The 70,996-nt window shown below is 33.9% G+C and overlaps 7 protein-coding genes, 2 non-coding genes and 1 pseudogene across 11 annotated transcripts; 5 read left to right on the top strand and 5 right to left on the bottom strand.

Annotated features, from left to right (window-relative positions):
• Positions 1–1,781: 1,781 nt before the first annotated feature.
• On the top strand, positions 1,782–3,507 carry LOC143591514 (uncharacterized). The gene is made up of 5 exons (XM_077071703.1): positions 1,782–2,302; positions 2,392–2,468; positions 2,546–2,582; positions 2,688–2,793; positions 2,885–3,507. Exons 1-5 carry the CDS (start codon positions 2,032–2,034, stop codon positions 3,360–3,362), a joined length of 969 nt encoding a protein of 322 aa, XP_076927818.1. The 5' UTR covers positions 1,782–2,031; the 3' UTR covers positions 3,363–3,507.
• A 3,130-nt stretch (positions 3,508–6,637) lies between these two features.
• Positions 6,638–10,559, top strand: LOC143592302 (uncharacterized). The gene is made up of 11 exons (XM_077072251.1): positions 6,638–6,703; positions 6,864–7,056; positions 7,206–7,305; positions 7,385–7,534; positions 7,650–7,697; positions 7,796–7,931; positions 8,014–8,189; positions 9,465–9,585; positions 9,855–10,034; positions 10,103–10,207; positions 10,323–10,559. The coding sequence occupies exons 1-11, from the start codon at positions 6,638–6,640 to the stop codon at positions 10,557–10,559; spliced, it is 1,512 nt and encodes a 503-aa protein (XP_076928366.1).
• A 5,994-nt stretch (positions 10,560–16,553) lies between these two features.
• On the top strand, positions 16,554–16,633 carry TRNAL-UAG (transfer RNA leucine (anticodon UAG)). Its single transcript has one exon. It is a non-coding gene; the product is annotated as a tRNA-Leu (tRNA).
• Positions 16,634–17,372: 739 nt separating this feature from the next.
• LOC143593709 (U4 spliceosomal RNA) lies at positions 17,373–17,525 on the bottom strand. Its single transcript, XR_013146165.1, has one exon. It is a non-coding gene; the product is annotated as a U4 spliceosomal RNA (small nuclear RNA).
• A 10,004-nt stretch (positions 17,526–27,529) lies between these two features.
• On the top strand, positions 27,530–30,405 carry LOC143593372 (zinc transporter 6, chloroplastic). Its single transcript, XM_077073030.1, has 3 exons — positions 27,530–28,225; positions 28,742–28,891; positions 30,053–30,405. The coding sequence occupies exons 1-3, from the start codon at positions 27,638–27,640 to the stop codon at positions 30,365–30,367; spliced, it is 1,053 nt and encodes a 350-aa protein (XP_076929145.1). The 5' UTR covers positions 27,530–27,637; the 3' UTR covers positions 30,368–30,405.
• Positions 30,406–30,717: 312 nt separating this feature from the next.
• On the bottom strand, positions 30,718–43,330 carry LOC143593354 (6-phosphofructo-2-kinase/fructose-2,6-bisphosphatase-like). 3 transcript variants are annotated; one of them, XM_077073020.1, is made up of 23 exons: positions 43,076–43,330; positions 42,938–43,001; positions 41,975–42,267; positions 40,678–40,842; positions 40,346–40,540; positions 40,172–40,267; positions 39,720–39,818; positions 39,584–39,613; positions 39,360–39,413; positions 39,154–39,207; positions 38,861–38,938; positions 38,650–38,741; positions 38,511–38,568; positions 38,344–38,418; positions 38,208–38,255; positions 37,977–38,074; positions 37,618–37,693; positions 37,474–37,536; positions 37,320–37,411; positions 37,149–37,217; positions 36,788–36,851; positions 36,636–36,701; positions 30,718–30,969 (listed from the first exon to the last, which is right to left on the bottom strand). In XM_077073020.1, the coding sequence occupies exons 1-23, from the start codon at positions 43,247–43,249 to the stop codon at positions 30,892–30,894; spliced, it is 2,181 nt and encodes a 726-aa protein (XP_076929135.1). In that variant the 5' UTR covers positions 43,250–43,330; the 3' UTR covers positions 30,718–30,891. The 3 variants fall into 3 exon arrangements, 2 of the variants coding, with proteins under 2 accessions (XP_076929135.1, XP_076929128.1); XM_077073013.1 differs by lacking the exon at positions 30,718–30,969 and adding an exon at positions 36,260–36,510; XR_013146091.1 differs by lacking the exons at positions 30,718–30,969; positions 36,788–36,851 and adding an exon at positions 36,474–36,510.
• Positions 31,399–34,016, top strand: LOC143590660 (putative late blight resistance protein homolog R1A-10; annotated as a pseudogene).
• A 9,739-nt stretch (positions 43,331–53,069) lies between the features above and the next one.
• LOC143592266 (gamma-interferon-responsive lysosomal thiol protein-like) lies at positions 53,070–54,066 on the bottom strand. Its single transcript, XM_077072218.1, has 6 exons — positions 53,951–54,066; positions 53,801–53,861; positions 53,649–53,714; positions 53,433–53,573; positions 53,252–53,344; positions 53,070–53,153 (listed from the first exon to the last, which is right to left on the bottom strand). Exons 1-6 carry the CDS (start codon positions 54,064–54,066, stop codon positions 53,070–53,072), a joined length of 561 nt encoding a protein of 186 aa, XP_076928333.1.
• A 2,763-nt stretch (positions 54,067–56,829) lies between these two features.
• LOC143592256 (gamma-interferon-responsive lysosomal thiol protein-like) lies at positions 56,830–58,382 on the bottom strand. Its single transcript, XM_077072211.1, has 5 exons — positions 57,914–58,382; positions 57,761–57,825; positions 57,524–57,667; positions 57,351–57,443; positions 56,830–57,250 (listed from the first exon to the last, which is right to left on the bottom strand). The coding sequence occupies exons 1-5, from the start codon at positions 58,173–58,175 to the stop codon at positions 57,086–57,088; spliced, it is 729 nt and encodes a 242-aa protein (XP_076928326.1). The 5' UTR covers positions 58,176–58,382; the 3' UTR covers positions 56,830–57,085.
• A 3,282-nt stretch (positions 58,383–61,664) lies between these two features.
• On the bottom strand, positions 61,665–63,978 carry LOC143593345 (ran-binding protein 1 homolog a-like). The gene is made up of 4 exons (XM_077073005.1): positions 63,739–63,978; positions 63,242–63,393; positions 62,984–63,109; positions 61,665–62,160 (listed from the first exon to the last, which is right to left on the bottom strand). The coding sequence occupies exons 1-4, from the start codon at positions 63,885–63,887 to the stop codon at positions 61,943–61,945; spliced, it is 645 nt and encodes a 214-aa protein (XP_076929120.1). The 5' UTR covers positions 63,888–63,978; the 3' UTR covers positions 61,665–61,942.
• Positions 63,979–70,996: the final 7,018 nt, after the last annotated feature.

The following is a 70,996-nucleotide window of genomic DNA, read 5'->3' as shown; positions in this document are numbered from 1 at the left end:
CCTCCATTTTGCTGTACTTCTTAACCACATCGCGACCTTCGTATTGCGCAGTTGGAGGGATATATCCATCCTGGATGCACACCCACATTTTGGCATCCTGGTATTTGATGTATTGGATGAATCTGTCCTTCCATGCCACGAAGTCAGTTCCCTTCATCAGCCTCGGGGCCTTAGTGGCAGACCCCGCTTCTACTTCCATCTTGACCAAGTCGGAGATATTGATCGACGACATCCTTGCAAAAACCTGAAAAACCTGGAAAACAAAAAAAATATTAAAACAGCTCAGTTGGCGAAGTTAAGAATAACTTCGCTTGAAGGTTAACTTCGCTGAAAGAGAACTTCGCTGAGATCTTAAATTCGCTTGATTTGGGCGAAGTTAAGAATAACTTCGCTTAGCTCTGGCGAACTTATGAGTTGAGCGAACTTGGGTTTGAAGCGAAGTTGCGGATAACTTCGCTAAGGCGAACTTATGAAGTGAGCGAAGTTATAGTTAACTTCGCTAATCCTTATATCTTCGCCAAAAACCCTAATTCCAGCGACGGCAACTTCGCCTGAAGAATGGTAACTTCGCCCGATGAACGGTAACTTCGCCCGATGAACAGGGAAGTTTGTTCAGATCTGTTTTCGTCAATCCAGCAGCTCCCGATCAATGCAAAGGCTTGAAAATGACTGTCAAGCACTAGCAAAACTCAATCCCAACAAAAACACGTCCCGCGAATAGGTCAAACGAGACGTTTTCTACACCCGCGTGAAATCCCGAACCTCACAATCGAGCCGATTGGCTCTGATACCAATTGTAGGTTCCTGGACGGATCGTACACGGGATGTCTCTAACAACGCAGGTGCGGAATCCCTGCGTAGGTAGATACGAGTGTAGAGTATGTAGAGATCGAACACACAAGCAATAAACCAACCACGTTATATAGATAACAAACACGTGACCCGAGGTCACTGTTACAGACTATGACACGTAACTCGGTTACTGAAAACTGAAACGAAAACCCTAAACGAACAACTTCAAACTGTTTCGTCTGAAACAGTATATAAACACGACAACTTCGCCACAGGCGAAGTTGTCAATAACTTCGCTGATTCAACAAGTTCGCCATAGCGAACTTGTTGACAACTTCGCGCATTACAAAACAAACATAAACAAAACATAATTACATTACAAACTCGATTACAAATGCTAGACTATGAACTACTGACATACATGTACCAACAGACAAGGTGGGGGGTCTTCCCGTAACCACCCTCCGGTGTGAGAATAAGTACCGTTTCGATGAAGAGATAAAGTACTTAAGTAAATTGAGAGAGTACAGTGATGGTGAATGAATACCTCATGATGATTGAAAGGGTATTTATAGCCGGAGGGTGTAAGGAAGTGATTGGGCCAGTTGTCCCTTTAGAAGATACCTCATAACCGTCTGGACGCGTGTCCTTATATGATAGGTTTAACTTATAATAAAATAAAATGGTGACAGGGGATGTACGACTCTTAAAATTAGCCATTTTTCGACAGAAAATTAAAAGGCATCAATTAATATAAAGACTTAAAACTCATGGAAAAATTCCAGTACGTTTGAAAACTTAGCCTTGCTACCGTTCTTCATGCTTAAGAATATATATATATATAAAAGAGAGAAAAAACTTTGCCATAGCCCATAGGTAGGAGTGTAGGACATATGGTCCTATGGCCATGTCTATGGCCCATGCATTTATTTTATGTATATATAATATGTCTCTATATGTATGTACATGCAACTAGATCGAATAAAATATTTCAATAATTTATTGTTTTGCATACATATAGACAAGTCCCATCCTTAGACTTTTACATGGTCTTATAAGTCATGCACATTTCTTTGGTCAATTAAGCTAAATAAATATCATATCAAACCTTGCTCATTTGAAAAAGCAACCTGTGTTCTCATGTTTATAATCTTTAAACATTGATGAATTCAAGAACACCTTATTGTAGTTATCAACTAGTAATTTCTGATTTTAAAATCTTGGAAAGACTGAAGAAAGATGATGGAAGATGGTGATTGTGATGGTTTAGACTTGAATGATCACTTATGTTGCAAGAAACTTGAAGATGATTATGACGATGGAACGAAAACGAAGTCGAGTGAGAGCTCGGGGAATCGCAGCTCGGTGGATCAACAAGAGGGTGAGATCAAGATGGAGACATCTACTGGAGTTAGGCAGTATGTTAGATCCAAGATGCCTAGATTGAGATGGACTCCGGAGCTTCATCACATGTTTGTTCGAGCCGTGGACCGACTGGGTGGTCAAGAAAGTAATTAATTCGTTAGTTAATCGTTTCTTGAAATTGTGTGTTTTGACTTTGTAAATGATCTTACTTTGTGTTTGTGTTAATTTGTGTAGGAGCAACTCCAAAACTGATATTACAACTTATGAACATAAAGGGTTTGAATATTGCTCATGTGAAAAGCCATCTACAGGTAAAAATACAAAAATCATTTTCTTGTAATTTGATCAATATTCTTGACATACTAATTTTTTTTTCTTACAAATATAGATGTATAGAAGCAAGAGGATAGATGATCAAGGTCAAGGTATATATATATACTCTTGCTATATTTAGATTAGGGTTTTCAAGATTCTTGGACTTGGTTTCTTGATTTGTAATGATTAATAATTCTTTTACTTTCTATTTTTAGTAATAAATGAGGGAGACTGCAATGCGGCTATGAGAAACAATCACCATGCTCACGCTTTATGGCAACATCCTATGTTCAATCCAAGATCATATAGGCCAAATTCAAGGTACACTTTCCATTTTTCTTTCTTAAATTACTCGGTTAAATCTTTATTTTTTTAATTTAATTAACACGATTCATTCTCATTGTTGATGTAGTAATTACAGGGCAAGCTTGATATCGAGAAACAACATGAATACTAGAATGAAAGATCATGGGTTGATCAATGGTAATTATGGATCTTATAATTACTGTACTAGCAAGATTTTGAACTCGTCTATGGAGGAACAAAGTTACAAGATTGCCCATCATGAGTTAGAAGATAAACCAAGCTTGATGCAACCATGGGTAATCAAACAAGCCTTAAACAACTATCAACTCATGAACAGTCAAAGATTTGATCACAACTTGATTAAGACAAAGAAGAGAAAAACAGTAGAGAATGGTGTTGATTTGAATCTATCATTAAGTATGAATGTAAGATCACTAGAAGATGAAGATGAAGAAATAGATAGCTCTTTGTCTCTTTCTTTATTCCCATCTTCCACAAAGAAGAAAAGACATTGTAGCTGGTTTGAAGATGGTGAAATAGCAAAGAATCCAAGATGGGCGAGTACTCTAGATCTGACTATATGAATTCGAGAATTCTAGTGAGATGTTGTTGGTACTCGCTTATATTTAATGTTTTTAGTGTCGATTTGATGATAATTATGTTATTTACAAGCACTTATTACTTATTACTGTATTAGTTCGTACCGAGTTCATGAACTCATCCTATTTCTTGATGTTTGTATGAAACATTGTTGAGTATCTATCTTTTAATTTCTTAAACTCCATAGTTTAAGTTTCTACTTTCTTACCATTGTTTAGCTAGATATTACGTTACGTGTATATTGTGTTATATGACGTGTAGACCGTGTCATTCGTCATATAACATCTACCTGTCATATAACATCTACCTAAACATAGAAACTTTCATTAAAATGATAGAAAAATATTGTTTTTCAACCATTGTGGTTGCCAGTGATGGAAGGAGAAATGTTGAAAATGAAACCATTTAATGTTTTATTATAACTAAGAAGGGCAAACATTCTACATGCTCCATGCATAAACATGGATCCATGATATATCACACTCCCCTAAGATTAAGGTGAACATATATTGTCTTTACTTGTTCTTGTTGTTTACAAAGACATACAAATCAATTGGGTCTCCCTATGTATATACGGTTAATCTTGGTACATACAAACTAGTACATACTTCAATGCCCACTTATTTTTAATTTCATTTAATTTTCATATTTTTTTCTATGAATGTATGTATCCGTAATGCTTTATATACTGATATGGTCGGTAACAGGCTAGTTAAAATAACTCAACCAGACCGATTATATGTATGTTTCCGTCTTTGACCAAGATGTCCGATCCACTTCTGGAAAAAAAAAATCTAATACTTGAATATGAACACTTGACACTTGAATTATAAGTGTATATGAATTAATAAGAAAAAAAACTACTTTTAATAGTATTGTTTGGAATCTTGTGTTAAATCATTAAGAAATCTAACTAATATATTAAGTGTGTCATTTATGCATGTGAAACTTAACAATTTAAAGAATTTATAAACTATTGAAAAGTGTCTTTTTTTAAAACCAAACATAATCTACCTAGCTCTTATTAACTCAGACACGCTACCAAACCTAAATCATAGAAAATAACCATGCAAGTAGACCGAAATCCAACATTAACAAAACTTAGACATGTAAAAGTGAGTTCTCGCAAATTTTAAACAACACTTGAAAGGTGTATAGATAGTTTCTTAATACTTTTAAAAGTGAAGTTTAGGGGTTTTCATATTTATGTCAAAATTTAGATGTAAATTGTTACCTCAAATATTTATGAACAAATTACAAACTTTTTTTTGTCCTTTTATGTTGTTGCCAAGTTTCAATATATATCAGGCACCTTTCCAAATGTTACATGGTTTATCATTTGACCTTAACTCCATAATTTTCCATTTTTCATTGTTAAATAAGGCACATAGCTGATAAATAGGGGTATGCGTAGGTCGGTTTGGAACGATTTTTGATCAAACTCATAACCATAACTGATATAACGGTTAATAGATAACCATAACCGATTCGTCATGACAGTTTTGGTTAATCGGTTTTAACGGTTATAACGAGTCGGTTAACTGTGATTAAAATAAACAATCATTCCGTATGATTGTGACACTTAATAGTCGCTAATTGTTTTATGGAATTCAAATATATTTTCTTTTTTTTTACTGCAATTTATGGAATATACATATCTAGTTGACATCTAACTATACTATTAAAGCAATAAGCTTTATGTCAAAATCCCCCTTCCTATTGGTTGATTCTCATACTTTCCATTTATATCTTAGCCTTCTCCAATTTTCATCTTAATTAAATTAATCAAAAATATAATAAAATTAGATTCATCAATGCTATTAAAGTCTTATCTTTCATTTTCATTTTAAATATTTAAAATTGTCATTTATATAGGAACATTTCTAGATATTTCTATTAAGTGACATTTCTAAATACATTTCATTTTGAATATTTAAAATCGTAGCTATAGTTTCCAAAAACCAAATATTCAAAATATCATTTTGAATATTTTATTGTTTTTGGTTGATTTTATTCACCACCTTTATTATTTTCTTAGATAGTATATAATATATAATCTAGATTATTATTTGATATTTCATCAATAGAAAGGATTACGGATTTAATATAGAGATTACGTATAGAGTGAATATATATAGTATATAGAGATTACCGATATTAAATTTTGAATTTTTGTTAAAATATTATATTTATTTTAATTTAAATTTATCAAATTCATAAAGTTGTAAATGTTTGTACCATTCATGTTAAATTTAGAAAATGATGACCGATTTGATTAAGGAATGGTTTAATTACGGAAATTGTAAATTGAAATAAATTTTTGTATATTCTTTGAATGTAATTAATTTGTAAATTTGAATTAATGATTGTATAACTTATGGTGTCAATTTGAATGTAAATTTGAATTAATTAACAATAATTTAGTGTTACTATAATTATGGATGTTCACCCATTGACCCATTGACCCATTTACTTAATTTCGGTCATTAAGTTTTAACCATTATAACCAAAATTCATTGTCTTATTATTGTTTAAGAATAACACTTGAGTTACAAATCCATTCTTGACCCATTGACCCATGACTTATAATTACGATTTACTTATAATTACAATAATATAATTCACAATTTACTTACATATATATAACAAAATTATTAACTTTTATTTTCAAACCTTATATGATTTACATTAAAAATATATGGTGTTATAATTGATAATTAATTATATTATTATAAATAATATAATTAGTAACTTATATTTTTACATGAGATTATAGTCAACATTTAAATTAAATAATATGACATTTATACTAATCTAATATATATATTTATACTAATCTAATATACTAATCTAATTATACGAAAAGATAAATTAAGACTTTAGTGGAATTGTTGAATTGTTGAATAATATAAATTTCAAAATTTGAAAATACATTCATTACGGAATCCTTTGTAATCGTTCTTACCATAATTTATTTTCAAAATATTCAAATTTACTAAATTTATGTTTGCAATCAATTACCTTACTACATTCCTTCTATAATTTTGTCTACCCTAATTCATTTGGTATAAATACGTACATTTGATAGCTTAATCCTTACACCATCAGAACCTCTTTATTAAAAATGATTACCTTTGTGCGAAGGTTTTCACTTTTTGTCGTTTTTATATCTTCCATTTTCTTATTAATTTTATTGGTTAAATTTTTTACTGTTCGTAAATGATATGCTTGTTTTTTAAAATTTTTCACCACTAGCAATATGGAGCCAACCAGTATCACCATGTTGAACCAACTTGATGTTCAAAACAGTGAGTGTATCCTAAAGGTGCGTATTTTGAGACTTTAGCGGCTGAAGGACAACTCAAAACCCAGGCAAGATTGGTCCATCGAAATGATTGTTCAAGACGAAATGGTATTGTTAATACATTCATTAATTTACTATATTATTCATACAACTTTTTACTAATCTTAATAATAATTTGCAGGGCAACAGAATGCAAGCCTATGTAAGGAAGGCGTGTATTCCTAAACATGATGTTTGGCTTGCGAAGAATAAATCTTTGATTGTTCGGAAGGCCTCACTCGGTGCAAATATGTCTTCTTACAAATACATAGACTGCCCACACAAACTTTGTTTCATAGCCAAGACACATCTCTCAAATTCCTACGAATTTGAAGGTCACTTGTATGGGCTGAAATTTGTTAAATTTAATGACATAAAAGCCAAAAACTTTTCACAAAACGGAACTATAGGTTATTTGTATTTCTTATTTACCACATAAATAACCCTCATGATATGTATAATTACTGATATATTTTATTTGTAGATGTCATCGGACATGTTACCAGATTTTTTAATAACAAGAACTCCTTTTTAAGGGAAGCTCAACATCAAAACCGAAGAACAATGGAGTTTTCTGATTTGGGGTATAATTATTATATATATATTTATATTTTTACGATATACATATGTGTAGTTGTGTTAATTTAATACTTTTTGATGCAGTGGTAATACTATCTATCTTACTTTGTGGGATGACTACCTTAAGAAGCTTACCAAATATGTTGCCGAAAACCCTAATGAGGAATATCTTATTATTGTTCTCCAGTTCACAAGAGTCAAATACTATGGAGATATTATTCAAAACCTTAAAGCGTTTACTATTGTTTTAATATTGTTTTTTGAAATTTTGAATATAAACTAATACATTTTAATGTTTATTTTCAGAGAATGTTTATGTCAAAAACTCTTATGGTAACTGTGTCACTAGGTTACTAATTAATGATTACTTATATGAGGTTGTGGAATACAAGAGAAGGTATATTTTTACTACATTATATATAAAAATTATATCACTCGTGTTATTTCCTTGACTTTTTAGATCATCTTTTGACTACCTTTTGTTGTAAACATAAGGTTGTTGGAAGTTTCTGGTCAAGTGGACGTGGAAGTCAAAAAACCAGTCGGTTCTGCGATGTTGTTGACTGTCAAATATGAGTTTCTGAAGATGGAACCGTTCTATTCAATAAGTGATCTTTGTACAATTATCAAGGTGAGTATGAGTATTTCCTACATTATTTTATATTATCTACTTATGAAATCATGTTAAGTGTATTTGTTGTATGTATTTTTAGGCCAAAAGCGTAATTATACTTGGTACTATGAAAGCAATTGTAAGCAACAAAGAATGGTATTATGTTGGTTGCAAACGGTGTGGGCGTAAGGTTTCTTCCTCATTTGTTGATGGTGTTAAGGTCTATGAATGCAAGATTACAGATTGTAATTCTCAAGGGGTAACCGCTGGACCAAGGTAATTTAAAATTTAATTTCTAATACGGTACCATGTTTGAGTAAATACTTAATGGTTTGTTTTATGTATATTTCCCAATTAAGTATTGACAACTGATGACCGTCCGTCGTTTGAGTCAATCAAAAACCTAATTATTCTAAATAGTTAGAGCAAGTAGGGTATCGTATCACAAGGAGTATGTGGTCAATGCAATTCGTGTACAGACTTAATATTATGAAGTGAATGGTTTTAGTGCTGATCACACAAGCAATTAAAGTGAGTTTATAGAACCAAGCAACGACCGAACAAGCGAGTTGTAAACAATTAACAAAGCAAATCACACCCGGGAATTCAAATAAGCAACCAAACAGTATCTCATGCAACCTAACAGATTGATTATCAACGATTAACTGAAAACTGGTCAACCAGACAAAACCTTAGACGTCAACAATTACTTTACACTCGGCACTGGTTATCAAACAGTCATTGCCAGTGTGACTCAGTTAAGGGTAATTGTACGTTTTATCGTATTCAATCTAACCAAACAGTTATATGACTAATTATCTAGCAACTGGTAACAGATCGTTCAGACCAACATAAACCTAAACCGACCGAACACACAGAAATACTAAATATCAATAATCATATATCAATCATCAATAACAAAACATAAGTATTCTTAATCACATGAGAGAAACTGTAAATGGTTTCAAACTATACATCCCGGGTGCGATTCTAGGAGATTAGCCGAGCCTAGACATCATCAAATCTTCGATACGGATGATAGGGATCATGCGGGAGGTCTTGACACGAGCTAGGATACTGGAAATCACCTCTAAGACTGTTGCAAATTGCCTTTTCTTCGTAAAAACCGAGTTAGGGTTTCTTGTTGATGAAAAAGAAGTTATAAACAAAAAACCTGTCTGCACCACCCATCGCGATACGCGATGGGGTCTTCAATGGTCCATCGCGTATCGCGATGGACCAGAAAGTCAAAGTTATTTTTAACCCCCATAGCGATACGCTATGGGTCTTCAAGGGATCCCATCGCGTATCGCGATGGGTCTCCTCACCAACAATTATCATTAAACTTCTCGTTTCGCGTGCTGCACATCCCGGGTCTTCATTCCATGCTACAGCATGTCCATATTGAGCACTTTAACATCTGTGACCTGAAATCCAGTAATACACATATGAAGTATCGAAAGTTCTAGAATAAACAGTTAAAACTAAACAATAAACGAACTAAAACATATACAAATTAACCGGCCATCAACAACATGTTGATTTGGTCAGGTTCCGTATTCCGGTACGTGTTCAAGATACGGCCAGTGTTGTTTCTCTGACTTTGTTTGACCGTGATGCGAAGCAGTTGTTCAATAAGACGGCGGAAGAAGTTGTTATTGGTGATGTTGAGGTAACATATTGAACTTCTATAATTATAAAATTGAATACTTTATAGTATATGTTTTTCCCCGTGTATATTTTAGTTATCAATTTTTTGTCCGTGTATTTATTATAAGAATTTGTTTTTTTTGTTTCCTATTAAAACATATATCTTTTACAAATAAATATAGGTGTTTATAATTAGTATTTCCTAAAATTACATATTTGTATATACTAAAGCTTGTCCTTTAAAGTTATTACTTATTCCTATACACTCATTTTTTATTATTATAAATGTAGTTTGATGTGATGCAATTTTTACCTGAGGAAATGAACGTTATCTTGGAAAAGAAATTTGCTTTCGTTATTGATGTTACTAACTACAACATTAAGAACTCATATGATGTGTTTGGTGTCTCGAAGCTAACTGATGACCACGATGTTATTAATGAGCTTGAGATGAAGCTTGCAGCTGGTGAGGTATGATTATTGTTTATTTGTCTTTCAATATATTAAACGTTACATACATATGTTTTATATGTTTTTAGTTGTGTTTTGTTATTGACACGATTGGTGGTCAGCCAAGCGAACAACCATCTTTAACAGTTGGTTCACTCTCTGGCCTCAAGTCTACCGAGACACCCAACGAAAAGGTTTGAATTGGTCTTCATTTTTACTCTAAATTATATTCGTTTGATCTAATGAATGTTATTATATTATTACATATACTACGTAAACTTAAAAGATGTTTCTTTGATGTATTTGTAGGCTTTATGTACTCCTTCGTCTGAACATGTGATTCCTATTGATGATCGTGTTTCCTCATTTGACGAAAAGGTTGACTGTTCTCCTGTCATTGATTTAAAGCTCAAACGGAAGTTGGATGAAGCTTATGAGATTGAGGCCGAGACGGGCATGTCTTCAACCAAATCAAAGAGTGGTGAAGAAGCTAAAAAAACTACCAATGGTGATGAAGTTGTTACCCTTGTGATGCCCAACATTTAGTACTCCGTGGATTTCTGAAGAATATTTTGCAATTCTGTTTGAGCTTTTTTATGTTTCACTTTTAATGACTATGGTTTTGGTATTTTGTTTTTACATTTTTGGTTTTCATTGGTCACTGATTTTGATTGGTGACTTTGGTTTGATACTCTTTATTTTGTGTTTAAGTTATTATTATAAGGTTATGTCCTTTGTTTTTAATGTTTATCATGCATGTCATTTATATCTAAATATAATATTATTATATTTAAATTTCAAATTTTAAATATACATCCTACGCGTGTTTTTAATGTTTATCATGCATGTCATTTAAATATAAGATTATTATATTTAAATTTCAAATTTTAAATAGTCACTATAATTGCTTAATTTATGGTTAATAGTCAAAACATATTTAAACCCGATTAAATATGAAATTTTACAAATTAAATATAAGCTTTTAAAGCTTTCCATAGTCTTCAATCTCAATAAACTTTCCATTCTTTTATGTTTGACCATTTTTATTATGCCTAAATGTAAAAAAATAATGTCTAAACTAAACCCCCGATTATAATGCTTCAAAAATCAAAAACCTTTCCATAATTTTTTGAAGTTGACTAATTAACCAATTTTTTTATATTTTGTAATTATTTTGAAACAGGTTGTTTTAATTTTAAAAGAATATCAAATTTGTTCGGTATGAATTCGTGTCATCACAAGTTATTTTTAAGATATACTATTTTTTTAACTAAAATGACATATTCATTTTTCATATATAAATCATTTCGTAACCAAATTTTACAAAATATGAATATTCAAATTAAGCCGAAACTGACACACGTTAATATTCAAATTTAATATTCAGATTTAGACAAAAACTGACATCATAATTAATTCTATCACATCCTTACAAAGTTTATCTAAATCATCTATAAATAAAAACCGTGTAATAATTTTGTCAAACAACTTCTATTAAAGCGTATGATATGATGACTATCTCTATATAATTCTTATCATAAAATTCATTCTTTCATTCCAAGGATGTATATAAAGATTTATGATTTGTTTATAAGCTTGTGAATTGTATTTGTACCTTTATTTCTCTTATTAACAATACACTGAATTTGATTTTGTGGTGATTTTAATTTTTTTCTTTGCAAGTATAAAAATTACAACACATTTCTTTCTATTTCGATGATTGTTTAATAAACAAGACTTTATGACTTCATATATCATGATATAGTATTTATTAATATATCTTTTTGGCCTCAAGGTTTAAGTTAGAAAGATGTTTTAAGTTAACAATTTACTTTGTATGTTATTTTGTTTTACTAAAAACAACATTGTAATACCTTATAATGAATGTAAAATTATTTGTTCTTATAAATATTACACTATAAATTTATTATTATTATCATGATCATCATCATCATCATCATCATCAATGTCGCTATATATATTTATATACAATTTTCACGCGTATGATACACATGTTACTAGCCATTGAAAGATATTGAACAAGGAAGATAAGTTACAAATAAAACTACAAATGTGGTTTATAAGGAACTATTTACTAATTTGTAATTGTAAAATAGATGTTATTTTAGTTGAATGTTATGTTTTTACATTATTTATATTTCACTTGATGCTAGAAAAGTGTGTATGTTACATTATTTATATTTTCCACCTTTGGCGCCCACGGGTCAATAACCTAGTATTAAATAATTGAAATGACAATTTAGATGGAGATTTAAAACAACAATTGTGGAAGATTTGAATGAATATGGTAACCAATATCACCAATATTATTATTATTGGCCTAAATCCTAGTATGTGTGGAGAAATTTATTTTGTAACGGCAATAAGTGTAAAAGTCTAAAAATATTTTGCTCATGCACTAATTCTAATTTTCAAACCCTTATTTTTCGATAATAGTTACATAAATGGGGCGGTTCGGTTATGGCGGGTTTGGAATTAACATTAACCAAAACCAATCCACATTTGGTGGTTGTCAAAAAATCATTAAACCGACCCATCGGTTATATCAGATATCGGTTAAATCGGTTCGGTTATGTCGTTTATGATCCGGTTTGCGGTTATAACGGTTAATTTGCTCACCCTGGCCAACTGATAAGGGTAAATGTTCCTCCTGCCCATTATTTAAAAACACATTTTAATACCTAAAACTATATCTAAAACTTATCACAAGTGTCAGTATACGCATAACCATTCGAAAAATTGTTATGAAGCTTAAAACTTTTCTAGCCTTAGTCAAGTTCATCAATATTGCCCTTTCATTTTAACGGCAAGAAAAATGTATATGAAATGTACGAGAACTAAAATCCGAAGGCGTCAGTACACCAACAAATAAGAATTACAATATCGCCACCCAACGACAACAATGAGAAAAATCTAATTGCCAAAAACTATACAATAAAACAACGTAGGTCAAACCAACGCCAATCTTTCCACCTCAAATAAATAAAGCTCGTCGAGCTCCTAGCTCAAGCTATAGTGAGTCAAATGAAATAAATGTGAATTGTTGAATATATGGAAGAAAAAGTCGAAAATTAATTCTAAAAATCATGTTTCTTCATCTCCTGATATAAATTAATTCACTGTTTTTTTTTATTCTTCAACGCCCCAATGTTGTTATCACGACCACCTATCTTTCCGTCCATATTTGAATGTCGCTTTCGATTTGATTGACGATTTAATTTGGACATTTAAATTTTAACCAAGGTAAAAGAATAAGCAAGAAAATTTCCCTTGTATGCTCATTTATTGTCTACAGTTATAATTCAATGTTATGTGTGAAAATTTTTTACTGTTTTTGAATGAAAATCGTGAATATCTACCGTTCATATATAGAAAACGAAAAAAAATTAAAAAACTAAAATGTTTCTGCCATAATTTTCGTTCAGGAAAAAATAAAAAAATTGACGAAGAGACACAATGCTGAGATTAAAGACACAATGACGAAAATGAACAAAAAACACAATTATAACTAAAAAAGACACAATAGACCTCAAAATATAACACAATGCCGAACAAAATAAAGCAAAATGTTGAGTTATATAACACAATATAAACAAAAAAAAGACACAATGTCAAGAAAAAAAACACAGTTAATGATGAAAATAAACACAATGATAAACAAAAACACACAACTTTTTTCACTTACCATTGTTTTTTTATGAGAACGACAAAGACGGTGGAAACATTTTTGTGTTTTACTTTTTTTGTTTTTTTATTAAATTTTGAGTTATGATTTATTTATTTATTTATTTTAAATTTTTTTGAGGGTTTTTTTGTGTAGCTACAAATCTTCTCATCATTCTCATTTTTGTTCTCCTTTATAGAATAACTTGACCCCCATATTTGAATGTCGCTTTTTTGCTATTTTATCAAATACTATTTGAAAATTTGTGAAAATGTGATAAGCAAGTTGGTCAAACAGATTAGCAAGTAGGCATGTAAGCGAAAACCTGATTAGCAAGTGAGTTAGGAACAAGAAAATTTGGTTAGTAAATAGCAATTAGGCCATAAATTAAATGATTAGCATGTTGGTTAGTAAAAATAATTTGGTTAGCAAGTTAGAATGAGCAACTACGAAGCTAGTAATATGATCCTCCGATCATACGCAGAAGTAAGAAGCCTGATTTGGGTTATAAGAATTAAGAAGACACTGAAGAATTCGAAAGAATTAAAGCAAGAGCAAGAAACTCATTTTCGATTTACAGAAAGAAAGAAAGCAATAGCAAGTAAGAAAAGTAGCAAGAAGCAAAAACGATCAAGTCTCGTGTGGTTTGGTCGATGAAGAGATCAAGAGAAACATGACTTAATTGGGATTAAGCAGATTATTGAAAGTTAATTCTAATTAATCAATGCGTGAAAGTCAAAGGGGGTGAATAGTTTATTTTATTAGTATGCCATCGGTTTAATAATTTGATTTAATTGCATGTTTATCTAGTTGTCTGAATATTATTAGAAATTAACAATTTGATTTAATTGCATGTTTAGAAAGTTATTCAATATAAAAAGATGGTTAGGACTATGTATCTTATGTCAACAATTATAATAAATGAAGAAAGTCGATTTTGGTTGAAGATCAAATTGTGTATTCGTATTTTTGGGTCTGATTTCCAATGAAATTAAATGATATAAGAAATTAGTGATTATCTTTTACTAATATGTTTCTAATCGACAACTACCTTTTTCCACAAAAATAATACACCAAAGAGCTCGTTGTTATCTTGGGTGTGGGACTCCTTTTTGGTGATACACACCACTTCGAAAGTTGTATATCCTTGAGACATGTGAGTTCTCTTAGGGGGTGCTTGGCCTAGCTTTTATTAGTTAGCTTATGCTTATATTTTAAAGTATCTTATAAATTATTTTCAATTATTTGATAAGTTTTTTTTAAGTGTTTGGATTAGCTTATATTTTACAAGTTGATTATACGTCTAAATAAGTTGTTAAATCCATCATTTTTTAATTTGTTTAAGTAATAAGTTGCTTCAATATTATTAATTCATCACCATTTGAAGGCAAATGAGTAATTTACCCCCTTAAACAATTAAGCTCTTTAAATACTAAAAAACCATCTTCAAAAAAGCTTTTCAAATTAGATTATAAGCATAAGCTAAAAAAGCTAAACCAAACACCAATTTAAGCTTATTTTATATAAAAAAAAAAAGCTATAAGTTTGCTAAAAATGCTAGGCCAAACACCCCCTTAGTGAGACTAGAAACTTGTTTTAAGAGATCTATGTTATACACTTGTACACGAAGACTTAGCCAACACACGAGTTAGTTTGTTCACTCTTGAGTCCAAGAATACTATATGTAAAATTGAATTTTATACTTATAACAACATTTTTTTGTGTATATGGCATACTGATATTGTAATACATTTGCCATACGAATAAAGATAGTATCTCGGTTTTAACTATATTAAAAAAGCTCAATTAACACATAATATTTAGCTCGTCAAGCTACCAAGCTCAACACATGTTACACTGAATGTAGAATAATAGTCAAATGAAATAAATGTGAATTGTTGAAACTGAAAAAAAAATTATAAAGATTTAATTCTAAAATCCATGTTTCTTCGACCACCTCTATCAACTCTTTCCGTCCATATTCGAATGTCGCTTTCTCTGCGATTGACAATTAAATTTCACAATTGAAATGTCAACAAGATAAAAACAAATAAAAAAAATACAATGATAATAACTAAATATATTTTTTTAAGACGCCATAATAGTTATGAAGTTTGTATTACTTTGAAATATTTAGGTAGTATCTTTTTTCAATGATCTAGTGATAAGACTTATACAAAAAAGTATGTAAATTCTTTACCCATACTATATTTTCTGATATAATGCGGTTTTACTCGTCTAAGGTCTATCGCTAGAGAACTTCTATTTGGTGGTGTTTGGGTTATATAAGACGGACTAAAATATATAACACCAAAACCATTCAATCACATAAGTTATAACTAAGCATATACATATATAAAAAATACATTTGTAAAAAGCCTTTCCAACATATGAAGTGTAAGAATTTGATATATAATTATGCATTACGTCTTTATAATTACGCAACATAAATACCAAACAATGCACAATTATGTATATACTTATCTAATCATGTTATATGTATAAATTGGGCTCAAATCTTTATAGCAGTAAAATATAATGGAATTTAAGGTGTTAAAAAATTTAAAACATCAAAAACGCGTCTCTTTGATAGATTGGTGTTCTTTTAATCTCATGTAATTTGGTTGTTGTTTTGTTGTAGTTCTGTGCGGTGGTCTGCCGTGTTTTTTAATATAGTAACAGTTCAAAAAACAAAAAAAAAACATAAAACTTAACTGAACTACTTTGTGTATTTTTAAATGAACAAAATTTAAGAGTGTTTTAAACTTCTTGGATAATATATTATAATCTGTATAATAGAAAACTTTCTTAGTTTTTGTTATTCATAAACATAAGTTGTTTAAAAGTATACATGTGACAGTTTGGCCGAGTGGTCTAAGGCGCCAGATTTAGGCTCTGGTCCGAAAGGGCGTGGGTTCAAATCCCACAGCTGTCAAAGTTTTTATTGATTTTGATCAACACAAAATTTGCTCTTTACCTTTTCTGCCTGTGCATTTTTTTTTGGAACGTTTTCTTCTGCATATACATTTTTCTGCCTATACTTTGTTGTTTGTGAGTGATGATAACTGTTTGATTCACATGTGAAATAAACTAAACAAACTCCTAAAAAAAGCTAGGTATTGGATACACGGGTTTTCCATGGGTGCCGACAGCTACAGCTCCTAGCCGTAAGTGGTTTCAGTTACAATGCATATTACAAGAACTGAGACCCGTGTTAAAATGTCTCTTATTATTGGTCAATTCAATATTTGGTTGTTACTATAAAAGTTTTTATATCTGTGTCGTTTATTTCTGCGAGTTATTACTGCAAGGACTTTCGATTGCTAAGAAACCAGTGGGTTTGAGGATATTGGAGCTTAGGAGTTTTATAGCCTGAAGGATTGAAGGCACATCCCATTTGGGTTATGTTCAGATTTAATAAAATACGATTGTGTAGTTCATTTGTGGTATTCAAGATATTTTAGTTCTGTATTCTCGTTCCTTGATCTCGATTGTTTCAGTACTGTTCTTGTGAGTTGCGGTTGGGTAATCAAGTTCTGTTCTTGTGAGTTGCGGTTGGGTAATCAATGGCGTAATTCTCGTCTCTGATTTGTTTTCTGATTGAAGACCCACCAGGCCGTCAACAATGTGCAGCACAGTGTATCTTAAAAAATTTTAAAAACTAAGGATTGTAGGACTTTACCCTCGAAAGGGAGTCCTTCCAGAAATTCTCGATGGCTAAGGGAGACCCAAAGCCAAGGAGGGGGTTTGGAAATAGTTTTCAACCAGCAATTGACGCGCCTCGTTTATTACCTCATTAGCTGCGTCATTGCCCCAAGCGCAAAGATGCTTTCAACATCCCCCCAACCCATCCTTTTATGCACCACTGTCTCTTCTTCTTTTCATACACTCCCCGATGTGGGAATTAACTTATGGTTCATGAAAAATATCCTAGCTTGATGCAAATATTCAAAGTTAGCCGAATTGAGTTGTGACAAGGTTGCGGTCTAACAGTGACAACTGTTTGAAGGCTTCTTAATTGGTATACCGCAACGGTGGTGGTATGTTTGAGCCGTGACATGGCTTTGGCCGGGTCCTTGTAATTAGTTGGGCTGAACCAAAGTTGGACTTCCATCCATGATAGGGGCAGTTGATACTTGGTGAGCCATCAGTGCCATCGTAAAGCAACACCTTCGAAATGGAATGAAGCTCGTTGAACCCGTTGGTATGGGTCAATGTTTTTTAACTCAAGGTACTGTTCGGCTTGATAAACCCAACCGGAGGGGTTGCCACTGTTGAATTTAGGAAAGTTATAAACAAACATAAACCGAAATTTGTGACCTGAGTGAAAACATTCATGAGCCCGTCACTACTTATCCGTATGCTAATTGTAGCTCTCTTGTCACGATTTCTTACTAAATCATATTTTTCTCCGAGTTTCTAACGAATAGATTCTGCTAAGTAATTTCAAAGTCTCAGTTTGAATCCCTGATTTTTTGTTTGCTAAAGGAACCGTATTTGTTGAATTTTAGTTCTCCGGTTAGAGATGAACAAACACTAGCTATTTACCGGATCAGAATATAGTTTGCCATTACAATGCAATGATGATTAATGTACTTGACACTTCGGATTATGTATTCTCAATGGTTTTCAGCTTAATTATTTTGCATTATGAGATATATTGAGCCATTAGTCGTTTTATGATCTTTTGATATTTTGGGACGTGAGTTGTAAATGTGGAACATGATCCTCTTACTATCAAAGCAAATCAAACTATGTTAACAATTTCTATTCTTAATTTATTTAATAAAGAAAAACCAACTAAAATAATCAAAAAATAATATTTGTGGCGTCAAACTTCTCTTTTATAGTTAAGTTTGGTAAAGAATGATTTGTATTATTGTATGTACTAATGTTGTACAATAGCAGATATATATAGAGAATAGAAAACCCTAATTAGGGCCGGCTAATGTTAATTAGGGCCGGGCCACTATACTAAACATATTGACTAATATTCCCCCTCAAGCTAAGGCCGAGGAACGACCCTTAGCTTGGACTTCAAGAAGAGAAATCGTTCAGATGAGAGCGGTTTTGTGAAGACATCGGCAATCTGAGCAACCTTTTCTCTTACAAAGTGAAAGTCAACCTCTATGTGCTTTGTCCGCGCATGAAAGACCGGATTAGATGATAAGTAAGTAGCCCCTAGGTTGTCACACCATAAGTTTGTGGCTGAGCGAATCGGAACATGGAGTTCACGGAGAAGTGTTTCAAGCCAGGTCACTTCCGCTACTGTATCAGCGAGTGCCTTATATTCTGATTCTGTAGATGAACGAGAGACTGTCTTTTGTTTTCGTGCAGACCATGAGACGAGGTTCAATCCAAGATAGATAGCATACCCTCCCGTGGATCGACGGTCAACAGGGCATCCAGCCCAGTCTGCATCAGAGAAGGCACTCAAGGCATTGAAAGTCGTGTCCGTATATGCATGAAGCACACAAGAGGAGGATTTTGAGAGTAACAACCCATGATCGGCGGTTCCTTGGAGGTAGCGTAGAATACGCTTAACAGCAGACCAGTGATTCACGGTTGGAGACTGCATGAATTGGCAAACCTTATTGACAGCAAAGGTGATATCTGGTCTGGAGAGAGTGACGTATTGAAGGGCACCCACCATTTGGCGATATTTTACTGGATCGTCAAATGGTTCACTGTCACCAAGAGATAATGGGGCACTAGTAGTGCATGGTGATGGGACCGGTTTGGCCCGCGAGAGGTTGGCACGAGCAAGTAAGTCGTTGATATACTTCTTTTATGAGAGAACGATGTCTGCGCTGTACCGGGCGACCTCAATACCAAGGAAGTAAGACAAAGATCCCATGTCCTGGATGGCAAAGGTGTGACTGAGGCTGTTAACAACCTGATCAATAGCCTTGTTGTTGTTACTTGTCAAGACGATGTCGTCAACATAAATAAGCATATACATCACTGTCCCATTAGCCGAATAGATGAATAAAGAGGGGTCAGTTTTAGACCCCCGAAAATCGAGAGACACAAGGGCTGCTGACAGGCACTGAAACCAGGCTCTCGGTGCCTGCTTCAATCCGTATAGGGATTTGTGGAGCAAGCAGACATGATTCGGTCTATGAGGATCAACAAATCCTTGTGGCTGTTGTAGATAAACTGTTTCTTTTAAGTCGCCATGCAAGAAGGCATTTTGAACATCCAGCTGGCGTAGAGACCATTGTTTTGAAACAGCAATGGAAAGAACTACTCGAATAGTGGTGGCTTTAACCACTGGACTAAAGGTCTCTGTGTAATCAATACCTTGTTGTTGGAGAAACCCTTTAGCAACAAGACGCGCTTTATAACGCTGAATGGCCCCATGTTGATCACGTTTAATTTTATAGACCCATTTGCAATCAACCACATTTGTGTTTGGTACCCGTGGAACTAATGTCCAAGTTCCGTTTCGTAAGAGCGCCGAGTATTCATCGGCCATAGCCCTACGCCAGTGAGGGTCCGCGTTGGCAGTGGTAAAGGAGGTCGGTTCAGACTTAGCGAGAGGTGTGGAGGTATGAAAGGATGCGGGTTTGAAGGATTTGGTTTGTTTAGGATTTTGGCGAAGGTTAGGTGGGCGTTGATGAGGATGTGGTGTTTGGGAGGGATTTGTGGTTTGAGTGGGAGGTGTGGTGGGATTGGGAGCAACATTTTTGGTGAACTGGTCAAAAGCGGAGGAGGGTGGGGCGTCGGTGGTTCGGCGAGAATAGGTGTGAGTTGGAATTTCGGTGTGAGGTGTTTGCGAGTTTGTGTTGGTTGGTAATGAGGTAGGTGAGGAAGAAGGTTGCTGAGTAGGAGGAGTTTGTGGAATAAGTGGTTCAGGTATAGAAGATGAGGGTGTGGAAGGTATAGGATCGGATGTGGGATTGGGCACTGGTGGGTTAGATGTAGCAATAGTGGGTGGTGTAGGATAAGATGAGACATAAGGGTTAGATGTATGAGCAGTAGGTGGTGTAGGAGAAGAGGGTGTAGTTTCGGTGCTAGAGAATGGAAAAAGGAACTCGTTAAATCGAACGTGACGAGCAATGTAGATACGTTCAGAAACCGGATCAAAACACCGATATCCATGATGAGAGGTGCAATACCCGAGGAAGATACACGAAGTGGATCGAAGATCCATTTTGTGTGGATTATAAGGGCGAAGATATGGGTAGCATTGGCACCCAAAAATTCTGAGGAAGGAGAAATCGGGTTTATGATGAAAGAGATGCTCGAACGGGGAGGTAGTGGAGTTGGTACGAGATGGCATGCGGTTGATTAAGTAGACCGCGGTTTCAAAGGCGTAATGCCAAAAACGTTGTGGAACATGGGCTTGAGCCATTAATGTTAGGTCGGTTTCCACAACATGACGGTGACGACGTTCAAACACACCGTTTTGTTCACTGGTGTGAGGACAAGAGAGTCGGTGTATAATGCCAAGAGAGGCAAAGAAGGGTGAGAGACTTCGGAATTCTCCTCCCCAATCGGTTTGGACTGATTTGATTTTAGTCGAAAATTGTCGTTCGGCCATGGTAACAAAATGTTTAAATATGTCAAAGACATCTGATTTACGTTTTAAAGGAAACAACCACATGAATTTTGAAAAATGATCAACACACAAAAGAAAGTAAGTATGTCCATCAAAGGAGGTGACCGATGCGGGCCCCCACACATCACAAAAGAGTAAATCCAGAACATGACTACTTTCATAATCAGAAGATGGTAAATGAAGTTTCGATGATTTGCCAATAGAACAAGAATTACAACGAAAATCAAAGTCTTTGCTAGAAATAGGTAAACAATATTTAGAAAGCATAGTCTGAAAAAGCTGGGAGTGTGGATGTCCCAGTCATTGATGCCATGTGGTTGTTGAAGCTCGAGTGGTTGAAAAAGCAACTTTTGGAATTGGTTGATTGACTGGAAGGTTGATTTTGTAAAGGCCACCGTCACTTGGACCCGTGAGGAGGGTAATGCGTGTAGACCTGTCCTTCACAACAAAAAAAGTAGAGTGAAATTCAAAGAAAACGTGATTATCGTGACAGAATTTTTGAACAGACAGAAGGTGTTTCTTGATTTCGGGAACATGAAGAACATTTTTAAGGTAAAAGGTTTTGTTAGGTGAGTGAATTTTTGAGGAACCAATGTGTAGTATAGGAAGAGCTTTACCATTACCAACATGCAGATTGTCCTCATCGTAGTAAGGCTCGGTGGAGTCAAAGCCCGACATGTCTGGAGCAACGTGACTGTTTGAGCCGGTGTCTGGAAGCCAAGAAGTGGATGCTTGAGAGCGATAATCAGCATAGTTGGCAGACGGCTGACGTGTCTGAATGGTAGACGGGTTCCGATTTGGGCATTGAGAAGGCAGGTGACCGATTTCGCACCTGTTACAAGAACCATATACCATGTTCTAATTAGAAGCCCAACTGAACTGACCCGGGTTTCGATTGTCTCCCTGGTTACGGTTGTAGTTGTTGTTGTTGCGACCTCCACGGCCACGATAACCACCTCTACCTCGAGTGTTATTATTCGGACCAGCCCTGTTTGTGTAAAAGGCTTGAGAAGGCGAGGGTGGAGGTGCGCCAGAGGTAGGTTGTAACTATAAACCAAGACGAGCAACAAGTTGTTGGAGAGCCTGAACCGTATCATTAGGGACCAAGGGAGAACCGGCTGCTGTAGTAGTCGTGTATGCCTGGGCCGATGGCATCTCCGGAACTGGTTTCTTGATCATAAAATCATAATCCGCAAGAAGAGCATGGAGTTCAGAAAAGACAGCTTGGAAATCTCTGGTGAGAAGACCTTGTTTAACAGGATTGTATTCTTCACGAAGACCACCAATAACCAACATCACAATCTCTTTTTCAGTCATAGGTGCACCGATGTTAGCGAGGGCATTCGCATATTCTTGAGCCCTCGCAAGATAGGCAGGAGCAGTTTCGTCTCCTTTCATTTGTATCTTCAACAATTGTGTTTTGAGGGTAAATTCCCTTGAAGCAGTGTGAGGGGCATAAGCACGTTGAAGAGAAAGCCATAAATCACGTGATGTAGTACCTTGAACGTGTTGGAAAGATGCCTTAGAGATGGTGGACATAATCAGCATACGAACGTGTGCATCATTGGCTTGCCAGACGGTGTAGTTCGGATTGGGTGTAATGACAGCAGAAGGAGCAGCACTTTCTTTACCAGAAGAAGACTGTTGAGTTGTAATTGTTGATGGGGGACAAGGGATGCTACCATCAGCATATCCGATGAGGCCGTTTGTAATAAGAAAGGGTTCAACCATAGCTTTCCAATAGCCATAATTTGTAAGGGATAAAGTAAACCCAAACTTGTGGGAATTATGGGCTGTTTTGTCGGTTGTGGAGAAAGGAGTCAGATCTGTCATAGTTGTGATAAAGGCAGAAACAGAATCTGTTTAGGGTTTGCTGTCGGTAGAAAAACAGATCTGTGGATCTGTGAGGAAGGATATCGGCAGGAAAAAAAAAGGAAGTGGCTTTGATACCAAGTTAAGTTTGGTAAAGAATGATTTGTATTATTGTATGTACTAATGTTGTACAATAGCATATATATAGAGAGAATACAAAACCCTAATTAGGGCCGGCTAATGTTAATTAGGGTCGGGCCACTATACTAAACATATTGACTAATATTTATACTTATTAGATAATTTCATCAATAAATATTCTGTGTTATTGATGATACTCGATAAAAAATATGAGACGTGAAAGCAGTTTCGCGTACAATAAGACAAGCAAACGTTTCATATAGTGACCCCAGATAAAGAAGTTCTAGTTTCGTCACCAAGTATTTAAGCAGAGCCACAACTACCCAACCTGCTATTAATATTTTTGTGTGTAGCAATCCTTTTTTTCAGCCATTTTCTTCTTTAGTTTGGCAAACATAAAAGGGGCCAACGTTATAAATAAAAGATTTTATATCTTTTATGGGTTTTATCGGTACCATGCATCTAAACATTTTTAAAGGGTGAATTGCCATTTTAAAGGCCTTTTATACATTTGTGGCATAATCATAAACACAAAAAGTTAAAAGCTGATGAATTGGACCTTTTATAGTGTAATGCCGTAATAAAGGCCGTTTATACATTTGTGGATTAGTGGGCTTTTCTGATGGGTTTTTTGAGTCAATCAAAGGCCTTTTGTGTCTTTGTGTGCTTAGTTTATGTATTCTACTATTCTATTCTGTCAATAACCGTATCCATTAAAGGACCGAGTATCAACTATCAACTATTAACTATCAAATTATGTCGGCATGTATGTTGCTATAATGCTAGCTATGTTTTGGAGGACAGCGTAATTTAATCAACTCATTCATGCGTTACATGAATCTTTTATTTTAAATTTTAATAAAAGTATATTGACATATATATATATATATATAGAATGTTTTACTATTACATAAAGATTTTTTTATTTATTTTTGAATAGCACTATTACATAAAGATTTTAGAATAGCACTATTACATCAATCTTGCAATCTTCTTTTAATAGATGGTAAAATTATTTTATTCTCATTACAATATTTGGTATTCCTCTTATTGCATGCATCTAATGAAAAATTTTAGACCAGCCCATTAACTACACTTACAAGAAATGGCAAACCAAATTAACTGGAATGGGCGTTTTACCGGTTTGGTTTTTTAATATATTTATGGTTTGGTTTTGCTGGTGTGATGGTTTGAACTGATCTTATAATATTTATGTGTAACTAATATTTCAAGAACTTACAAAAAATAGTATAAATGTTAAATGGCTGGTTCAGTTTGCATAATAGGTTCCAAGTTTCAACTATGATCGAATTGTTGTACAATCAAATGAAGAATAACATCGTTTAGATCTCAAACCGACCAATTCACTTTAGTTTTAATGGTTCATATTAGAATGCCTGCTAAACAGGACCCAACCCAAAATATGAGATTCTACAGCAACCTGCTTAATATTAAAAAAATCAATAATATTAACCTAGGTTATTATATATCATAGTTATTACTATTACCTGATTCTCCATTTATGATTAAGTTTGTTTGTTAGTTCTATTTTAATTCGATTTCGAATGTTATGATAGTTATTGATGTTTTGTCATTGTCGTTTGTTGGCTAGGTTAATCATCAATTAGTTTGATACTTTTATCATTTTTTTTTTCATTAAACTCACATAATTTCTCTATAAAAAATCTGTTTTCACTTTTTCCATTATTCAATACACATTCATATCAACTATTTCAAACAATAAAGGAAAGTTGAGTGTTCAATTGATCTTATGTCTGCCGTGTACAAAACTATAAAAAAAACAATACTAAAAGCACTTTATTCACAACCCATCTAGTATGTGTTGTGTGGCGTGTGGATGGGTGTGTATGTATTGCGTGTGCATGTGTTGTGTGTGTGAGGGAAGAAACATGTAAAAGATCAACACATGCCTTGTCAAATAAGTTGCATTTTTATCAATCCTATAGTAATATGTGACAAGTTTAAACCCATATGATTTTATTCAATAAATATGTGTTAGTTCTTGAATGGGTTTATATGATTATATCCATTTTGTGTCTATATCATAAAATTTTCAGGTCATCTTTTAGAATATTCTTTTTGATTATTAACTTAATAATTATAAATAGATAATTATAAATATAGACTAGACAAGTACCCGCGCAATGCAACGAGAAACATAGACTTTGTAATCACGTATCAAGTTTATGGGTGTTCATTGTTTGGTTTGAAACCATAAAACCATTCAAACCGATCATTGGTTTGATTTCACGGTTGTTTTTTTATTTAGCTTTTGGCCAGTCGTTTTCAATTTTCAATGGTTCGGTTTTCGACGACAAAAAAACATTACAAATAGTTTAGTTCACGGTTTAACTTGAAAGCCATCAAAACCATACCGCAAACACCCCTAAGCAAAATGTTATTTTTTTCATTGAAAAAAACTATAACAATACCATACTCAAATTAAAGAGAAAAATATGCTCATTTTATGATACAATTTAAAAAATATAATAAAGTATAAAAAAGTTATTAACGTTTAAAAATCATGTGAAGAGTTGGGTTAAAATTGAAAATATAAGTAAAATATGAATAAAGGTAAAACATAATAATTTTACTATACATTCAATTAACAAAAGTTGATTATAACTGGGGAAAGGAAATTGTAATTATTTTAAAACAATTTAAAAAACGCGTAAGTTTTAATGTTAAAATAACTTTTTGTCCTTGTTAAAAGTTGGACTTAATGCCTTATTACTTATAAATTTTTTAATACAGATGTTTTAATTTACCCTTAAGTGATGAATTATATACAATGGTATAGATAGTTGTAGTAGAAAATGGAAAATAATTTATTGATAAAAGTGGAAAAGGAAAAGGGGTTGATTCACTTGATTGATAAAGAGAGGAGACTTTGTCATCAGGCACTGAAACCTACCGTTATTTATTGCATATAACAATACAGCCCCTGATGTTCTTTGATATAGCAAATACCGCCCTCTTTATGTACAAATTGCATCAAAGTTACATAAAATAATTTTTATCGCGTTTCAAGGATAATATGAGATAATATGTCTGTGTTTGATCAGTAATATGTTAAACAACGGAAACCGAATATGTTAAAAGAACACACATATTCATTTTGCTAGTATTAAGAGTTTAAATTAATGGTTTAATAAGAAACAATGTTAATGTGTAAGAGTTTTGTTGAATAATGTGGATTGCTTGAAAAAAGTTAATGAAAAAGTTTTCGATACGTCAAATGACCACATATATGTTTTTACAAATTTTTGAGTTTCTGAACCACAAAAGGGTATAGAAGCTTGGAAGGATATAGAGCCATCATTGTAGCTTGCTATGGTTTCTAACTAACATACGTATTCACCGGCTAATATTTCCTTAATCAATATGCACACTCATAAGTCATAATTCATCTCACCGCTTAAAATAGAAAAACCAAAACGGCTAAATGACCCATAAAAGCTTACTAATTTGTTACTTAATTTTCCGTTTTTGTTTATGTTAAAAAAGTAAGATGCATGTACTCATTTACTGAAATTACGTTATGCACATTTGTCGGATTTGAATATTTGATTATAATTAAACTAATATATTAATTTCTTTTCTAAATTAAAGACTACTAATTTGATATTTAAATTACTTGTTTTAATTTCTTTCTAAAAATGAAATCTCTTATTTAATTTTGATTCTGAATTAATGATATTATTTATTGATTTAAATTCCTTGAGATACTTACGAAATGCGTTTTTTTTTTTCATGTTACATCTCATGTAACACCGAGTTTAATAAACCATGACCAATACCACATCACATGTATGATACAAAGAAATATGTTGTTAGTTATGACTTATCATTGTATCTTTTCTGTTTGTGATCACTAAATATAATGTAATACATAATCTCATTAATATACTAAATACCTAGTTAATTAATCTATTGTATTATGTAAATTATTCATATTGTTCAACGTTTAATTTTTATATAATGTCGACTTTCTTATATTTAGACTACTGAACTCTCTAATTTTGAAGAGACTCGTTGTTTCACTCATGCTAGACTATGTTATCTTAACCGAGTTCACACTGACTTCAGAGTTTGACTTGGGTGTTCATCCGCGAAACCATACAGTCAGCTGTCACTTGACGATTTGTAATAATAATAAACAATATTATTAGTGAGTGATGAATAAAAAAGATAAAGGAGTCAGCCTAAACTCCCCACAAACAAACGTTGGTGGAAATCATGTTAAGATTACACAAACACACTCCTTTGTCATTCTCAAACATGTTCCACACAATAATAATATAAGTATATAACCTCCTCAACTAAATTCCTCTCTTATTACATTTAATGGAATCCTGACTTTGAATCCAAACCCAAAACCTCAATACCCCGAAACCAATCATGACTTTATGCGCCGCCGTCGACTCCGCACGCGCCGCCGCCTGCCGCGACGGCCACGCGGCGGCGACACTCAAACTCATCTCCATGTTCGTCATCTTCTCCACCAGCATCATCGGAATCTCCGCACCGGTGTTACTCGCGCGTTTGTTTCACGGCAAGCCGTTGTACGACAAAGCCATATTAATCATCAAATGTTTCGCCGCCGGCGTGATATTATCCACGTCACTTGTTCACGTGCTTCCCGACGCGTACGACGCACTCGCGGACTGCCAGGTGTCGTCACAGCATCCGTGGAAGGATTTTCCGTTTTCCGGGTTGATCACGTTGATCGGAGTGTTGACGGCGTTGTTGGTGGACTTAACGGCGACTTCTCACGTTGACGGTTATAGTCATGGGCATGGGCATGGGCATGGCAACGGTAACGGTGACGGTAACGGAAGTAAGGGTGTTATGGGGTATAAGCGGATTGGGGAGGATGAGGAAATGAAGAAGACGGTGGTAGAAATAGAGGCGGTTGAAGCCGAGGAAGAGCGGGTGCGGGTGAAGGAGGAGGAGATGGTGAAAATGAAGCAGCGAATGGTGTCGCAGGTATTCGAATCGGACTGGAATAACTCGAAATTCGGATAAAAAAATTGGGTTCGAATTTCGAGTTACTAAAGTGGAAATTTTTATTCGTGAATAAAAAGTGTAAATATAAATTTTATTCGAAAAATTCGAATAAAAATGTAATTTACCTAGGGGTTTAATTTTTTTTGGGAAAAAAGAGTTAAATTATTCGAGTTATAGGCGAATGTGAGTTGAATTTAAAATTTAGTTTTAATGTGCGTGTAACGTGTGTGATTATGTCCATGTGTGATTACGAATTAAAGCTGAGTAATAATCATATAAGTTGTATAGTTATTTATATAAGTTACGGAATGAATTATGTATGTGCATAACTATAGGTTGTGTAACTTGTGTGTTTATTGTAGTTATATAGACTAAATAAATAATTTTATATTCAACATCCATGTTTATTGTAATTATTAAATCCAATTTTAAAACTTTTAAATTTGAATAACCCGAATAAAATTAATTCGATTCGTTGAACACCCCTGGTTGCAGGTGTTGGAGATCGGGATTATTTTTCATTCGGTGATCATCGGAGTGACGATGGGGATGTCACAGAATCGATGTACGATTAAGCCGTTGGTGGCGGCGTTGGCGTTTCATCAGATCTTTGAAGGGATGGGACTCGGTGGTTGTATTGCTCAGGTAACTATCTGCACCGGTATTGATTATATTATTGTTGATGGGTTTGGGTTAATCTGTGCCATCCATTTTGCATTGATTTTTGAGGTTGAAAGTCGTTTCGAGCCCACGTACGTTGTACTTTGTCAAGTGTGACACGTGACTGTTTTGGTCTGAAATAAAGTAACATTGATTTTGGGAATATTTGGAAATTGGTTTCTAGTGTGGGATATGTGTTCGAGTCAGTTTTTAGTTTGGACGTGACCCGAACATATTTGTGTTCGGGTCAGTTTTTAGGTTGGACGTGACCCGAACATATTTACGCTAAAGAGGTTAGTCTCACTGTCTTAGTTAAAAACGGACTTATGTTAACCCATAAAAAGGTTATATGTTTTTTTTATATAGAGAAGTTGATTAACACCATATGAATCTAGAAGAAAACATATATAAAGATATATGCTTCAAAATTTAACACGGCCATTTTTCATATAGATAGAAGTCTTTGCTATTATTATTTTAAATGAGACGAAACCTCCAAATTTTGGAATGAATTCATGAAAAAATTGATAAAGAGGTCATTATCAATCATTTATACGATGGCATGATACTATAGCAAGTCATGTGTTCAAAGTTCAAACTTGTACCACACTTATTTATTAATATTAATTTCTCATGTTTTTTTAAAATAATTTTTTGAATGAATAAATTTTGTAAGTGTATATATGTTTTATAATTTCTAACTAGTAAACTTCCCCGTGCGTCGCAGCGGAAACGTTGATAAACATAAACCCAAGTGTCAAAACATTAATAAAAGATAAGGTTAATAAAATTTGTCAAATTTAAGTTTCCTTGATGAAAACAAAAATAAAATGATATTTAAGAAAACATTATATTTCAAATTTTTAAGTGAAAAACAAAATATGTAAAAGATATTTATAGAGATAAAACAATATTAAAATGAAACTTAGAATTGTGTGGCTCAAATTTAAGGGATAACATGTTAATATTTTCAGGACATTCTTATTGATGGCATAGAATAATACAAATAATATTAATTCATTAGTTACATAGTAAGCATAGAATACTAAATATTCAAAAATCCGTAAGTCTACATGACATATATGCTTCTGGAGTTGTTTAGGCTTTTAGTATGAAATAATCAGGATATTGTTTTTTGACGTGCAGGCGGGATTCAAATTTGGAACAACGGCTTACATGTGCATTATGTTTTCTGTCACAACACCGATGGGAATAGCATTGGGGATGATATTATTTGCGATGACAGGGTACGATGATAGCAACCCGAACGCGTTGATCATGGAAGGGCTTTTGGGGTCATTGTCTTCAGGAATACTTATCTACATGGGTCTTGTGGATCTAATTGCTCTTGATTTCTTCCATAACAAGTTGATGAGTTCTGAAAATTGGTTAAAAAAGATGTCTTTTGTGGCCCTTGTTCTTGGCTCTACCTCCATGTCTATTCTTGCTCTTTGGGCTTGAATTTTATGCAAGCTACATAAGCTTGTACAGTTTTATGTAAGGTTGAATGATTTACAAGGTGGTTTTAGACGATGTAAATGATATCTTTTGAGTCAAAAACGTCAAAGCTTTAATGATTTACAAGGTGGTTTTAGTAGATGTGTGAAAATAATTTACAATGTGGCTTTAATAGATGTGTGATACCAATAGAAACACCTGAATAGCTCACCAAATTTCAGCATGCTTAAATGCAGGCGCTATGTCAATCAACGGGTAAAATAAAACGTTAACTAATAATGAACAAAAACTGCATATGTAATTTCTAAGAAAAGACTTAACTTGTAATTAATATAACAATCCAATGTAATTTACTCTTAATGTGTATTCAATATACTTTCATTAGTGACCATTAAAATGTTTAGTGACATATGTTTCATGTAATGTTTGATTACAGTTGTTGGGTATTGGAAGTTGAATAAACATATATCGCGAGTAGCATTAGCAAGTTACAAACAAATAAAGTCACCTTTGTGCGCAATAATATCTCAATCCATAAGTTTGTATCGTTTCTCTTGTACTCCTGTAACTCCCATTTGTATCTCTATTATTGTATGCAGCGGCATCTGAAACCACAACATTAAAGTCACTATCCGATTTAACCCTTTCGGATAAAACATAACCCGAACCAACCCATCTGTAAATAAACTAGTCAAAATTGCTACTTTTTGTTCGGATAAAACAAAAACCTTATGAAAGTGATTTAAGAGATTTAAAATACCTGCTCGTGCATCACAAGTTCACAACATATCATTCTCATAACTTTGTTTGTATAGAAAGCAAATTATATATATTTATATAAAATCACAAGATTACTTTGAATATATTAATATTAATATATTATATTATGTGAACACCTACTAAAAGAAACGGTCAACAGAAAACGTACACGGTACATCACAGACTCAAGTCTCCTAATTTCCCTCCAAAGCTCTACCTTAATCCAGATCCAGCTAAAAACAATAGTTTGCTCTTTCCAGAGATTTATTGAAGAGATGACAAATGCTGGCGGTATCAAGATGTTCATGGAGAAGTTGAAGCAGCTCATTAACTGCAACGACAATCCGTTAATCAACAACCCCTTAATTATATTTGAAAGGCCTCAATTCCAACTTCTTTATGAGGACCTGAGCTCCATGATGCAAACCCTTTTCATCGACCAGCATCAAGACCTCGAAAAAGCTAACGATCTGAAGAAAAGATTCACAGATGTAGTAGAAGAGGCAGAGTATATCGTCGATCTCTTTCTATCCAATGTTAACAATTGGAAAACTACACATTTGCTTACATATGAGGATTTCAATCATTCCATGAATCTTGATGAGGTTAGAAGATCACTAAACTCTGTCTTTGTGGATCTCATGACTATTACCATTGATGGCATGAAGATGAATTCATCTCGAAGACGCGAAAGAATGCTAAATCAGTATGATGCTGCTGCTCCTTGGATTAATTCAAAAGGATCAAAGGAATCATTGGATGAAATTGTGGTGGGGATTGAACGAGATGTTGAGTTGATAAGAGATACGCTTGTGGAAGATCAAAAAAAGGTTAATGTTGTCTCGATTGTTGGAATGGGTGGACTTGGAAAGACTACCCTCGCGACCAAAGTGTTCAAAGATGGTTACGTCAAGCATCATTTCCATGTGCGTGTATGGGTAACCGTGTCTCAAACATATGATAAGCGGGGTGTGTTGATTCAAGTTCTGGCATCTATTGGTGTTAAAGAAAGCTTTGAAGAGGCTAATGACTCTCGTCTCCGTGAATTGGTGCACAAAAAGCTCATGGGTAGGATATATTTGATTGTCATTGATGATATCTGGGAGATAGGAGCATGGGATAACCTGAAGTTATTTTTCCCCCATGAAAACAATGGAAGTCGAATTCTACTCACCAGCCGCCTCATTGAAGTTGCTAACCATGCAAGTTCAAATGGACTTGTTCATCACTTGGGATATTTGAACAAAGAAAGAAGTTGGGAGTTACTATGTCAGAAGGTGTTCTGTGGCAATGAACACCCTCAATGGTCAGTTAAACATGGAATGCAAATAGTAGAGAATTGCCAAGGATTACCGCTTGCGGTGGTTGTTATTGCAGGAGTTTTAGCAAAAGTAGCTTGGAGTGAAGAGTTTTGGGTTGAAATTGCTGAGAGGACCAGCACGTACATTATTGGTGACCAAAATGGATGCCTGGAAACATTAGGTTTAAGTTACAATCATCTTCCTCTTCACGTTAGGGAGTGCTTTCTTTATTTTGGTGGCTTCCCAGAAGACTACAAGTTTCAAGTACGATGGTTGATTTGGTTATGGGTGGCTGAGGGTTTTGTTCAAGAAGATGGAACTAAAAGCTTGGAAGATATTGCAGAGGGTTACCTGATGGATCTAATTGACAGAAATCTCATAATTGTAGCAGACACGAGTTATTCTAGTGGAGCTGTCAAAGCTTGTAAAGTGCATGATCTTGTTAGGGAAGTATGCCTGAAAAAAGCCAAGGAAGAACAATTCATCCTTCAAACGGAATCCCTATTATTGTCCTCTCAGTTTTCTAATGTTACTACACGACCACATAAGCCAGTCCGTGTGTCCATATATAAAGATATCAATATTCTAGGCTCCATCCAAAACCTTCGATCAATTTTGTGCTTTGGTCGTTCATATCCGCGGGTGATTTATTTGCAAATTATATCTGTTCTTTTGCGCTACTTAGGGTGCTAGATCTACAATATTGTAGATTGGAATATTTTCCCCAAGACATAGAATTGATAGTTCACTGGAGGTATCTTGCAATTTGGAATTCAAGAGATTTCCCATCATCAATATGCAATTTATGGAGCCTTCAAACCCTAATTTATGCTACAGATCATGGCAATACCGTTTTACCCAGTAACATATCAGATTTAGTAAATTTGAGGCATTTTTGGAGTTATGAATCTCCTAATTTAGCAGTTTGGAAAATCAAGTCGTCTTTCTATCTTCGTTCTATTGAAAAACCAATGAAATTGCAAACTAATTCTGATGTGAAGTTGGGAGATGGGGTAGATAGTTTTCAAAAGTGTTTTCCTTGCATTAAGGAACTTAAATGTTCTACTTACTCACAGAAGGAAAATGACTTCCAATCTCTCACCTACCTTGAAAGGCTGAAGTTAACTCATAATGGTCCGAAAGGTGTGCCAAAGAATCACATTACATTCCCGGTAACATTAAAAACACTTACACTGAAGCATTGCCGCCTGCATTGGAGTGATATGTCAATCATTCAGTCGTTACCTAATCTCCAGGTGCTAAAGCTAAGAGTCGATGCCTTTGTGGGAAGCTGTTGGAACACTGATTGTCAGGAGTTTCGACAACTAACGTTCATGAGACTTGACAAGTTAGATATCAAGCAGTGGGAAGCTTATAGTCCAAGCTTCCCGTGTCTCAAACAATTAGAAGTTTTATTTTGCAACTATCTTGAAGAGATTCCCCTTGAAATTGGGCACATAGCGACGCTTGAGCTCATCAAAGTCAGGTACGGTGGTTACTCCGTTGGTGAATCGCTTAGAAGAATTGAAGAAGAGCAACATGATTTGGGGAACTATGGCCTAAAGATTGACGTCTTCCCATTAACAGATTAAAAAATCTGTCATTTTGGCTGCAGATTATGGTGTTTCTAATTTGCGTAGTTAGTCTGGCCGCTGCTGCTAGTTTTGGTCTTGTTTTGTGCAGTTCGTCTGATAACATTTAAGGGTGATATTCTTAATGCTGCCTTTTGTTGCATTTAGTTGCCAGAGGTCAACTTGATCAAAAGTGTGTAGCGACCTGCACTGCAGTGGTGCTTGAACATATCTTTGATGTGTGTAGCATATTAAAACTATTATTGTTAATGTATCTTGGCAATCGCCCTGGTAAATATTTATGAACATATTAGGAGAGGTAACAATTTTGTTTCAGGTTAAAGGTCAAGCATAATTAGGATTTATTTTTTGTCTGATCCTCGGATGCATTTTGCTGTCTTTCATTTTTCAGTAATTAGTTTGTCAAGATTATAATTGATATGCATTGGGCATAGAACCTTTCACTAACATTAAATATGTTTATGGTGAGGTTGAGTAGAGAAGCTATAATGGAACTTGTTGAAGTTAGTTTATTCATGTCTAGAGTTATATATTTGATACCTGAAACGAATTAGTTATTTATAATATCTGTTTGATCCTTTCGATTTAATATGTTGCATACTTTGTGTGTTATGTTTTCTCATAAGTTTAACTATGGGTTTGTTGATTGCTTAAATTTTAGGGGTTTTTGGATCCTGAAGTAGGGCTTATCTTGTTTAATATGCCATATGCCCGCTGGGCGTTTGTTAATATGTTTCAATGAATTTTGCCATTAGTTTCATGCTTATTACATTAGTTAACAGTATAGTTATAGCTGCAGTCTTAACTTAAGAGGCAGGCTGCACTCGCGGGCTTACTAGAACACGACCCGCTTGACCTGTCGAGTTTTATTTGAGGTGTTAAATGGCTGCACTCAAGGATTGGCGGGTCCAATCCGAAAACCTGAAACGAATCCGAACATTTCCTGAACCATGTATGTTACCTATGGACGTGTTTGGGTCAGAATCCAAACTTCATATATGAATTTATCAGTGAGATTTTATTAAACAATAACAAAAAAAAAGGAGTAAACACTAAAGGATGGCCTCCTTGACATGTATGACTTGACTGTTCATTTTAGGTTTACATCCAAAATAACATAGATGGTATGTGTGTTTTCGATTTGGTTCAGACAACTTTGACAGGCCGACGGCCAAAACCGTTTGGTTTTGACGGTTTGACAGTTTAGACTAGTCATTTTGTTACTCTACGCAGAGGCGAACTACTTTTTTAAATATATATTCTTTAATAACTAGTCACAAGTCAAAACATTGACTTTATTCTATCCGCAACAAAGTTAAGGTAAATGAATAAACAATAAATTGTTAAGTGAGAACAAATATGGAAAATGAACCAGCTTATTTGAGGAATACAGCATCCCTAAACCCAGTCGAACATGACCCGAACCCGAAATCAACACATACATTAAATTTATTATTTATAATTTATTATTAGGTTAGTCAATTAAGTTATTGATATTTACAAAAGTATTTCATAGTATCCTTCATTCGGTTTATTCATTATGCGTAAGTATTCAGTTTAACTATAAAATGAAAATCATAGGAGTCGCCCTTAATCAATTACTCGTCTTTCTTTTCGTCATCATCTTTTGAACCGTCTTACTGTTTTTACTGATGCATTATATAAGCAGTTGTAAGATAGTTTCTTATGTGATACTTATTTTTTATTTTTTTGGATCAACTATCAAGGATTGAAAGATTAGTTTGATACTGTTCCAGTGTATTCAATTGTGGTCAGACTCTGATTTCTAAGGTAATGCATTTCCTTTTGTTGTTTATTACTTTATTAGTGTCTCTATGCTAATTTTGGTTCTAATCATAAAGGCACTTATACTTATGTAGCTTATGCAAGCTACATAAGCTTGTACAGTTTTATGTAAGGTTATATCTTCTCAACTCAATTGGGGGTGGTACGAGAAAACAAATGTTTCGTACGATGTAAATGATATCTTTTGAGTCAAAAACGTCAAATCTTGAATGATTTACAAGGTGGTTTTAATAGATGTGTGATAATAATTTACAATGCGGCTTTAATAGATGTGTGATACCAATAGAAAAAATTGAATAGCTCACTAAATTTCGGCATTCTTAAATGCACGCGCTATGTCAATCAACGGGTAAAATAAAATGTTAACTAAAAATGAATAAAAACTGCATATGTAATTTCTTACCTGTAATATAACAATTCAATGTAATTTACTCTAATATTCAAATGTGTATTCAATATATTTCCATTAGTGACCATTACAATGTTTAGTGACATGTTTCATGTAATGTGTGATTACAGTTGTTGTGTATTGGAAGTTGAATAAACGTATATCGCGAGTAGCATTAGCAAGTTACAAACAAATAATGTCACCTTTGTGCGCAATAATATCTCAATCCATAAGCTTGTATCGTTTCTCTTCTACTCCTGTAACTCCCATTTGTATCTCTATTATTGTATGCAGCGGCATCTGAAACCACAACATTAAAGTCACTATCCGTTTCAACCCGTTCGGATAAAACATAACCCGAACCAACCCATCTGTAAATAAGCTAGTCAAAATTGCTACTTTTTGAGTATGTGTTAGTTTGTTACCTCAATGTGTGGAATTTCTTTTAATGGTCTATCAGCAAAATATGCATATAATGCTCTCAAAACAGCCTGTATAAAAGCAAAAATCAAATAGATGGTTATTGTTAATTAAATAATAATAAAAATAAGAGTTGAAATGAAGTGTGAAGGTTAACCTGGTGAGATACAACCACAACAGGAGCCCGTTGACGTTCAAGCTCGATTATCACGGGTTCTAACCTGCAATAGATTTGACGTTTTAAACATCCATTTATATAATTATATGTATCAAACTAGATTCAAATATTAATAAATGCGGTTTAGATGTGGCATAATGGGTCAGTTGAGACGAGTCAACGGGTCGAAGCGACCCAAAAATGTTTTTGTTTGCTTTTGAAAATAAATTGCAAATACTTAATGTTTCGATTACAATTACATAAAAAACAATACTATTACGGTGGCAATCTAAGCTGACCCGAATTGGCCCATTAAAAGGGAAATGTCGAGATTGTGGCTAATGGTTAAGAAAAGTCAAACCTTTGAATCACATCCAAGTAAGACTCTCCTCGAGGATACCGATACCTCAATTTATCCTTCTTTCGCGACCTTCAATTATTTAAGAAAACATTCTACACTCAGAATTTAAAGAAAAAAAATGTTATTTTTGTAAAAGACTGATAAAGTTGTAGATTTGGGGATAAAAAATACTCGTATTCCTCGGGCATATTCTTTTTTATTTCTTCATATGTCATTCCGTCACACACACCAGCGTTTATCTCATCAAGAGCACGCCATTGTACCTATATCAAAAAATATTTTATAAATAAAAGGTGATATTTAAAAATCTCGCATTCACACTGACCTTTGGGAATCCAACTATTTGATTAGCAGTCAAAATTGTTCTCTGTAATGTACTTGTCCATACCTACAAGTTCAAAGCCAAAAGTTCTATTATAAAATAACAATTAAAATAAAAAAGGCAAACCCAATCAATTAAAAATCTTACAGAAGCAGCTCGTTCATTTTGGAGTCGTTTCTCTACAAAGTTGGAAAGCTTCTTTGCATAAAGCTCGCCTTTTGAACTGTTCAAAAGAAGTCGAATAAATTACAAAAAAAAGTAATTGTGTTTATCAAATATTATTATTTAGAGTAATTTATTAAACAATGGGTCGACTAGGTTTATGTTTTATCTCAAATGGATCAAGCTAATTAAAGTCATAAAAACTATAAAGAAAAAGGTTAAATTTATTTTTGACGCATAAAACCTCCTAAATCATTATATAAAACAATTAGAATAATTTTAAAACGGTATCACTTTTGAAAACACATTTAATATCCAAATAACCTATAAGACAATAAACAAACCTCAAAGCAGTGTCACCACCTATTCTTCCTCTAACATTATCACGACTCTCTCCGTGCCTTGTTAGGAAAATCGGTCGAGGCGTTAAATGAGTATTCACCTGAATATCATCATTACATGATTAAGCCAAGTAAAAATCAGCAAATTATCAGTTAGCATTTTTTATCCAATTTGTTTATATATTAAGATATACATCTAAATTGAGTTGTATATTTATTTTTTGGATAACATACCAAGAAAAACACAATACGTCCAGGGAGATATCCACCAATATTATTTACCTGAAGAAAATAGAAAATATATTGGTGAGCGATATATGTATATATATGGTTCACTCACTTCTAATATAAAACAAAAATGTAAACTTACTTGTATCTGGCCGCCTTTTCCACTAGCCATGTCAATCATTTTAATATACGAACCTTCATTCACCGGCTCATACACCTAGAGAAAAGGGGGGGGGGGAGGTATGATCTAGTCATTTTCGCCAATGATTTTTATAAAATAACGACGGGACACACAATTCAGAAGGCTACCTTTTCATAGTTATCAAGACGCCTTTTGAAGTCCTGATATCCAGCTTCATAATCCGGCCTGTAGATTTATATGCTCACACACACTTTAACTTTATGTCTATAAATTTTTAAACAAGATAATAAGAGGGGGTGAGTTTACTCTTCTGCATAATCAGGACTCTGTTGAACCTTTAGCCTTATGTTTCTTTCAATAATCTTTGGATCGTTACATATTGTTTCCAAAAAGATTATCTGCATTGAAATTCATTCAAGAGATCAAGACAAATGTCATATTACAATGGTCTTTAGCACTTCAATATTTTTTTTAATTATAAAATAAATGCAATATTAGTTCGGTTTCAACAACGTACCTTGCATTTTCCTTCAGCCATCTTCATAAGCATATTCCTTCGATGGCTTGTACTATTTGTGGCATCAAATATTCCTACCTACATACAAACATAACATTTTACAGTAGCATAAATGTCCCAAACTTATTATTCTTTTATAAATTCTAAGTATGTCAAACACAACTATAAAAGTAATATCAGTTGAATGACAATATAAAAATTTGAAAGAAAAAAAAAAGTTGACTAATGAAGTTTTATGCATTAGAAATATAAATTGATAGATCTTGACCCGTTAAAAAAAGTAAAGGACTTACTTGGCCACCTTCTTGCATCCAAGCTATCATGTCATCCATTGCCAGAGCAGCTACCTAGTAGCATGTGATGTATTAAAACTATTTGCAAAGAAACATGTCAATACATTGTACCATATGAAATGGTATAAGATATAAACAATTAGGTTATAACTACCGTAAAAATTTTTAAAAACAAATATGTTACAATATTTTCAATGGCCATTCACCTCATTCCGGGCCTCCATGCCTTCTGGATTGTCAACTCGGAAAAAATCTGCACTCTGCATCAGTGATAACGTACATGTCTATAAGCATTATCCAGAAAACTACTATTGGGTGAAAATTAATACAAATGGTGAATTTGTCATCAAATAACTGATAAAATACAAAGTTTTAAATAATGAAAAAAAGGATAGATTTTTTAACCAAGAGCCAAAAAAGCCATATGTACCAGATTAGCTCCATGTTTAAGCCGTCGATACTGTCACAGAAAGCAAAATAATATTAGACTATTTCTCTTAATTCCATAGGTTCTAATGAATACTTTAGAAAATGTAAATATAAATTTAGTGTTAGATAGTAATCACCTTTCCCACATTGAAATGTTTGGTGTCGTGACCTAACCAACGAAGATACCTAGTAAGTTTCGCAGCAGTAAACGTTTTGCCACGGGCCGGCAAGCCCACCTACCAAAACCACCAAAATATTTTAGATACTTTTTGTTTAGTAAAATTTAAGGAAGGTACTTGATCACGAAAAGCAGAAGTGGCAATTTTCAACCATATACTTATATAAAAAAAATGAATCAAATAAAAAATTAAATAAAATGGAAACGGGTCTTGGATCAAATGAAATTAGCTGCAATGAAAAAAAGTAGAAAGCTGCTTAGACCGTGTTTTTGTAATGAAATCCAGACCGAAGTGGTCTGTTTTGACCCATACTAAAACATGTTTCAGGTTTCAACACAACACGTTTTGACACATTACCCGACCCGCCCATTTTGCCACCTGTCATATTAAAAAGACTATCATGGGCCCACCAAGACAATTGCCAAATGCATATCTTCTTTGGGTCCAAGCATTTGATCAGCGATAGCAGCAGCAGCAACAGCTCCAGCAGCAGCCGGCATTGAGTTCTAAATAGTTTCAAGTCAAATTTTAAGACGAATCCAAACAACCCTAAAGATATCTTTACATGATTAAAATGTACAAACCTTGGATTCCGAATCAGGTAAGTTAGTAACACTTGTAGATTTAGCTAACCGATAAGATCCTACGCCTCTATCCACAAAATGCGCTTTTTCATTATATTGCTTCTGTATTGGTGAAAATGTACCCACAGATTTTGACTCAACCATGCCAGGAGAATGGTGCACTTTAGCAGGATCCGGGTCCACAACTTCCGGTTCCTATTCAAATGTCATAAGAATGTGTAAGAAACCTTGATCCATTAGTTATAAATGGTTTGATTCAGTTTATATCTTTAACAAGTCAAACTGTTACACGGGTCAACATAAGCTTAATATATATGATTGGAAAAAGTAACCTTTGTAGTTGAGAGTGGATCAGTGGGTCCCACAGTCGTGTCTGAACCATCATGTTTCAAAGATCTTGGATTTTCTGTCAAATTAGCTGCATATACAACAGAAGTTGGTGGAGCGGGAACCACATATTGTTCAAGATCAAGATCCAAACTTGCTGATACGCCATTCTGAGTAAGATTACAAATAAATATGATTTAATTAAATGATAATCACCTATCCAATTCATATATCCACTGGTTATAGCAAAAGCAACCTAGACTCTTATTAATGATGTTCTAATACAAAAAAAACGTCATACAAAGATTTAGATTTCCATCTTCCTCATTATAGCAGGTTTAAAGGGGGTTATTAGGATGTGCATTTGAAGGTGATGTTGAATAATGATGATGATGAGATAATCAACTATGACAAAATGTAATGCTCCAGAGTTTTGAATATGCTATTGCTATTTGAAGTAGTAATAATGACTGTTATGGTACCAAGTATCTGAAAAATATATACATATAATAAGACAGTAAATAAATTGGATGTTACTTGGTATTTTTCTAATTTCATCCCTTCCATAAACATTTCCAATATATTACTCGAGACCTTTAACCTTTTAATAAACCCAATTGAATAGACCTGATGTTAATAATATATATATGTATATATATATACACAGATACATATATATATATATATAATTTACTTACTAATTGTAAGTTGATTGGAATTAACTTACATGTACACCACTTGCATTATGCATAATAAAGAAAATCCTAACTTTTACCCACATATCTATATATAATTTACATTTAAGATCCTAGATAATATTTCATTAAAGTTAATGATGTATTGTACAGTATTGATGTTTAGAATATTGAATGTCAATTGCATCACACATAGCTTTTAAATAGCAAAAACTACAACTCAGGGTCTTAAATAGAAAGTCTTTAAAACACTGACATAAGAAGATGCTATTGGGCATGCAATTAGGTATCACTTTTTAGTTTTACAGCAAGTACTTTGCCTTATAATTGTGAGATTATATTCTTTGTGTTTCAGTTATAGTTAAATTTGAATCGAGAGAATTCCACATATACCCACCATAACATGTAAAATATTATATATACCAAAAACAAAAGTTTTTAATGTAAGAAGACAATGATCTTAAGTCTAATTAAAAGAGAACATGTCAAACGGACCGAATGTCAGCAGTCGACTTAAAATGCATACAATCTCCTAACTCGTCTTTATACAAATACTTAGATAGTTATTTGTAATACTAATCATCAAACAAAGATGCAAAGTCCATACCTCACCATCTTCATGCAATGCATTGATGCTAACATCCGGAATCCCACGAACCGTTGAGGGTTCAAGATTTTCTTGATAAGCCCTCCAACTAGCAGCAAGATCAAAGGGTGAAACCCTATCGGCTTTAATACAAACCCTATATTCAAGAACCTCTTCAGCATTTACCCTAAACTGAGCCAACCTTGTGATCTCTTGCAGAGTCCCGCCCGTGAACTGCCTGGTGGGACCCTCCTCCACTATGCATGGTTCACTGTTATCCTTTGACTTCAATAAGAACTTGAAGTTTAATGTTTCTAAACATAAATTCAAACACCTGGTGTTATTAATGATTCTATCAAACAATCATCTCCAATTTTGTAATACACAGTTTCAGTTCAGCTTCTATAATCAAAACAGAGTCATCATATTCACTCAAAAACACAAATCACAATAAAAACCTAAAATTGGGCAAACTAACAGATCACTTTGGTATGAGAAAATCTATACATTCGGTTCGGTTTCTACAAGAGCATAAAGTATTTCCGGTTTTATGCACACATCAGTGATCTCTAATTTTGAACTAGATCAACCAATTAATCGATTATCAAGCTCCTACTCACTCAAAAACACAAATCACAGTAAAAACGTAAAAATTGGGCAAACTAACTGATCACTTCGGGGGCTAAAACCGAACAAAAACCGATAGTTTTCGGTTTTAATATTTTGAAAACCGTTTGGTTTCTATTTTTCCGGTTTCAGTTAGACGAGGCCGGTTTTTGCCATTTGAGCTTAAAATTTTTGGACCGAAGAAAAAACAAATTGCCCCAAAATAATGAATTTGGGTCTAAAATATTTGAGTTACATAAACATTAAATTCATATATACTACTTAAAGTTCAAAAATAAAATAAAAAACTATACATTCGGTTTGTTTGGGTTTTTTTGGATTTTATTGCTTGCAAAACCAAAACCAAAACCAACATACCGTGATTAGGAGAGACAACGAAGCTCAACTGCCACATGGAACTCGATTCACGCTCCATCGGAAGCTAATATAACAATAATAAGTTAGAAACAAATAGCAGTTAAACCTAACTTAACAAACAGTTAGAATATTAATTACAGCTTTAGATGCATCCCAAGAGCCAACGAGAGGAACAGAGCCGTAGGCGTGAGGAACAAGGCTTCCTCTTGGGCTGTAGTCTTCCATCTTCAGACTCACATACAGTTGACCGCCACCGCCGTGGTCGTCGCCGGCGGCGTGAGACGTGGTGTTTAGTGATGAACCGGTTCCCATTGTGAGTTGACTCAGTGAGTTGGTTGGGGTTTGGTTAGTTAGTGGTGGTTGTGGGTTCCGGTGGGTACAGATGGCATATGAAGGTTAATAATATTCGGACCTTTTTATGTTGGGCCTTACACATCATCGACAATTTTCTTCATTATCCACAATAATATTCATATTTATATTTATAATTTTAAATTGAATAAACTAAAATATGATTTTATATGTGGACAACAAAAATTTATTTGTATGTGGTAATATAAGTTTTACGGGTGCAAATGAGCCGAGTTACTCGACTTTGAATTGATAAAAAACTTGGAACGAGTTGTGCTTGAAGTCAGGCTCAGCTCGTTTACACCCATATGTATAAAGTATAATATTATAATACACATTTACAAGTGTTATATGTTCGTATATGTTTTTGTGTGTGTGCATAGTAGGCCGGTCACTTTTAATCGTAATCTAATTATATAATACCCAACCCGAGAATAAATAATTTGTGTGGGATGAGGAAGATGTACATGACATCCCCATAACGCCATAGATTGTGGATAAGAAGAAATTCATATACAAGATTGGGTGCTTTATGTTCTAGCTTTGGAATGAAAGTGATTGAAGCTAACAAAGATTATGTGTTGGCAGACGAATTTATTATTATAAATTTCAAAGTTTTTGGTTCACATTGAAGGAGTGAATGTGTAAAGCGATTATTTCAGATTAAATGGTTTATGTGTTGAAGATGACGAACGAGTTATAGACTTATAGTTTGTATATTTATTATCTAGGTTAAAGACATCAACTCTATCCCAAACATGCTTACACCATACAACATAAACATGACATGTGCAAGTCTTTTAATTAATTTATCTGAAATTTACAAATATCAATAATAATACAAGATTCGTTAATATTACATACGCTGGTGATGGATGCAATCATGCAGAGATTTTCCTCAATGGGAGTAAAATATGGGTTCATGAAAGCTAGTGAATAGAACATGGCGCAAACGAGTCAGTTAAATCAACACAAAGCGGATCAGCTTTATACATAGTCGGTTAAAACATGTTAAAGTAAGATGTCATGTTGAGAATTCAAACATGTGAATCATGAAAATTTAAAAATATTTCAACAAAACATGGATAAACGAAATAAGTTAAAACAATTTGAAAATAAATATTTAACTTGTTTTCCTTTTTCAAAACAATTAACATAGTAATTAGTTACATCTAAGCTATTTTGTTTCTCTTGTTATACGTTGCTGATTTTTAATACTTACATTGCATCTATTCGCTTAAAGATTTGGAGAGTATTAAGAAAACATAAATTGTACACTAATTGGACTCATTTTAGTGGGCCTCCCCCCCCCCCCTAACATCCGTCATTTTCGGTCTTTTTTTGTATCTATAGTTGTATCAAAACCCGACCCGATTTGTAAACCAAATCTTTCACTAATATAAAATATTGGATTTTTATGTTTCATAATCATCTCTTACTTTTTGGATTTGTTACTAGTTTGTATTATTTGACTTGTTTAAAACTTTTTAAAAAAAATAAAAAACGCATGCAAGTATTGATATAAAACAAAGAAAACAAGTTTGACTCATTCCCTATATAAACAACCTCATCCCCTTCATTTCTTCTTGCTCATTTCACCTTCTTTCTCCCCCAAACAAAGTGCATATATCTAACCTTCAAGGTTCTTAATAATCAAGCAACAACTTTATTTAATTCTTATTTTGTTACTTATTAATTCATGCATTGTGGTACAACATATATATAATATGCACCCCTTGTTTCCTTTGGCTTTCATCTTTTTCGGGAGGTGATATGCTACAAGGCAAGGCTTCATGGAGAACTCTTTGTAGTTCTTGATTATATTATTTTCCTTTAATGCTTTACTAGTCTTGTTTATATTGTAAGTAGTTTAGTGTTTCTAATTCATGTTTAAAGAGTTCCATGGTGTTGGGTATGAAGTCACTAGTCTCGGTTTTATCCCGAGATTAGAACCGAATCAAGACCGAACCAAGACCGGACTCTTGTTTGTTACTCTTGTTTACTAGTTTTGATTTAAATAGTTCCGTTTACTAGTTTTGTTTTAAATAGTTAAATAAACATGTTTATGTAAGATTTGAATATTATAACTTCTAAAACCATTTTTATAGTTCTATGGTATTTGGGTATGTGGCAACCATCCTCGGTATCATTCCGAGTCAAGGACCGAACCAAAACCGAACTAAACCGAGTTCACTTGCCTAATACACACAAGTGTGTTTTTGGCCATCGAAGCTCATCTTTTCTTCAAGAATGTATTTTAAACTAATTTTAAGTATTTTATCAACTTACTTGGTGTGTCGGGATCCAACTTGATCTTATAACAAGCTTGGACCGGTGAAACCAAATACTCACTTAACGGACGTTAAGGTTCTTCATAATAGAACTATATACTTGGTTAAGTCTTTCGATTTTATTGAGTTATCTCAAAACATTTTGGAAAGTTAACTTTGAGTTTAGTTAATTATCTAGACCCAAGTTAACAAATCTGAACACCCGATTAAAACCTTGTTTTGGTGTTCAATACCCAAAGGGTCTTGCATTAGTGCATTATAACTCACATAAGTTACTTAACATAGGTTGAGTAATAATTATGAATGAAATACCAAGACCCGGTTTCGAGTAAACTTACTTTCTAGAACATGACTTTAATTTCTCAACTATTTATATTTTTAAATCACAAACTTCATTTATTTACTTTACTTGTCATATTTTACTTTAAACCTGTAACACCCCGACCAAAGGCGGCGGAACATGCGGGGGTGAAACGGATTGCCCAAGAACACAAGACACTATTAAAGTGACAATATTAAATCAACTCATTAATTTCATTCAACCATCAAAGTAACACATATTGTTCATACAAATAAACACCAAAATATAAAAAGATAGATATTGTTCATTCTTCTAATAGCCTAGCGGTATCAAATAGAATGACGTATTCGAACTCCAACTCAAGTAATAATCAAACCTTTAACAATGCATAAAATAACATTTGTCAACACGTATGTTGGTGAGCAATTTCATGGTTTTCAGTATATATAATATGAGCGAAATCCACAAACGTATATGAGACTATAAATAAAAGCATCAATCATGGTATATAAAACATATGTAAATGAGGATCCTTTCTAATCGGTAACAACCGACATACTTGGATAATGAGGCCCTATTCTACTAGCACAAGGCTAAGTAGTTCGGGGAGCGTATGATCATACTTAATGAGGCTCAACAACAACTTAAAAATAAACACTCGCGCACGTAAAGCATATGAGACATATAACACACAATAAAGCAAGTATTCTAGCATCATACACCCTAAAGTTAGTGGTTTGAGAAATGAGTATAATATAAATCATTTTTTTTTTAATAAGTATGCATGTTACCCCCAAAAGATAAAAGTGAAAACGGGGGATGAAATGTACTCACATTAACTAAGTAACTTGAAAAATTGATTCGTGAATAATCGGAGATCGGGTTTAACGAGCAAGACCTAGATTAAACGGGTCTTAAGTTAGTAGGTAGTCTTGGAAGAGTTTAAAGTAAAGTATGACAAGTAAAGTAAATAAATGAAGTTTATGGTCTAAAAATGTAAATATTTGAGAAATTAAAGACATGTTCTAAAAAGTAAGTTTACTCGAAACCGGGTCTTGGTAATTTCATTCATAATTATTACTCAACCTATGTTAAGTAACTTATGTGGGTTATAAAGCACCAATGCAAGACCCTTTGGGTATATGAACACCAAAACAAGGTTTTAATCGAGTGTTTGGATTTGTTAACTTGGGTCTAGATAATTAACTAAACTCAAAGTTAACTTTCCAAAATGTTTTGAGATAACTCAATAAAATCGAAAGACTTAACCAAGTATATAGTTCTATTATGAAGAACCCTAATGTCCGTTAAGTGAGTATTTGGTTTCACCGGTCCAAGCTTGTTATAAGATCAAGTTGGATCCCGACACACCATGTAAGTTGATAAAATACTTAAAATTAGTTTAAAATACATTCTTGAAGAAAAGATAAGTTTCGATGGCCAAAAACACACTTGTGTGTCTTAGACAAGTGAACTCGGTTTAGTTCGGTTTTGGTTCGGTCCTTGACTCGGAATGATACCGAGGATGGTTGCCACATAACCGAATACCATAGAACTAACAAAATGGTCTTAGAAGTTACAAGGTTCAAATCTTTCATAAACATGTTTATTTAACTATTTTAAACAAAACTAGTAAACAAAACTATTTAAAACAAAAGCTAGTAAACAAGAGTTCAGTCTTGGTTCAGTCTTGATTCGGGTCTAATCTCGGGATAAAACCGAGACTAGTGACTTCATACCAAAAACCATGAAACTCTTTAAACATGAATTAAAACTAAACTATTTTAACTATTTTAAACAAAACTAGTAAACAAATATATTTTAAACAAAAGCTTGTAAACAAGAGTTCGGTCTTGGTTCGGTCTTGATTCGGGTCTAATATCGGGATAAAACCGAGACTAGTGACTTCATACCCAACACCATGAAACTCTTTAAACATGAATTAAAAACTAAACTACTTACAATATAAACAAGACTAGTAAAGCATTAAAGGAAAATAGTATAATCAAGAACTACAAAGAGTTCTCCATGAAGCCTTGCCTTGTAGCCTATCACCTCCCGAAGAAGATGAAAGCCGAAGGAAACAAGGGGTGCATATTATATATATGTTGTACCACAAGATATGAATTAGTAAGTAACAAAACAAAAATTAAAGAAGGTTGTTGTTAGATAATTATGAACCTTGAAGGTTAGAGATAGTGTTCTTAGTTTGAGAGAGAAAGAAGATGAATGAACAAGAAGAAATGAAGGGGATGGGGTTGTTTATATAGGGAAGGAGTCAAACTTGTTTTCCTTGTTTTATATCAATACTTGTATGTGTTTTTTTAAAAAAATAATAATAATACAAACTAGTAACAAATCCAAAAAGTAAGAGATGATTATGAAACATAAAAATCCAATATTTTATATTAGTGAAAGATTTGCTTTACAAATCCGGTCGGGTTTTGATACAAATATAAATACATAAAAAGACCGAAAATGACGAATGTTACAAAACCCTTCCAAGACTACCTACTAACTTAAGACTCATTTAATCTAGGTCTTGCTCGTTAAGCCCGATCTCCGATAATTCACGAATCAATCTTTTAAGTTACTTAGTTAACGTGAGTACATTTCATCCCCCGTTTTCACTTTTATCTTTTGGGGGTAACATGCATACTTATTCAAACAAAAAATGATTTATATTATACTCATTTCTCAAACCACAAACTTTATGGTGTATGATACTAGAATACTTGCTTTATTGTGTGTTATATGTCTCATATGCTTTACGTGCGCGAGTGTTTATTTTTATGTTGTTGTTGAGCCTCATTAAGTATGATCATACGCTCCCCTAACTACTTAGCCTTGTGCTAGTAGAATAGGGCCTCATTATCCAAGTATGTCGGTTGTTACCGATTAGAAAGGATCCTCATTTACATATATTTTATATACCATGATGGATGCTTTTATTTATAGTCTCATATACGTTTGTGGATTTCACTCATATTATATATACTGAAAACTATGAAATTGCTCACCAACATACATGTTGACAAATGTTATTTTATGCATTGTTACAGGTTTGATTATTACTTGAGTTGGAGTTCGAAGACGTCATTCTATTTGATACCGCTAGGTTATTAGAAGAATGAACAATATCTATCTTTTTATATTTTGATGTTTATTTGTATGAACAATATGTGTTACTTTGATGGTTTAATGAAATTAATGAGTTAATTAAATATTGTCACTTTAATAGTGTCTTGTGTTCTTGGGCAATCCGTTTCACCCCCGCATGTTCCGCCGCCTTTGGTCGGGGTGTTACACCCCCCCCCACCACCACCACCACCACCACCACCACCACCACCACTTGCATTTCACATGCACCCACCCATGTTCGCACGTTGCGACGGGATCCTGAGAGCCGCATTTGCTTCTGATGTTCCTTCGTATATTTATGGATTTCACCTTTATACACGAAATTCCACTGTCATCTGAACTGATTTAGCATTCCGCCACTGTTTGGCGACTTTCATTTTCAACCCGATTTACCGGCTACGTATACTTACACCTAGTCATTCCAAAGAACAAAGAACATCCCCCGGTCTTACCACAACTATTAGCACAAAGTTATCCAGGGCTTTTGTCGACCAAGGGCTTCCATGCGTCAAAATTAATTTTATGGTTAGCAAAATGTATCAATGGTTTAAAGACTGGGATAAATCTGGTAAAGACGTCATCTAAATGTCAAAATTAATTTTATGGTTAGCAAAATGCCAAATTGCCAACAAATGGAAGTGGGACGTGGCTTTTTATGATTTTTTTTATATAAAACCCTCAAAGTTTGAATAAAACAAAATAGTAATCCATCCAAACAACCTCATAAAAAATTAGACCAATTGGATCCCGCGTAATCTCAACTGCTTCACGTGGGTAGTTGCTATGAACAAAATTACTACGAGGGAAGCATTTTCCATTAGAGGCATAACCGCATAAGCATACACTTGGCTTCATGCTTAATTTGTGAATTCGTATAAGTATAGACCCGTTTGTGTTTTGGTTAATTGTGACTTGACTAAACTAATTTGGGCACAAGTAATCCTAGTTGTCCCATTTCACTCTTATGTTTACCATCAAGCATGTACCTACATTGAGAACGCAAAGGAAATTTTGGGACTAATCATCTTCGAGACCAAATAGTATTTATTTTACGAATAGTCATTCATTAGAGGTGGTGCTTGCAGCGAAATGGAAGGCAAACATAACAAGCTGTGCCTTTTAAATAACAAAACTAGACTGTTTAAAAGTTACATCCACACATAATGGGATCATAACATTACTATTCATGACCCACTAAAGACGGGATCATAATATTAGTATTCGTCTTTAAAATCTCGATTGATGTAAATTAGAAACGGTGTGGAAGATGAGTATTATTAATATTTCTAAATTTTAATTTTAATTGGTATTGTTTGTAATTGTAACAGCCCAATATGAAACGCAAGTTAGAAGGGTGGGCCAAGCCCAAACGTAAACTAGGGTTTGAGTATAAAAGCAGATTTGCATCGAAATCTGACCGGTGTGTGTGCAGCTTTTTGGTTAATCGATCGTCAACATGAGAGCTAAGGTAATCCTCTAATCAATATTTATCAATTTATCGTTTGTTTAATTATGTATATGTATGTCATGGATTAACGTAACAGTGGAAGAAGAAGAGAATGAGGAGATTGAAGAGGAAGCGTCGAAAGATGAGACAGAGATCCAAGTAATCAATTCAACCTCTTTCGGTTACAACGACGTCGTTTTCATTTCGCTTATTTTTATCATTATTTTGAAACCTTGTATTCAGTTTCGTTGTTGTTTATGACTATTGTTGAATCTATAGATTTTGGTGAAATCGATATTATTACTGGTATTAGTTGCTCAGTTATGCTTTATTTGTATGGTGATTTGTCTTTATTTATTTGTTTAAGTTGAAGTTCTAGTTTTTGGAAGTTGGATCACTTGAATCGTAAACAATTAGTTAGACCATTTAATTGAAAATTTTTGAATGCTAGTTAAGCTAACATGTGCTAGTATAGTGTTAAAAAGGTTATTTTCAATCAGTTAAGTTCACTTTTAGACAGTCTAGTTAGTTGGCCGGTGACTAATTAGTAATTAGCCAGAATATCTTTAGTTAGATTTGGTTCCTGCTGATTTCGTGCATTTTGTGACAGTTTTAAGACATTTTCTGTTGATTTCCAATTTAAGATGACAATGGGTCGTGTTTTGGATAGGTGTAGTTGGTTTCAATTTTGTTATAAAACATCGAAGTAAACTTGTCTGGTTTTATATTTAGTTGGTATGTTTGGCATATTCAACCCAAATTTTGCTGGGTATATGCGTATGTATAGTGTTGTATGCAAGCTTAAAAGAAAACTTAGCCGAGTTTAAGAGTTTATGTTTAGTAATGTTATGACTCAAAGATCTTTCAATGAAATTTTTAAAAGATTGAGTTTTGCAATTCAAAATGTAGTAGCGACACAACTTGTCTGTTAGCCCTTTTCTTTGATGAAATATGAAATTGAAATAAAAAGAACAAAAATTATGCTATGCCTATACTCAAGTTACCTACTCAGGTTACCGGGTTTATGTCATTGATTAATCGATTGTGGTAAGTGGGTTTATCACTAGATCCCATATTTGCCTCAAACCTGCAAAAAAAGTGTTTTTTCTTTCATAGGATTTGAGTTTAAATTCCGTCTCTACTTATTTTAGTAGGTTATTATTTGTTGTTCACTTGTTCAACCGGTTTTATTATCGTTTGACTGGTAACTGATCAACTGTTTTTTCAACTTTCATATGAGCCCATCAAGGTTATACTTCATTTTTATTTTTTCCAAACTTAAGTCAAACTTAAATCCGTGTATGATAAAAACTGGACAAAATCAGCTACAAACTACATATTTGAAATAAGGTTTATTATTTTAACTCTGATTGTATTTGTCTTGAACTGTTTTTTAAACGCGGGCTGTTTTGCCACGTCAGCATCGCTTTTTATCAATCATTTACCCGTTTAAAGTGGTCTAAGTCGTGAACTGTTGTTTACACTGAATTCTAGCCAGGCTGCTTAATCATATCACCCGTCAAAAAGCTATAATGATAAAACATGCTGTAACCTTCTAAAGGCATGCCATAATGAACAAATTATGTCAATGTGGTAAAATTAACGAGCCTCTGGTCAAGTCTACCTAGTCTCAGTTCTACTGAAAGCTAATAAATAAATACAAACTGTTCATCTAAGTAAACACATCTGCTGTAAGTAAACTGAACCCTAACCAAATGCAGAACGGTTTTGGAACCGACCTGCTAGTTTATATTTAATTGACATTTCTAGGCTGGAAACAGGGTTTGAACTAGTTTATAATTAACCGGTTTTTAAAACCAAATATGAATTATATTAGTCAAATAAAACTAATTTTGGTTTAGTGATTATCAGTTACACGGTGTCTCACTTGGTTGAACAACAAAGTAGGAGGTAAGTCACCAGTGACCACACATGTTATAGATAAAGCGTAAGTGTTGTTTATGGTTTAAAAAAATAGTAATGTATAAGCTCGGTGGTTGAACATATGGCAAATGTGAACCGCTCTGGATTCCATTAGCTGCTGGTGTAATATTCCCCAGATTTTCGGCTTATTGGTTAAGAATTTATTAGAGATGCACAAGTTTGTTAAGCTTGGAGACGAGGAGAAAGAGGTGTTTCACGCCTTGGTGTTTATAGCTTGTTGGAGAATCTAGAAGGCGCGGAGTGTTTTAAGGCAAGGATGTGAATATAAAAGATATCATTGGAGGCATTAAGTCTGTTGGTTTTCTTTGGTACAAAAGTAAAGGGAAATTTAGATCCTTAGATCGGTCAAAATGGTGTAAGAGTTTAAGTTAATGTAATCTTTTTTTTCCTGGTTGGGTTGTTCTCCGGGTTGTGGAGGCTGCTTGTGGGTGTTTGTGTTTGTGTCGTTTTTGGTTGTTTATAAAAGTTTATAGTTCGAAGAAAAAAAGTAACTTTTCATTGATATATATTATAAATTCATTCATAACTCATTACATGTTTCTCAAAAACTTATGTAATAATGGTTCACATCATCTTAGATAGATTACAAAAGCTTTGAGGTTGTCTTTGCACTATAGTTTTCTTTGTAGCAGACTGCACTGGAATCCGGAGCGGTAGTCAGAGCGATAACCCACTGCAAGCTTGTGGCACATTAGGTCCTTTATAAGCTCTACATGCGTAGCCCGTGAAATTCTTGTAATCCTGCAACCCAAAACAAATGTCATTTCTCTAAACAAGATTCGCCAAATGACACATTGTTACAAACTTTTACGGTCTGAAACATAATACAAAATGCTTACATCTAGGAGTGGTTGCCCGTCCACAACGACCCATGGCACATAAAGATTAGGAGGTTGAAGAGCACGTATTTCATCCGCATATTCTAGCTCGAGCTACATTATAAACACATACATAATGAATTTGGCGTAAATCAAAAAACGAACCAATAAAATTAGTACCAAAAAAAAAAACCAAATTAACCTTGTATCCAAGCCCACTGATGATACACTCAGTAACGGGATTTGGGTCTAACTTTAGATTCTCGAAACATGCTTCCCATTCATCATACTTTGCTTGTGCAGCTAAAGCTTCCACACAAGAGATAAAAGGGAAGTGTTCAGTCTGCATTGATTTAGATATATACCGTGTTAGATATCGAGCAACAAATATTAATCATTTCAATTTGTTGAATCTTACCACGACCGGCCATGCATTGATCGCACAAGCCTCTACAGTATTTAGCTTGCATTCCGGTTCCCCATGCTGCAACAAAATTAAACACCATCATATCTATTGTCTTGGTGTTTGATTGAATCATGTAATATGTATGCTATAATAAATTAATTAACCTGACAAACAATGGTGCCATTGTCAAGAAGCCCAGCATTCCATAAGGACTGAGCTTGAGATCTACGATATCAATCAGGCCGTTATCGAATATCTTGGATAGATAGTTGATAATGAAATCCTCAGAGTTCGGACACAGAGATTCATAGTACAGATTCAACTTCACTTTATCTTCACCGACCTGTGATAAGGACGACGTCACTAGAGTTGCAACGAGCGAGACGATTAGAAAAAGAACAACGTTTGATCTGCGAAGATACGCTTCCATATTTGTAACTTAGAATAAAAAGTTTAAAACTCATGTTTTATGTTACACTTTTTATACTAGTTATGTAGTTTAATTAGTCTTCATATCATGTTTATTTACGTGGCTGCCATCGTTTAATCATCTCGTTTATGGCATTTGCGTGCATAGATTGATGAACTACCAAAGGGGTGAAATTGTCTAGTTTTGTGATGATTAGAAGAACTAAAACATACTTGTTGAGTAATATACGAAAATGGTATACTAATAAAACTGAGCTTCTTCTGTACTACAAGTTGTTGCCACAAAAGGGTAAGTTTTAATTACATTCTCAATTTTCAGTTGAGTTAATACTTAATATACAGTATTGGTCCTATTGGATTATTCTATAGTGTAACTTATGATTAGGGAAACCCATTTTATTTTTACGAGAACATGAAATATTACAAGTTAAAAATAGGTGGGTCGGGTACTTGATTCTGGCGCACATTTGAACAAAGCATCTGATGCGGGCGGTTTTGCAGTGCCAGCACTCGTTCTTAATTCTTTTACCCGTTTAAGATAGTCTAAGCGATGAACTTATCTATCGTCACGAATTCTTAAGCCTTACCTTGCAGGTAGTTTGCGAATATATTATATATTTTAGAAGGTGAGATCACTTATACATTTTGAACACAGAAATGTATTAAGCTCCAGTTAAGGCTAACAAATCTTATAACTCTTCAAAACGTTGAAATGATAATCGTATCATATTTATGTCATACCATGATGAACAAATAATAACATTTTATGTCAACTGACTCTGGTCACGGCTACCTATTCTTAATATATAGAAAGCTAACAGATAAACACATACTAATTAATCGTCTAGTATTGCATAATGTAATAAACTGTAACTTCACATACACAAAGACATGAGCATGTTATAGCAAGTCTAACAGTTTTCTTTCGCGGTAATTAATCAAAGAAATGGAAACGAACCATTAATAGAGATGTCAAAAGAATTTTGGCTTAGTGATTTTCGGTTACATATCGTCCGTGAACCTGTTTATAAATAATCGGCTCTTTAAAACGACTTTAATTTTGGCTTAGTGATTTTCGGCTACATATTGTATAACTTAATTGATATTTTTGACAATTCAAGCCTTTGTTCATGTGTATATAGTGAAGCATAACGTTTGGTAGGAGCTGTGACCATTTTTCACTAGGTCACTATAAAAAGTACATTACTCGATAAGATAATTCAACCTGATATGATGTTTCGGAAGCTGTTTGTTTACATCTGAATGGTTCCCCATTCAGATGTAAACATCTGATTCATTCAGACTGTTTGGTTCTAAAAAAAAAATAAATATCTGGATGGTTAAAATTAGGTCTGAATCATTCAGACTTATTGTTGTTGCTGAATGGGACATAGACTCATTCAGATCTGAATGAACCAAACAGCCCAAGTTCTATGGAGATTTTGTCATCTGTGTATAACATTCGTGTCTTCCCGCTCATGCTCATTTGCACCCCTAGCTGTATGCAAAAATTACACAACTTTTCATTTGGACCGTTTCCATTTAAACTAAAAGCTGCTGATAACTGAAACCACCAATTTGATCGACTAGGCCCAAATCAATTATCCTGGATCAAAATTGTCATTCTCTACTGAAATAAACACCAAGAGAGTTCATCTGGCACAACAAAAAAGAAAAGTTAATTGTCAGGTTAAGAAGGAGTTCCGCCTTAGCCAAGAGGAACCTGTCTAGGTGAAGAGTATCCTTGTTGAGCTTCTCGCTAGTGCTAGGAGTTAAGTGGGAATGCACCTCAATCAATGTGCACCCAACACCTATTCCGTGTTCTTAACACTCAAATTAACCTTAATGCCCCCACTTGGGTTACAAGTTCATGTAACTGAACCCGGCAATCTTTTACCTCAGTATTTGTTATAAAAACCGGAACTATATTTCGTCTTTCTGCCGATGTGGGATGACCAAAACAATAATTTTAAGAGCAAACAAACAACTTTGAACTCTCCAGACGACTTTTAACCGGGAGATAATAATGCATGTATTGTTTAACACTCCAAACGATGATCTAATTAGACAAATTAAGGGATCGAACAATGTGCAACGACTCAAGACGTATACTCTTTCTTTATTTGATCATTGATGAGTAGTATAATCTTTTTTAAACAAAAGAACTAGGTTGAATCAGCAAAGCTAAAAGACTCTACCCAGAAGCATGTATGTGTAATTGTCAAATTGTGTATAATAAATAAATACGTATAGTGTCAAGTAGCTAAACATATGGTTAGTTCATTATTATAATAACTTTAAAAAATTTATCATAGAACATATACAATTTTTGTTAGTTATTCCTACATAAAAAAGTCTGTTATAAAATATTAATATACCACTTACTAATATTGCAAAAAATATAATAATTTAACACATCATCATCATCTTCTTCATGCTACAGAGCTTCAAGTACTGCTGTGATTCAAATGATGATAGATTTTGTTGTTTATGGCGTAACATTGTTGAAAAACAACTTATAAGCTAACTGACCGAACATATGACAGATAAAACGTAATTTATTGTGGTTGATACAATGATACATCTAGCTAGCTAGCTCGAGATTTCGATCAAACATTCGTGTCCGCAAGTTAAAGCACATGTATGTGAAAAACGCAACCAGGCTAATTAGGATTGCACATTGTTTAGTCCTTCCATTTAATAAATTTTACACTTTTACTATCTATAGGTTTTTACATAGTAAAAAATAATAAATTCTAAACTAGAATGTGACTGTTATATTATCTCCTTTGAAAACCATTTTGTTATCTAAGTTCGTAAATAAGATATAGTTACTGAAAACCAAATCCACATATGAAAGCCTTTTTAAGCTAGGATTATTATTAATATAAATAACCAAATGCTAATTGCATAGTTTAACTAACTTTTCATTGATATATAAATAGATTCATAATCTTTATTACATGTTCCTCAAAAAAACATGTGTAATAACGTTCCACGTTATCGATATTTTAAATAGATTACAAAGGCTTTGAGTTTGTCTTTGCACTACTATAGTTTTCTTTGTAGCAAACTGCACTAGAATCCGGAGCGGTACTAGTCGAAAGGGATGATCCACGACAAGCTTGTGGCACGAGAGGTCCCTTATAAGCGTTACACACGTAGATTGTGAAATTCTCGTAATCCTGTAACTCAAACCAAATGTCATTTATCTTAACAAGTTTCGTCTAATGACAACACTATTACAAACTTTTACGGTCTCAAAACATAATACAAAATGCTTACCTCATAGAGTGGTTGCCCGTCCACAGTGACCCATGGCACGTAACGATGAGGAGGTTGAAGAGCACCTATTTCATCCGCATATTGTAGCTCGAGCTATATCATAAATGCATAAATAAAAAATTAATCAGTGTGAGTTTAAAGAACAAGCGATAAAATAAATCAAGAAAACTAACCGCGTATCCGAGCCCACTCTTGATACAATTAGTAACATCTTCTGGGCCTATCTTTAATTTCTGGAAACATGTTTTCCACTTATCATGATGCTTGCCTTGATCAGCAAAACGTTCGACACAAGAGATAAAACGTAAGTGTTCAGTCTGCATTCATTAAGATACATATCGTGTTAGAAACCAAGCAATATCAGTATATCACAAAACAAATATTAATCGTTTCACTTTGTCGAATCTTACCATAGCCGGATATGCATTGATAGCACAAGCCTCTACCGTATTTAACATGCATTCTCGTTTCCATGCTGCAACAAAAACATTATCAAATCAATCATCTTAATATGAATCAAGATGTATAACGATTAATAATATATATGTTTAACTTAACCTGACAAACAATGGTGCCGTTGTCAAGAAGCTTAGCATTTCCATAAGGACTAAGCTTGAGATCAACGATTTCAATCAGGCCGTTATCATATATCTTGGGTAGATCGTTGAGTATGAAATTCCGACAGTACGGGCACAAAGATTCATAGTACAAATTCAGCTTCACTTTATCTCCATAGGCCGGTGATGGAGCTGGCATCACTAATGTTGCAATGAACGAGACGATTAGAAGAAGAACAACGCTTGATCGGCGAAGATATGCCTCCATGTTTGATGGTTTTCACTTAGAATGAAAAGTTGAAACTTGAAAACTCTTGTGTTTGGTTCCACTTTTTTTATAGTGGTTATGTAGTTTAATTAGTGTTCGTATCATGTTTATTTACGTTGCTGCCATTGTGTATTCATCTGGTTTATGGCATTTGCGTGGATAGATTGATGAACTACCAAACAGATGAAATTGTCTAGTTTTGTGATTGATAAAGGAATAAAAACATCCTATTTATTCCATAAACTACCAAAAGTTGTTGCCACTTGAAAATAGATAGTTGCCACAAAAAGTGTAAGTTTTGATATTCTCAAATTTTCGGTTGAGTTAATACTTATTATGCTATAAGAGATTATTCGATCAATGTAACTTGTGACTAGGGAAACCCTGTTATTTATCATAACATGAAATATTACATGAATACATGTCAAAAATAGACGGGTTGAGTAAGTGGTTCCGATCAAAATCAGTGGTTGACCTATGAAATTTTCTCATAGAATAGAGATTGGAAATTTTTTCAGTTGACTATCATTATATACTTGTAATGATCAGTCATGATTTTTACACTATAATATTTCTAAAATTAAAATAACAATAGAAGGCCGACCCCTATACCGCTAGGGTAGGTCCGCCCCTAATCAAAATAGACTCACACTGATTTTTAAAAAAAAGTTATTAAAATGGGTTCACGCACTATATTTGTTTTTATAGCAGCTCGTGGTGTCGATGATTATTGATCAACACGATAGTGGTTGAGATACCGGTGGTGTAGATGACAGTGGTTGTGGGCGGTGGTGGTGTTTGCATCTATTGTGGGAGAGACAAGTAAGGCAGAAACTAGTAGCGTTGGCTACACATAGGGTTGGTGGGTGGTGCTCACTCAACAGAAAAGATTTAAGTTAGCAAGTTTTATAAAAATGTTATATAACTTATTTCTTGAAGATATTACATGTAAATATAGTGAAGTTGTATGTATATTGTTGATTCTGCTAGTTATTTACACCGATGCTATTATGTATTTTTCCCATTTTTAGCTTTTGGCACTCGCGTGCATAAAATAATGTACCAAAAAAGGGTTATATGTCCGGTTACGTTTATAAAAAAATAAAATAAAACACGTTCTATATGTTAACCAAGGTACAATAAAGGGTAACTAAATTACGTGATTTATGGATTAAGATAACACACTATCAATTTTTTCTTTATCGACTTAATATACTAACCAAAGCGATGTGGCCTAGCCACATTAATGTAGGTTTGAAAAGTTGTCCTCGTCATGTGGTTAAGGGATTTACATGCTTATTTTTGAGATTTCTGAAGCCTCAAACGAGTACTAGAAAACAGATTGTTATTTATTCATCCCAAAGATCGGTGATAGTTTTAATAAGAATAAAAAATTAAAAGTTATTGCAACGATAAACAAATAGAAAACGAGTTTAAACACATGCATGTTTAAAAAAAATATAATGGTATTGGGCTAAACACATAGGCTTAAAAAATAGGATATTTGTATTGGGCAAAACATAACTAGTTAAAAAAAATGATATTGTAGTCTAAACAAAATGAGTATTGGACTATCACTATAAGGTCTATACTTTATAGGACTCTCTTTCTCTCTAAGTCTGTTATTTTTAAATCTTTCTTAAAGATGCCCTGCAAAAGGTGGTGACCGAGGACCACCTTGTCTCAGGGCCGCCCCTAGGGATCTACCCAATGTTAGACAAACGATAGATAGTAATGCATTGGTTGTTTCTTAGAGAGAATCATTGATGAAAGTATTAGACATAATCACTTCATAATCACTTTAGTAGGATTTTATATCTTGTCAAAATAGGTGAGTACAAACACACCTATTGTCAAGTCTATATTATGTATAGACATTTTTATTTCAATCTAGATTATCAAAATGTGTGTGGCAACTTTGTATCTGACAAGGTAGAGATGACAACTTAACTTATAACGTGACTTGCTAACACATCATAACTTGATGTATGTTAAGCGGGTTTGTGTTTGGGAAAAATGGGTTCGTTTCACAAGGTCGACCAAATAATGACAACTGACAAGGTTAAAAACATGTTTAGATGGGTTCAACCTATGTATCTCATATACGACATGCATAACCCGAACCTAAATTGAATTATTGTCCCCAACCCATCCTATCAATTTACCATAGTCAAGAGCAACACAGTTAAGAGCAATAAGGTAACTAGAACATTTTAAGTTGAGTTTCACCGATTGATGTGCTATAAAATCAAAAATGCAATACGCGATTAAAGCCTAGAACAAATAAAGTGATTTAAATAAATAAACTAAGAAAATAAGTTATATACAAAGTCTTTAATTGTTTAAAGCTAAATCAAACAAAAAAAATAAAGAAAAGATATCTTAGTGTGTTTTTTTATAATTCATACTTTTCCCAAAAAAAAATAGCTTGCCTAAATCATATGCTGGAAAGTAACTACATTATATGCCAATGTTTAAAATACTCATATTACTTTACTTTCTGCTCACATTGTCTTCCCAAACAACATACATTGTGCTGTCTTTGTTTGAGGAAGGTGAGGTAGCTATTCCAAAAATTGTGTTGTCTTTGTTTGAAGAATGTGAGATGGCTATTCGAATTTGGATCGCATAGGGATGGCAATAAAACACAAACCCGATGAGAAAACCTGAAACCCGACATAAATGGGACGGGTAATACCCGACCCATTAGGGTTTGGGACGGGTTTGGGATTAGTTTTGAATTTTTTTGCGGGTTTTGGACGGGTTTGGGATTTCTAATATACCCAATTACCCGACCCAATTACCCGATAAAATATACCCATTTACCCGATTATATACCCGATGTACCCGGTATAGCTATATTCCAAATATATTATTTGTCGAAACTTGTTTATGTCAATTTTTTGATATATTTTATCTTAACTATCTTTGTAATCGATTAGTTATATTTTTTCATAACTATGTAGAAACCTGGCGGGTTTTGAGCCAGGTTTACCCATCGGGTATTTTATCAAAACCCGATAAGAAACCCGAAACCCGATGGGAAAACCCGAAACCCGACAGGTATAACCCAATTAAAACCCGACGGGTTTGGGACAAACTTTAATAACCAGGTATGGGTTTGGTAATACCTAAACCCGACTCATTGCCATCCCTAGGATCGCATTAGCGATGGCAGAACTTAAAATTGTCGTAACTAAAATCATTCGACAAACTAAACACATCCTTCGTTTGCTACTTATTATTGACAAAGACAAAAGCATCATTATTAATTAATAACATGCTTTAGAATGTGTCTTAAATCTTCAAGCCAGTCTCTATAAAAACATCAACATCTATAATTTTTACTAGCAAATACTTTGATATTAATCAAAATATGTAGAAAAATACACTAGGATTAAACGGTATTTAATTTTTAATCTTTGTGTCACTTGGGTTAAAATTAAACTTATTTTTAAGCAAAAAGAATTGGTGACAAGCAATAATAAATAAAGAAAACCAAATCAAATAATTAAAAGCAAAACTCCAACCAGAGTAATAAAAACAAATAAACAGTCTGTATGCTGATATGCATTAACCTGACAACCAACCAAACTCCAACCAGATGTAGAAAATACCATCTGCAAAATCCATATATCTATACCCAAACCAACCCGCCCAAACCCGACTCTTATAACGCTCCATATTGGAACACAAACTGACCGACCAGACCCATCACACAAACCAAAAACCCAAACCGACTCCACTCCTGCATCAAACACACTTCTCTACTCTTCTTTCTTTTCGGTTTCAGCGGGTTTGACTTTGTTGACCTTTTCAGTTGTCTTTTCTTTGACTTCCTTGACTTCAGCATTCTCGTCTGACTTTTTCTCTTCAACGCTTAACTTCTCAAGAAGACCAGCAGCATCCGTGGCATCTTTGTTCGCTTCCTTACCCTTTTGTGACTCCGCAACTTCCGTAAATGTCTCCATGAACTTCTTGCAATCTGTAATTACACAAAACGTTAAACATAAGTTACAAAATAACTCAAGATCATATATGAACGCGTGTGATGCAAATCAATGGGATGATCAGTGTAATAACGGTGATCATGTGCAAGAAATAAGTCGTAAAGATGAGATGCTGAAGCAACTAGGGGCATGAATGTTGGGAGAAGTCTAAGTTAGCATTCAATAATAGTATGCAACCCACGCCTTTTGTTACAACCCAACACCAAAAGAATATTAAAAATGGTGTTTTGTATGATTTAGAAGAGGTTGCGAATGTTACAATGTCATAACTTTAACAAGAACAGGGGCCCTCTTCGGTTTCTAATCGACGTCTCATCTTTCCATCACAAAATCTTGCTCAGACCTTTTACTTTCAACATCATTTCAATCCAAGCATTAAATACACAAACCTCCAATTACGAAACAAATACAGAAAAAAATCAAGAAACATAAATCATTTTTGGTTTAAAAAAGTGTGCAAAGTGCTTTACTACTTTAAGGCGCAAAGCTCGTAGCTTTTGACCCAAAAAGAGCACTTGAAACGCATAAAATGCTGCACCGCTGGCTTTTTTAGGTTGTCTGTAATTCTGTATACGTTATTTATGTATGCAACAAAATTATACATAAACCAGAACCTTAATTTTAAAATCAAAGTAAGAACATCCATCAAATGTATGTCGTGAGTTTGTGTTTGTCCAACGGTAAACAAAGACTATAAAAATCAAACTCACATATGCAAGTAAATAACACAAACGGTGTGCATCAAAAGCTCTAACCCGACAATACCATAAACAATTAACAGATAAGAAGCAAACTTACTCTCAACTGATGCAAATCTGATACAAAAAAGCTCATCCATAAGTTCACCATCAGCAAAGTCAGAAGCATGCCACACGCACGACTTCTCATTACCAGCGTGCTCTTGAACAGACATCGTAGGAATAACTACAGAAACAAAATAACATATTCAAATCAAATATTAAGCCTAATCTAACACACGGTAGAAATTAAACTACAATAACATAATAACTAATTCAGATCAGATACATAAAACGTGTAACCAATTATTATTCATACCGAGATGGTTTGCACAGATCTTTAAGGTTTTCGACTGCCTCATAACCAGACGAACCTTTTCTGTCTTCTTATGCTTCAAAAACTTAACCGATCCAGCGCCTCGTTCCTTCCACTGGTTTCCGTCCTTATCGAACCGATACAACTTCGCTTTACTAAAAATAAATACACAACATAACCTTAGATCAAAACCCAAAACCTTGTATCAAAACCCACAACCTTAAATTAACAAAAACAGTAACCCAAAATCTTTAACTAACTACCAAGACCTTTAATCAAACCACACAACCTTAAATCAAACCCCACAACCTTAAATCAAAACCCAAAACCTTAAATCAACAAAAACAGTAACCTTAAAACTAAAACTAGAAACCTTAAACTAAAACCCAAAACCTTAAATTAACAAAATCAGTAGCTTCAGATCAAAACCCATAACACTAAACTAAAGCTGTAAATAAACCCAGATCTAGAACAGAATAATAATATTACTAAAATCTTACAGATCAAGTATGGCATCTTCATCTTCTTCACCGGTACTAACGGCGACTTCTTCAAGCTTGATGATCGGAGCAATCTGTGCTCCAGTGTCTTCCTCTTCGGCGACAGTGATCTCCTCCTCTTCCTTGTGCTCTGGATCGTTGCTGGCCATTTGATTGATCGACGAGGAGAGAGTTTAATCGGAGATTGTTTAGGCAGAAAGAAACGGCGGAGAGATATGAGGGTTTGATGGATTGAAGGCGTCAAGGGTTTTATATTAGGGGCGTTTGGTTGAGAGGATAAAGTATGGGCTGTTTCTGTTTGGGCTTAGCCTTGTTTTGGATGAAGTTTTTACTTTTTAGTTCATTCAAGTAGAGTGCATAAATCGGGTTTTTCAAATACCTGGGTTCAGGTATGGAACTGGGTTCGGGTATAACCGTGTATTGAAAAATCGGGTATTGGTAATAACCGGATAGGGTTCGGGTCCGGGTATTGCCTCTAAAAACCATACCCTATGCATCAGGTTCGGTTAGGGTATAGAACCGGGTATTCTAAAACCGGGTATTTGAATACCCCATTTTCAGGTATTGAAAAAACCCTATTTGTGGGTTTTTTCGGGCTTTTTTTCGGGTATTTTTCGTGTATATATTGGATTTTTTAATAGGTTGCACTTTTTCGGGTATACATCAGGTATTGGAAAAACCCGGTTCCGGGTATGGAACCAGTTCGGGTTTTTGGGTATTACCGGGTACAAATCGGGTCCGGTTCGGTTTTTAGTGCCAAAATGCATACCCTATCCGTACCCTACGGGTAGGATCGGGTACGGGTTCGGGTATTAAAAACCCAGGTATCAAAAAAAACCGGTTCCGGGTTTTCATTTCGGGTCCGGTTCCGGATTCGGGTTTTTTGTGCACCTCTACATTCAAGTATTTGATACATTGTTACTTGGTAGGTCCTTTTTGGTTAATAACAATATTTACAAGAGCAAACGGAGTGGGAGCCGAGAATGAGTGGGGGAAATCCGCTACCTGATGGAAATGCTCATCGAAAAATGGGGTGTTTAAGCTGGTTTTCCATGAGGAAGTCGGGTTGAGTCCGGGTTTTGATCCAAGGAAAAGGTGGCACACCACCCCTCGATTTTGGAGGTGAATGGGATTTGGGATGACTTTTTATGCTCTAAATGCACGAATGAGTCTCTATGAAAGTTGCTAATCGTGTGGTTGTGGGTCAAATGGGACGTAGAGGTGCAAATCGTAAGGAGTAGGGGTGGCAAATGGTTTGGGTCGAAACGGGTCATGGGTCGGAATGGGTCAATTAAAAAAAAGCTTGTTTTGATTCGGGTCAGAACGGGTTAGGGTCAACAGGTTCGGGTAAGAATGGATCCAGGTCGGAACGGATCGCAACGGGTTTCGGTTCGGGTTTTATTTTTTTGGACGAAGAAATTGGACAAAACGTTTTAGTTTTTTTTTTTTACTTTCTTTTGTTTTTGTTTTATATTTTGAGTTATGATTTTTTTATTAATTTTTTTGAAAATTTTTTTTGAGGGTTAAGATCAAAACCCCCCTCAAAATAAATAAATAAATAACAATAAAAAATCATAACTTAAAATATAAATAAAAAATGACAACAATAAAAAAAACTAAAATGTTTCTTCCGTTGTTTATCAAAATAAAACATCCCAAAAAATTAACCGAAATGGAAAAGTCGATGAAAGCAAAACAAAAGAACAAAAATGAACCGAACCGATCGAAACCGACAAAAGAGCAAAACGAAACTAAAAAAATGAAACCAAACATAAATGAAAATGGAAAAACCCCGACAAAAACGAAACAAAAAACCGAAAACGAATCCAAAATCGACCTGTCCAGTGCGAAAACTATAACTGCATCAAACCAGATACACAAATGAACCGATTACATATGTTAGGGACTTTCCACTAAAAAACTCTTAGGAACCGTAACCAGTTTGATCAATAACCGGTAACGATGAGTTAGTATTTGCACCTATAATGGTAAGTATGTGTTCTCAAGTTGACACGAACATAATTTATTTAATCATAGCTGTTTCTATGTTAACACTTTAAATTATAAAACACAGACAGAATTATAGAAATTGTCCTTTATATTTACCCTAAATTTCACTGGTGGTCCTTTATCTTTCAAATTGATGATTATTGTCCTTTACGTTTAAAAATGTCACACCTTTTTTCCTTTAGGCCTAATTCCGTTATAAAATCTCGTTAAGTTGGGTCATGCGCTGCTCACGTGAGGGTATTATTGTAATTTTACACTATTAAAAAAAACATTTTAGTTTTATTCCAAAACTCATCATCATCATCTTCTTCTTCTTCTTCTTCTTCTTCTTCTTCTTCAGGAAATACCCCTTCTTCCAACATAACTGCAACCAAATACAGCCCTATGAACTCATCCACTGACAGCATAACTTCACCTCCGGCGAGCCACCACCACCGTCTTCTCCGGCAAGCCACCTACACTGCCACCATAACCACCATACACCTCTCTCTCTCTCTCTCTCTCTCACTCTCTTATCCATCAACACTACCACCACCATTGTCGTCCGATCAAACGAAACCCAAATCAAAATCCATTAGCATATGTTGGTAAATCGGAACCTAACAGAAGCCCATTCATCATCCTCGGCCAAATCGGAAGCCTATCAAAGTTCATTCATCCTATTCCGGCCAAATCGGAAGCCTGATCAAAGTTCATTCTTTCAACTCCGGCCAAATCGGAACCCTAATCAAAGCTCCATTAAAGTAACTCGATCTACCTGAAACCCACGTTCCGTACAGTCACCGGCGATCACCCATTTTCTTCTCTACTCGTGGATTTTAGGGTTTAGAGAAAATGAAACGGGGTTTTACTATTTCTGTTGATTAGGTTCCTCCTATAGCATCGCCGTTAGGGTTCCTCCTAGCATCGCCGACCCAAACGGTGGTTCTCGCTGCCGTCGCAAACGCCTTTGTAACAGCGATAACATAAAGGGTTTAGTTCTCTAACGACTAGAACTAGCGATTGAAGGAGACTGATCTATGATTTAGGTTCGATATTTTATTGAGGAATGTAGTCAGATGTACCATTTTGAGGCTGCTGAACTACAAGGTGTGGTGATGGGTGGTGACTACTTGTGATGGTGGAAGTGGGTTGGTGGTGGTAGCGCAAATCAAAGAAACAGAGTCTGTGGGTGTGTTTGTTTTTTAGAGAGAGAGAAAAAAAGGTTTTTTAATATATATATTCTTTAAGTTTAATAATTAAAATGTTTTTTTAATAGGTAAAAAGACGAATATGCTCTCATGTGTAATGCACATTACCTGACTTAACAAGAAAAACTAACTTGGTTAGGGGTAAAGGACAAACACTGTCAGATTTATATACGTAAAGGATAAAAAATGTTACTTTTAAAGATAAAGGATAATGAGTGAAATTTGGTGCAAACATAAAGGAAAATTTCTATAATTCTGTCTAAAACAAATACAGAAGTGCTTGGAACAATTTTTATAAAATGTCTGTGTGATTTAATTTACAACAATATATATATATATATATACTAGTTTTTATCCACCGTATTACGGGGGTTGTTTTATATTGTTCTAATATTTATTTATTTTTTTAATTTATATATTTTCTATTATATGAAAGTTAATAATATACTTATGGTTTGATGATAAATTGTTTCACAAATAAATGAGATGTTATAACCCGGTTTAAAAGCTATATGGTTTTGATGAAACTCAAAACCCGTTTATTTTTTTTACTATGAAATTGGTTTTTTAATTATAAATAATATTTACGAAAGTTAATAATATACTTATGGTTTGATGAGACCCAAGACCTGTTTATTTTTCTACTATCAAGATGGTTTTTTTAATTTAAATAATATATATATCTTTTTTAAAATAAATAAGATATTATTTTTTATTATATCCTATTTTATAGGATTTTTACATAAATAATTTGGTGAGAATAATTTTTAATTTAATGAGATGTTATAACCCGTTTAAGGAATATCTGGGTTTGGTAAGACCCATACACATGAATTCGGGTCAAATGCATGAGAAGCCTCCATTTAAAAATCAAGCAAATCTGGTGACTTCAAAAAAAGAGGGAGCGACCACATCGCGACACGTAGGATTTTTATGTTTTCGTTTATATTATATATATATATATAATTAATGTAATCTTTAAATTTTCATGTTATGATATGTAACTGAATTTCGTAGTACAAAATTTAATATAGATAGTTCCATATAAAAGGAAGATGACAAAATAAATGGAATGCAAGCTCGTAAATACGGATGAAATGAAATATAAACTTATAACCATTTAAAAAAAACTTGCATTTTCATTATCTTTTTTGTATCACTAGACGTTGTCTTGTAAATAACATGCTAATCCAATTTGGTGATCCAACGATCTGAAGTTCTGCGTAAGTGTTGACATTGAGGGTAGGTAGCAATATTTGTACATGTATCATGTATGCACACAACTGACCAAAAAGCATGTCCTGAAGATGTTCCAAAACATTTGTTTGTTCTTTGCGGCATCTAAAGCGTCAGTGTCAGAAAATGAAGTCTAGTCACGGTCTACTTAGTACAAGGTCAAATAGGCTTGATGGGACGATATTTAAGGAGTCTGACCTACAAGACTGCTGCTGATTTAACTTGTTTAGAGTTTTAAAAACAAATAATTAAACCTTTTCTCTTATAGTGGAAATATTATTTTCGGATTAAATTAAAAACCAACCCGAATTGATCCTCGTCGTGTTCAATTTCTTTGATTTGCATTTAAGTTCCGATAGTTTTCTCAAAAATGAAAAACCAAGAAATTGAACTAAGTAGATTGATGAAGTTGTGAACCACACTAATAAACACCCGTAGTAACAAGACTAGGATGAACTTTTAGTTGCGTTCATTATGCTCTTGTGAATTGACTGTAATCGTTTATTTGAATGTGCATGTAGGTTTGGTTTTTTTAAGGTTGTCATTTAATACATTTTGAAAACATAGATTTGTTAGTAACTGAATTAAGTAGAAGTTTATTGTAGATCATTGTTTTATCATTGAAACTTAATTATGAAATGAGTAATCATATTTTCTGGTTGGTTACGCTAGTATGTTAAGGGCCTTTTGTCAATTAAGTATGACACCTCTTACCCCACAAGTATGGGTAGCAATATTTGCTAACTAGGGTTTAAGGATAAGCTTGGTATCAATCTCGATCCTGATTTTTTAAAAATCTTGATACTGGTACTAAATGCAAAAATTCGAGAACTACTGGTACTGAACCGTACCAGTACCATACTGATCCTGAAACATCAAAAAGTCGATACCGAATTGGTACAAATTCAGTACTGGTTCGGGTACGTGTTTGATTATCCCTACCAGGGTTGCTTTGGACTTCAAACTAAAGCTTTTGCGCTATTTTGGGTTAATGGGTATTTATAAAGGGCCTAAATGGGTTTAACTAAAATTAAGAAAATAAAGGATGGATCATGATTCATGAATATAAAAAACAAAAAAGAAGGGATCAAATTGGGTCGCATATTATGTAAAGAATGCATCCTCAAAAGGATTTTATCTAGTCTTAGGGTGGTGTTGGGCGACCAAATTCGTAATTAGTGAAGGACACCGAGTGGTTGATGTATCATATTAGCATTATGATGTGCCATGTTAGAAGGTAATAAAGATAAGTCACATAGGATAAAGGTTGTGGGAAGACTAAGAGTACTGGAACTAGTATGTGCGTCGACTTTAAGTACATGGAGTTAGCTATCCTACATTGAAGTCTGGAACTGCTAGTCATCGTTGAAGGATAATTGTATCTTGAACCCATTCACCCTTTCTTCCCGGACATAGTGATTAACCATCATTCATATTCATAAAAAGCATGGTCCAACAACTTAACGGGACACATAAAAGTGTGTCGAGCCCAAACAAGTTGTCAAAGGTGTAGTCGATGGTGGGGACGTAGGAAAAAATGTAGCATCTCATATTAGAAACTCGTACATTCTTTCAGTGATTGTATCTTTTTAACAGACAGTCCCACCTATTCTCTAGCCATGCCATGTTCTTTATTGTGGCTCGACTTTCTACCCTATTGTCATGTCGTAGTGTTTTTTTTTCAACTTAACGACAAAATGTGTAGTTATCTGTATCCTATGCCTTGAAACCCAAAGTTTGAAGTTTATTCTAACTATTTCTTTATAGATTGTATTGATAGCCAATCACCCAATGTATTATAACTAAGTACAATTTGAAGATTTATATTTCACTTTGATATTAAAACAGGTAGATGTACCATCAATGTTATTATTTAAGAAATCCAACTAGTATTTTCAATGTTACTAAAATATAGCAAGGTACTTGTGTTTTTACATACACTTGCCCTTATTTAATGAACAAAACTTAATGCCGGTAATATCCTAGAAATGCCCCTAAATTTTTAGCTGTTTAACTACATGTTTATTTAAAAATAAAAAACTTATCTGTTCGCTTTAAAGAATAAAAGGTAACAACTAGGGTTCAAATCTCACAGTAAACGTGTTAGTTCGATGGAGTAAGTTATTAGCTGTTAGTTAAAAGAACTGTTTATAGAACATAACTGCATTACCTAAGAATCTCAAACAACGTTGGAACTGATTATTAAGAAAATGTAAGATCAATGTTGGAATGAAAAGGATGGAAGGAATCAAGTTACTTGAAATAGAGTTAACATGTCTAGGGAACTGGTATTGGGATGTCTCGCGTGCAACTGCAAATCTCTTACGTGCCATCAACTAATTCCTTCGTACCTAGTACACATCTTCTTACCAACTCCATACTTATCTTTAACTTGCAACAAATATATCCACACACACACACACATATATATAGAATAATTAATGAGTTAACATTTTTCTGCTCTATATCATTTTCTCAACGAGCTAAATTTTATCACTAATGGCAAACCCGTACACTATGGCTAGGACATGGAATTATGTTGGAATCGTTAGACAAATAAAAAATCTCGACAAAAGCAAATCTAAAAATCCAAGAAAGAAATGAAAAAAAAATAAAAATAACAAGAAAAAAGGAAACAGTGGATGGGGTTCGAAATAAATGAAAGATGAAAAATAACAAAAAGAAATTGAAAAAATATATTTAGTGTTGCAACAAGTAATTATATGCAATAGCACACCAATATTTGATTGCTACAGTTGACTAGAAGCTGGACATCATTTCACTGGATCAGCCGACCAGTTTTAACGCTTGTTAGCATGAGC

This window comes from Bidens hawaiensis, unplaced genomic scaffold (genome assembly GCF_021521415.1).
Source record: "Bidens hawaiensis isolate Kalapana, Puna unplaced genomic scaffold, B.hawaiensis_p1.1 tig00001685_1, whole genome shotgun sequence".
Lineage (NCBI taxonomy): Eukaryota > Viridiplantae > Streptophyta > Magnoliopsida > Asterales > Asteraceae > Bidens > Bidens hawaiensis.
Note: the sequence above shows the minus strand (reverse complement) of the source record. Positions and strands in the feature narration are given on the sequence as shown.

Bases quoted from the DNA above. Each gene is read 5' to 3' on its own strand.
- LOC143591514 (XM_077071703.1), top strand. From the start codon at position 2,032: ATGATGGAAGATGGTGATTGTGATGGTTTAGACTTGAATGATCACTTA. The intron at 2,583-2,687 runs GTATATATATAT...TTCTATTTTTAG, and splicing joins GATAGATGATCAAGGTCAAG to TAATAAATGAGGGAGACTGC. The intron at 2,794-2,884 runs GTACACTTTCCA...TTGTTGATGTAG, and splicing joins TCATATAGGCCAAATTCAAG to TAATTACAGGGCAAGCTTGA.
- LOC143592302 (XM_077072251.1), top strand. From the start codon at position 6,638: ATGGAGCCAACCAGTATCACCATGTTGAACCAACTTGATGTTCAAAAC. The intron at 6,704-6,863 runs GTGCGTATTTTG...AATAATTTGCAG, and splicing joins ACAGTGAGTGTATCCTAAAG to GGCAACAGAATGCAAGCCTA. The intron at 10,035-10,102 runs GTATGATTATTG...ATATGTTTTTAG, and splicing joins TGAAGCTTGCAGCTGGTGAG to TTGTGTTTTGTTATTGACAC.
- LOC143593372 (XM_077073030.1), top strand. From the start codon at position 27,638: ATGACTTTATGCGCCGCCGTCGACTCCGCACGCGCCGCCGCCTGCCGC. The intron at 28,226-28,741 runs GTATTCGAATCG...CCCTGGTTGCAG, and splicing joins AGCAGCGAATGGTGTCGCAG to GTGTTGGAGATCGGGATTAT. The intron at 28,892-30,052 runs GTAACTATCTGC...TTTGACGTGCAG, and splicing joins TCGGTGGTTGTATTGCTCAG to GCGGGATTCAAATTTGGAAC.
- LOC143593354 (XM_077073020.1), bottom strand. From the start codon at position 43,249: ATGGGAACCGGTTCATCACTAAACACCACGTCTCACGCCGCCGGCGAC. The intron at 42,268-42,937 runs GTATGTTGGTTT...ATTTATGTTTAG, and splicing joins CGTTGTCTCTCCTAATCACG to AAACATTAAACTTCAAGTTC. The intron at 36,702-36,787 runs GTTAACCTTCAC...GCTTTTATACAG, and splicing joins TTGTGGTTGTATCTCACCAG to GCTGTTTTGAGAGCATTATA.
- LOC143592266 (XM_077072218.1), bottom strand. From the start codon at position 54,066: ATGGAAGCGTATCTTCGCAGATCAAACGTTGTTCTTTTTCTAATCGTC. The intron at 53,862-53,950 runs GTACTATGAATC...TTGATATCGTAG, and splicing joins GATAAAGTGAAGTTGAATCT to ATCTCAAGCTCAGTCCTTAT. The intron at 53,345-53,432 runs GTTAATTTGGTT...TTTATAATGTAG, and splicing joins TCAGTGGGCTTGGATACAAG to CTCGAGCTAGAATATGCGGA.
- LOC143592256 (XM_077072211.1), bottom strand. From the start codon at position 58,175: ATGGAGGCATATCTTCGCCGATCAAGCGTTGTTCTTCTTCTAATCGTC. The intron at 57,444-57,523 runs GTTAGTTTTCTT...TTTATGATATAG, and splicing joins AGAGTGGGCTCGGATACGCG to CTCGAGCTACAATATGCGGA. The intron at 57,251-57,350 runs GTAAGCATTTTG...TTTGAGTTACAG, and splicing joins ACGGGCAACCACTCTATGAG to GATTACGAGAATTTCACAAT.
- LOC143593345 (XM_077073005.1), bottom strand. From the start codon at position 63,887: ATGGCCAGCAACGATCCAGAGCACAAGGAAGAGGAGGAGATCACTGTC. The intron at 63,394-63,738 runs GTAAGATTTTAG...ATTTATTTTTAG, and splicing joins GAAGATGCCATACTTGATCT to TAAAGCGAAGTTGTATCGGT. The intron at 62,161-62,983 runs GTAAGTTTGCTT...GTGTAATTACAG, and splicing joins CAGATTTGCATCAGTTGAGA to ATTGCAAGAAGTTCATGGAG.